Source organism: Callithrix jacchus, chromosome 1, assembly GCF_049354715.1.
Source record: "Callithrix jacchus isolate 240 chromosome 1, calJac240_pri, whole genome shotgun sequence".
NCBI classification, from domain to species: Eukaryota; Metazoa; Chordata; class Mammalia; order Primates; family Cebidae; genus Callithrix; species Callithrix jacchus.
Window position 1 is genome coordinate 54,155,073 of NC_133502.1, and position 72,089 is coordinate 54,227,161.

At 36.9% G+C, this 72,089-nt stretch overlaps 1 protein-coding gene across 1 annotated transcript; it reads left to right on the forward strand.

The window, feature by feature from the left end:
* Positions 1–35,286: 35,286 nt before the first annotated feature.
* PCDH20 (protocadherin 20) lies at positions 35,287–41,449 on the forward strand. The gene is made up of 2 exons (XM_035296661.3): positions 35,287–35,423; positions 36,477–41,449. The coding sequence occupies exons 1-2, from the start codon at positions 35,292–35,294 to the stop codon at positions 39,201–39,203; spliced, it is 2,859 nt and encodes a 952-aa protein (XP_035152552.1). The 5' UTR covers positions 35,287–35,291; the 3' UTR covers positions 39,204–41,449.
* Positions 41,450–72,089: the final 30,640 nt, after the last annotated feature.

A 72,089-nucleotide genomic window follows, 5' to 3' on the forward strand; every position in this document is an offset into this window, starting at 1 on the left:
ATGTAAATTAGTAAATAATGTAATAATGGAAATTTTGGGAATGATTTCTCAAACAGCACATAAATAGATTTTATTTTTGAATCAAATAACTATTATCTTTCTATTGGAGTGTGCTATACATTAACATTATATACAATTACAGCATATTTAATACAACTATTTAACTCTACCATCTTATTTTGTATATTTTGTCCCCTCTGTGCCTTTGCCTATTCTTGCCTTCTGTAGAATTGAGTAGATTTTTTTATCTTATTTTGTTCTTTCTATAAATATCAAATTTATGTATCTTGCTTTTATTTTTCTCTTGATAACCATAATGAAAATGAATGAGTTAAACAACTAACCTTTAATTCATTCTCTTCCAGATTCCTAAAAGGATTACTAAAAAGAAAACAAGACGGGTGACAGGTATAACATCCTGATTAACATGGTAACCAAAGCTCTAAGTAAGAATGATATTTGCGGGGAGTGGGGGAAGATGGCGCTGTAGAAGCAACTCAGGATTGCAGCTCTCAGTGAAGGCACAGAGGGTGAGTGCACGCTGCATTTCCATATGGATCTTTGTTGCCCACAGAATGGGAAAATTCCCAGGTGTAGGAGAGACACGGGATGCCAGCGCAACTGTCTTGGCTGGCGCGGCCATTTCAGCTGGCATCCCAGCACAGTGGTACTCTGCACAAAACACACTGGTCTGGGTGCCTGTTAAACTGGTAAATTGAGATTTGGGAGGGCAGATTAGCATATTCATCTGATTAAAGGGGACTTGGACAGTGAACCAGGCCAGGAGATTCCCAGGATGTGACGTGTGAGCCGGCGCAGTGGGTCGCTGCACGGGAAATCACACAGATCCCAGTGGCCCTTTCAGCAGGTGACTGAAACACCTAGGAGAGAGTCAACTGTTCAACTTAAAAAAAAAAAAACAAAAGGGCTCTGAGGCAGGGAGCCAGGTGATCAGGCTCGGCAGGTCCCACCCCCACAGGGACAAACCAAACAGTGATTCGAAATGCTAGGGGTTGAGAGTTTCACAGTGAGTGCCGCTGAACGCAGGACGGTGAAGCTCGGAGGGGGATGGGCGTCTGCCACTACTGAGACATTCCACCCCTACTGAGGTACTCTCCCATTGCTGACGCAGCCTGCTGTTGCCGAGGCAACCTGCCATAACAGAGAGAGTACCTCCAATACAGAGGCGGGCCACCATCACCACAGTAGTTCTAACCACACCCGTATAAGCAGGACTACAGGGAATTACACTTGGCAGCAGGGCGGAGTCCACAGCAACAGGGTGGAGCCTACGACAGCAGGGTGGAGCCCACGGCAACAGGGCAGAGCCCACAGCAGCAGGGCAGAGCCCACAGCAACAAAGCAGAGCCCACGGCAGCAGGGCGGAGCCTCGGCAGGCAAATAGTGACTAAACTGCCTCCTAGCTGGGCAGGACAGTGCAACGGATACTCATAAACAAGGCCCCCACTCCCCAAGACAGAGCATCTCAGGGAAAAAAGGGGTTTTATGAGTTCTGCTGCAGCAGACTTAAACGTACCTGCCGAGCAGCCCTGAATGAACAATGGAATTCAAAGCTCAGCACTTGAGCTCCTATAAAGTACAGACCATCTCCTCAAGCAGCTCCCTGACACCCGTATACACAAAGAGTCACCTCAAGAAGGACTGATCAGACTGACATTTGGCGGGCATCATTCTGGGCCAAAGATGGCAGAAGAAGAAAGTGGTAGCATCCCTCACTGTTCCACAGCTGCTACAGGTGTACCCCAGGCAAGCAGGGCCTGGAGTGGACCTCAGCAGTCCTACAGCAGAAGGGCCAGAAAGTTAGAAGGAAAACTAAGAAACAGAAATACTTCATCATCAACAATCTGGGCGTCCACTCAAATACCCATTGAAAAGTCAGCAACTACTCAGACGACGGGTGGATAAATCCACAAAGATGGGAAGAAACCAGAAAAAAAGGAGGAAAACACCCAAAACCAGAACACCTCACCTCCTGCAAAGGACCAAAACCCCTCACCAGCAAGGGAACAAAGCTGGACAGAGAATGAGTGTGATGAAATGACAGAATCAGACTTCAGAAGGTGGGTAATGAGAAACGTCCGTGAGCTAAAAGAACATGTTCTAAATCAATGCAAAGAAACTAATAACCTTGAAAAAAGATTTGAGGAAATGATAACAAGAATGGACAACTTACAGAGGAATATGAATGAATTGAAGGAGCTGAAAAACACAATACGAGAACTTTCCGAAGCATGCACAAGTTTCAACAGCCGAATTGACCAAGCAGAAGAAAGAATATCAGAAGTTGAAGATCAACTCAATGAAATAAAATGGGAAGCCAAGATTAGAGAAAAAAAAGCACAAAAAGGAATGAACAAAGTCTCCAAGAAATGTGGGACTATGTGAAGAGACCTAATCTACGTTTGATAGATGTACCAGAATGTGACGAAGAGAATGAATCCAAGCTGGAAAATACTCTTCAGGATATTATATAGGAAAATTTCCCCAACCTAGCAAGGCAGGCCAATATCCAAGTCCAGGAAATACAGAGAACACCACAAAGATATTCCGCAAGGAGAGCAACCCCAAGGCACATAATCATCAGATTTACTAGGGTTGAAATGAAAAAGAAAATGCTAAGGGTAGCCAGAGAGAAAGGTCAGGTCACCCACAAAGGGAAGCCCATCAGACTCACAGCAGATCTCTCGGCAGAAACTCTACAAGCCAGAAGAGAGTAGGGGCCAATATTCAACATTTTTAAAGAAAAGAACGTTCAACCCAGAATTTCATATCCAGCCAAACTGAGCTTCATAAGTGAAAGAAAAATAAAATACTTTTCAAACAAGCAAGGACTCAGAGATTTTATCACCACCAGGCCTGCTTTACAAGAGCTCCAGAAAGAGGCACTACACATAGAAAAAAACAAGCAGTACCAACCATTCCAAAAACATACCAAATGCTAAAGAGCATCAACAAAATGAAGAATCTGCATCAACTAAAGGGCAAAACAGCCAGTTAGCATCAAAATGGCAGTATCAAATTCACACATAAAAATATTAACCCTAAATGTAAATGGGCTAAATGCACCAATCAAAAGATACAGACTGGCAAATTGGAAAAAAGCCAAAACCCATCTGTGTGCTGTATCCAGGAAAACCATCTCACATGCAAGGATACACAAAGGGTCAAAATAAAGGGATGGAGGAAGATTTACCAAGCAAATGAAGAGAAAAAAAAAAAAAAACAGGAGTTGCAATTCTTGTCTCTGATAAAATAGACTTTAAAGCAACAAAGATCAAGAGAGACAAAGAAGGACATTACATAATGGTAAAAGGATCGATAATACAAGAGGAGCTAATGATCCTAAATATATATGGACCCAATACAGGACCACCCAGATATATAAGGCAAGTTCTTAATGACTTACAAAGAGACTTAGACTCCCACACAATAATAGTGGGAGACTTTAACACACCACTGTCAATATTATGCAGATCAATCAGACAGAAAATTAACAAGGATATCCAGGGCTTGAACTCAGACCTGGAACAAGCAAGCCTGATAGACATTAACAGAACTCTACACCCCAAATCCACAGAATATACATTCTTCTCAGCACCACGTCACACCTACTCTAAAATTGACCACATAATTGGAAGTAAAGCACTCTTGAGAAAATGAAAAACAACTGAAATCATAACAAACAGTCTCTTAGACCATAGTGCAATCAAGTTAGAACTCAGAATTCAGAAACTAACTCAGAACTGCACAGCTTCATGGAAACTGAACAACTGGCTTTTGAATGGTGATTGGACAAACAATGAAATGAAGGCAGAAATAAAGATGTTCTTCAAAACCAATGAGAACAAAGACACAACATACCAGAATCTCTGGGACACATTTAAAGCAGTATCTAGAGGAAAGTATATAGCAATAAGTGCCCATATGAGAAGAGTGGAGAGATCCGAAATTGACACCCTATCATCAAAATTGAAAGAGCTAGAGAAGCAAGATCAAAAAAACTCAAAACCTAGCAGAAGATAAGAAATAACTAAGAACAGAGCAGAACTAAAGGAGATAGAGACACGAAACCCCTTCAAAAAAATCAATAAATCCAAGACCTGGTTTTTTGAGAAGATCAACAAAATAGACAGACCACTAGCCAGATTGATAAAAAAGAAAAGAGAGAACAACCAAATAGATGCAATTAAAAATGATAAAGGGGAAATCACCACAGATTACACAGAAATTCAAACCATCATCAGAGAATATTACAAACAACTCCATGCACATAAACTAGTAAACCTGGAAGAAATGGATACATTCCTGGACACCTGTGTCCTCCCAGGCCTAAACCAGGAGGAAGCTGAAACTATGAAAAGACCAATAACAAAGTCTGAAGTTGAGGCAGCAATTAAGAGCCTGCTACACATAAAAAGCCCAGGTCCAGATGGGTTCACAGCCGAATTCTACCAGACACACAAAGAGGAGCTGGTACCATTACTTCTGAAACTATTCCAAATAATCAAAAAAGAGGGAATCCTTCCCAAATCATTTTATGAGACCAACATCATCCTGATACCAAAAGCCGGCAGAGACTCAACAAGAAAAGAAAACTTCAGGCCAATATCCATGATGAACATAGATGCAAAAATCTTCAATAAAATATTGGCAAGCCGATTGCAACAGCACATCAAAAAGCTTATCCACCATGATCAAGTAGGATACATCCTGGGGATGCAAGCCTGGTTCAACATACACAAGTCTATAAACGTAATTCACCACATAAACAGAACCAAAAACAAAAACCACATGATTATCTCAATTGATGCAGAGAAGGCCTTTGACAAAATTGAACAGCCCTTTATGCTAAAAACTCTCAATAAACTCGGTATTGATGGAACATATCTCAAAATAATAAAAGCTATTTATGACAAACCAACAGCCAATATCCTACTGAATGGGCAAAACTGGAAGCATTCCCTTTGAAATCCGGCACTAGACAAGGATGCCCTCTCTCACCACTCCTATTCAATATAGTACTGGAAGTTCTAGCCAGAGCAATCAGGCAAGAAAAAGAAATAAAGGGTATTCAAATAGAAAAGGAGGAAGCCAAATTGTCTCTATTTGCAGACGACATGATAGTATATCTAGAAGACCCCATCACCTCAGCCCAAAAACTCCTGAAACTGATAAGCAACTTCAGCAAAGTCTCAGGATATAAAATCAATGTGCAAAAAATCACAAGCGTTCCTATACACCAATAACAGACTTAAAGAGAGCCAAATCAAGGTTGAACTGCCATTCACAATTGCGACAAAGAGAATAAAATACCTAGGAATACAACTTACAAGGAACATAAGGAACTTCTTCAAGGAAAACTATAAACCACTGCTCAATGAAATAAGAGAGGACACAAACAGATGGAGAAACATTCCATGTTCATGGCTAGGAGAATCAATATTATGAAAATGGCTATACTGCCCAACGTAATTTACAGAATCAACACTATACCCATCAAACTACCATTTACTTTCTTCACAGAACTGGAAATAACCACCTTGAACTTTGTATGGAACCAAAAAAGAGCCTGCATAGCCAAGTCAATTCTAAGTAAAAATAACACAGCAGGAGGCATCACACTACCGGACTTCAAACTATACTACAAGGCTACAGTAATCAAAACAGCATGGTACTGGTACCAAAACAGAGATATAGACCAATGGAACAGAACCGAGGCATCGGAGGCAACACAACATATCTACAACCATACAATCTTGGATAAACCTGACAAAAGCAATGGGGAAAGGACTCCCTGTTTAATAAATGGTGTTGGGAAAACTGGCTAGCCATGTGCAGAAAGCAGAAACTGGACCCCTTTCCTGACACCTTACACTTAAATTAACTCCAGATGGATTAAAGACTTAAACATGAGACCTGGCATCATAAAAACCCTAGAAAAAAAATCTAGGCAAAACCATTCAGGACATAGGAGTAGGCAAGGACTTCATGACCAAAACACCAAAAGCATTGGCAACAAAAGCCAAAATAGACAAATGGGACCTAATCAACCTCCACAGCTTCTGCATGGCAAAAGAAACAGTCACTAGAGTGAATTGGCAACCAACAGAATGGGAAAAAATTTTTGCAATCTACCCATCTGACAAAGGGCTGATATCCAGAATTTACAAAGAACTCAAACAAATTTACAAGAAAAAAACAAACAAGCCCATTCAAAAATGGGCAAAGAATATGAACAGACACCTTACAAAAGAAGACATACATGAGGCCAACAAACATATGAAAAAATGCTCATCATCACTGCTCATTAGAAAGATGCAAATCAAAACCACATTGAGATACCATCTCACACCAGTTGGAATGGTGATCATTAAAAAATCTGGAGACAACAGATGCTGGAGAGGATGTGGAGAAATAGGAACACTTTTACACTGCTGGTGGGAGTGTAAATTAGTTCAACCATTGTGGAAGACAGTGTGGCGATTCCTCAAGGCCTTAGAAATAGAAATTCCATTTGACCCAGCAATCCCATTACTGGGTATATATCCAAAGGACTATAAATCGTTCTACTATAAGGACACATGCACACGAATGTTCATTGCAGCACTGTTTACAATAGCAAAGACCTGGAACCAACCCAAATGCCCATCAATGATAGACTGGACGGGGAAAATGTGGCACATATACACCATGGAATATTATGCAGCAATCAAAAATGATGAGTTCGTGTCCTTTGTAGGGACATGGATGAATCTGGAGAACATCATTCTCAGCAAACTGACACAAGAAAAGAAAATGAAATATCGCATATTCTCACTCATAGGCGGGTGATGAAGAATGAGAACACATGGACACAGGGAAGGGAGTACTACACACTGGGGTCTATTGGGGGAATGGGGAGGGACAGCGGGGTGGAGAGCTGGGAGGGATAGCCTGGGGAGAAATGCCAAATGTGGGTGAAGGGGAGGAAGGCAGCAAAACACAGTGCCATGTGTGTACCTATGCAACTATCTTGCATGTTCTGCACATGTACCCCAAAACCTAAAACGCAATTTAAATAAAAGAAAAATGAAGTGCTTTACACAAAACTAAAAAAAAAAAAAATGATATTTGCAAGGAATAAGTCTTTATCTGTGTAATGTTAAACAGGAATCCCAGGCTCAAGAACTACTTATAATAATAAACTTTTAGAATCTATAGATTTATAAAGAATTGTCCTCTAAGAAAATATAAGCTAGGCATATGAACAGATATTTTTTATAGAATGATCAATCCCAGCTGTGTGAGGTAATAATTCATACGCCACAATTAGAGAGCTCCTCCACTCTGAGCCAGAGGCTGGGCCATAAGAGAAGAAAAACACTTGTATAGCTACCTCTCTGCCCAGATGTCTCCCTGCATTGCCAAAGCATCTTCGATAAGGTGCATGAGCTTGATTTGAAAATCAGATCTTTTGGATTCGCTCCTCTGGATTTCATGTATTCACTACTTCACAAAATCTAACTTTAATAAAAATCTTTGCTCTCCTACTCATCAAAATAATTATTTCAAACTACTGAAAGTTTATTCCTGTCAATTTAGTCATTATTTCTGCACTTATGTCTCTTGTATAATAAAAATTACTGTTTCTTTGTTGAGTAGTTTAATATACTTAATGTTAATTTGTTGTGTTTCTTCCCATATACTTATCTTGTTGTTTTTGCTGTTCATTACTTCTTATTCCTCCATCCTTCTAATAGGGATCATTTTGCTTTAGCTTGACATATATCCTTTATAGCTCCCTTTAGCACAGTTCTCTGGCTGGTGAACTCTATGTTTCTTTCTGTTTAAAAAGGTATTTTTTGCTCTGATTTAAAATATATGCTTCACTGGGCACAGTATTCCAGGTTAGTTTTTTTTAAATTGAAGCCCTCATTCTACTGTCTTCCGTAATAGATATGACTTTTTGTTTTTCCACTTTCTCTTCTATATTTTCCTTAGTTTTCTGCTTGCATTCTTCAATAATGCTTCTGAATGAATTTTATTTAGTGGTATCTGATCTGCAGTTGGCCATTTTAGTTATTGTAATTTCCACTTCTAGAATATCTGTTTGATTGTTTTTCAAATTGGAATTCCACTTTTTATAGTTTCTTTCTCTCTGAAAGCCTTTTTATGATTTTCCCTATCTCTTGAAAATATTGTCTGCTAATTTCATAATCTTCGTATGATAATTTCAATGTCCCATAGTTGTGAAATAACACAAAACCTATTGTGTTATTGGTTTTCATTTAATGTGTTTAATTTTCTTGTATTTCTAGTTATTGGGAGATATAGCTTGGATACTTGGACAATGAGTGAAAATTTACTTATGGGCTAATTTGAGGTCTAGGCTAGCAGAACATTTTCCCAGAGAGAAATTTTGTTAGTTTTATTTAAGATCTTATAGGCACTACAATTCCAGGAAACATTTTAGTTCAATTATAACATATTTAGGTAGCTGGACCACTCAGGTGACAGAAACCAAGACTTACCTTATTGATCATGTCCTGATAATTCTAGTTTACCTATATCATGAAGTTGTAGCTGACCAGGGTCACAGCTTAAAATGGAGAAAGTTATCAAACTCTTTACCTTATGCAAATCCTGGCTTTGGGCTCTTACTTCCTTTTAGCTTGAAGCTGCCAAAAACAGCTCAGTTTCACAACTGTTTGCTTTAGATAGGAAAATTCCCACAGGGCAAAGGCAGTTGTAATGTTGGTGTTGAATATTTGTTTTTTTCTTTCCTAAAATTTGCACAGATATTTTAATCTGTAAGATTTTGTAAGCATTTCTGATGCTTTTAAGTTTTCTTTTTAAAATAATGGTTATGTAGCATACAGAATTTTAATATAGAAAGTGTAAAAAAACATTGATTTATATAATTTTTTTTGAGCTGGAGTCTCACTCTGTCTCTAGGCTGTAGTGCAATGGTGCAATCTTGGCTCACTGCAACCTCCACCTCCCGGTGCAAGCGATTCTCCTGCCTCAGCCTCCTGACTAGCTGTGACTACAGGCATGTGTCACCATGCCTAGCTAATATTTTTATTTTTAGTAGAGACAGGGTTTCACCATTTTGGCCAAAATGATCTCAATCTCTTGTCCTCACAATCCGCCCACCTTGTCCTCCCAAAGTGCTGGGATTACAGTAACATTTTTTTTAACAATAATAATATGCTTGGCAGTTCTTGTTGGATGAAACTATATTGCTGCTGCTTCATTAAAGTAAAACAAGAATATGCCAATGGCAAGAAATATTTATAAAATGCTTTATTACATTATTTTGTACATAGAAAAGACAATCCCTAAAGGACAATTCAATTCAGTTCTACAAATTATGAAAGTAAACTAATTCACAACTTGATTGCTAATAATTCTGTCTGAAACTACATAATAAAATGATTCCTAAACTTTTTTTACATAGCAAATATTATTTTTGTAATTATAAAAAAAAACTATGTTCTGGGATACATGTGCAGAAAGTGCAGGTTTGTTACATAGGTATACATGTGCCATGGTGGCTCGCATCACCTATTGACCCATCATCTAAGTTCCCTCTCCTCTCCCGCACACCCTCCAACAGGCTCAAGTGTCTGTTGTTGCCTTTCCTGTGCCCATGTGTTCTCATTCTTCATCTCCCGCTAATGAGTGAGAACATGCAGTGTTTGCTTGTCTGTTCCTCTGTTAGTTTGCTGAGGATAATGGTTTCTGGTTTCATTCATGTCCCTGCAAAGGACATGATCTCATTTGTTTTTATGATTGCATAGTTTTTCATGATGTATGAGTACTACATTTTCTTTATCCAGTCCATTATTGATGGGCATTTGTATTGGTTCCATGTCTTTGCAATTGTAAATAGTGCTGCATGTTTTTCCATTTGTCTGTGTCCTCTCTTATTTCCTTAAGCAATGGTTTATAGTTCTCCATGAAGCAAACCTTCCCATCCCTTGTTAGCTATATTCCTAGGTATTTTATTCTCTTTGTAGCAATTCTGAATGGGAGTTTATTCATGATTTGTCTCTCTGCTTGTCTATTCATGGCTTGAAAGAATGCTTGTGATTTTTACACATTGATTTTGTGTCCTGAGACTTTGCTGAAGCTGCTTATCAGCTTAAGGAGTTTTGGACTCCTTATGTCCAAAACTTATAGAATCATGTCATCATGATTCTACATTTAGAAACAAAGACCATTTGACTTACTCTCTTCCTACTCGAATACTCTAATTTCTTTCTCTTGCCTGATTTCCCTAGCCAGAACTTCCAATACTACATTGCATATCAGTGGTGAAAGAGAGCATCCTTGTCTTGTACCACTTCTCAAAGGGAATGCTTCCAGCCTTTTCCCTTTCAATATGACATTGGCTGAGGTTCTGTAGCAAATAGCTCTTGTTATTTTGAGATATGTTCCATTAATGCCTAGTTTATTGAAAGTTTTTAACATGAAGGGAGGTTGAATTTTATCAAATGCCTTTTCCGCATCTATTGAGATAATCATGTGGTTTTCGTCATTGGTACTGTTTATGTGATCCTTTACATTTATTGCTTTGCAGATGTTGAATCAACCTTGCATCCCAAGGGTGAAGCTGATTTGATCATGGTGGATAAGTTTTTTGATGTGCTGCTGGATTTGATTTGCCAGTATTTTATTAAGGATATTCACATTGATGTTCATCAGGGATATTGTCCTGAAGTTTTCTTTTTTTGTTGTGTGTCTTCCAGGTTTTGGTATCATGATAACACTGGTGCCCGACCTGATAATGGTCACGTTCCTCTTTTGTAGGGCTGCTGATGTTAGCTGAATGTTCAGGCCCTATTCATCCAGTTTGCTTCCATGCCTGGAGAGACCACTAAAGGAGGCTGGAGAAAAGCCAAGATGGGTGCCTGTTGTTTTTTCTGGGATCTCTGACTTCAAGAAGCACCACCCTGATGCCAGTAGGATCGCTCCTGTATGGAGTGTCTGACAAGCGCTGTTGGAGGATCTCCCCCATTTGGGTGGCATGGGGAACAGGACTCATTTAATAAAGAACTTTGTCCCTTGGTAGAGGGGATGTGCTTCAGTGGGGCAAAACCACTCATCTGGGCTGCCCAGATTCCTCAGAACTACCAGGAGGAAAGGCTAAGTCTGCTGGTCTGCCAAGACTATGGCCACCCCTCTCTCTACGGGCTCAGGCCCAAGGAGATTAGGGCTCTGTCCCTGAGCCCCTGGCTGGAGTTGCTGGAGTTCCTGCAGGGAAGCCCCACCCAGTGAGGAAGGACGGGTTAGTGTCAGTCCTGAAATGGTACTCTGGCCGCAGTCTGCCACAGTTCTGTGTGTTATGCTCTGGGAGGACCCCTCTTGGGACCAGGCCATCCAGCCTCCCTGACTCAAGCAGAGAAAAAGTGTGGCCTGGAGCCATAGAGATGGCTGCTGCTTTCCTCCCACCCTGGGCACTTACCATGTTAGGCAGTTTTTGGTCCCAGTGCTGGCTGCTGCCCCTCCTGCAAGGAGCTCAAAGGGTTGCCTGTTAAGCTGCAGCTGTGTGGCTGGTTGCCCCTCCCCACAGGAACTCAGCAGGCTTAAGCAGATCCAGCTGAGAGGCTGTTGAGACGCTGCACAGCTCAAGGGTTGGGACCCTAAGACCCGATGGCATGGGTTCACAAGTGGAAACTTCTGATCCGCGGGTTGAACACTTCCATGGAAAAAGCAGAGTTTCACCACCTGGGTGGCACACTCACTCACTTCCTTCCTTGGCTTGGGGGTGGAGGCTCCCCTGCCCCGTATGGCTTTCAGGTGGGCCGCCACACCACACTGCTCTTCCTTCCTCCCCGTGGAACACTCCAGCTGCCTAGTCAGTTCTGATGACAGAACCTGGGATACCTTGGTTGGCTGTGAAGGATTCACGTGCTATTATAATTACTTCAATGGGAGCCTCTGATTGCCACTGCTTCTAGTCAGCTGTCTTGGTTCCACGTCCTGCAAAAAATTATAATATCCATAGATGTATAACATCTTCCTTAAAATCAGTTATTGTTTTCCCTGAAAAGAAAAATACAAAGGATTAAGACCTAGATAACTTGACCAATTTACTAAATGAAATTAAAACATTATATCCCAGTGGCATTGAGTTCTCTCCCCGGCTCCCACGTTGTCTATTCCTTCAGTTTCAGATACTCAAAAGTATATAACCATTTGACTGATGTTGCTAGTTAAGTGTGATTCATAATATCTAACTAAACTTTCACTTTTTAAAATTCAAATTTAATATTTAGACAAATATTAAGTATGTGAAATAAATAATCCAGTTATACTGTCAAGCACTAATTTGTTACTGGTAAAATTATGCTTTTCATATTTGAATGAAGTTATATAGAATATGTCTGAATATTCTGAGTAGTCTTGAAATCACTTAAAAGTTTGTATTCTAGAAAAAGAAAATGAAAGCTAAAAATTATGATTATTATCTAATTTTATTAATTCTTAACCAGCTGCCATATGTCCTTCTTAATTCAAGAAGTAAATTAATGTGCTAATGACTCATAAATCAGAACTCATAAATTTTATCTTAATGGTGAAGCATTTCACATTTATTTTAGAAGATATATTATGATTAGAAAAGTTGCATACTTTGTTTTAAATAGCTTTCTCATGGGACATTAAACTCTGTCACTTTGTCTTTGGTATCATATGTACATAAGATATTGTTGTATAATAAAATTGTATCTCTTTTCATGTCATGCCCAATGTTGATCTCTTTCTTGTCACAACCTTGGTTTTTTTATGTTATAATTTTCAGCAGCAAAAGTCAGTTACTATTGTAGTATAAGAAAGATGCATGTTTATGATTGTGGAGTAAAAGGTGTAGAAAGGTGTTTTAGAAGTGTAAAGGGCGTAAATTTTCTGCTTTCTAATTGTGTGTTTAAAGTGTGTCACTGTAGTGCCTTAAATTCCTGCGTCTATTTTCTGCCTTTTGGTATGAAGATAAACTAATTAACTCCAATATTTTTCAAAAATCTACATAGTAAATATTTTCAGAGAAGTGTAAAACATATTCAGCATTGCAGTGTTTAAAATAATTTATATTATTCTGATAGAAAAATTAAAATTAAAATCTCCTTATGGGCAAAATGTAAATATACGAATTAAAAGACAACCTCACAAATAGAATGATGACAAAAATAGAAAGTGTTTAATTCATTCCAAATGACTTCGGTATTTTTGTATAGATTTTAATTTCTTTACTGAGGAAAAATGTATAACAAATGTATCATCTTAACAATGTCTAGTACCTTTCATTGTTGTTAAATAAATTTACATTGGGGTGCACAACGAATTTCACAACTTTTCCATTTGCGAAACTGAAACTTAATAGTCACTAAACAACTACCCATTTCTCCCTCCCACAGCCCCTATTTTCTGTTTCTGTGAATTTGGTTACTCTAAATACCTCCTATAAGTGGAATTGGAATCATGCAGTATGTGGATTTTTGTGACTAGCAATAGATGTTTTTTATAATGCTATCCTGGTGCTTTAAAATAGAATACATGTTCTACTAAAATTGATAGATAAATGAAAAACATCTTTCATATAAGGTACAGTGACAATGATTCTTGCCTACTAAGGATCCATTTCTCCCTTCTGTTTTTTAAAAAGGACCCCAAATATAATTCAAATACTCTTTCCGTTGTCAACTCCAAAGTAATACAAACCAGTAATGAAATTCCTATTTCCAACGATTGACTGAGGAACCCAGGCATAGGCCAGTCATCACATGACATTGTTCTGTTAATCTTTGTTCTCATTAAGAAGTGAGCATGTGGACTGGGTCTGCTAGATAGACTATAAGGAAGAATATATAATCTGTATGAAAGATAGTCTTTTTTTTTCTCCCTGCTATGAGACTTAAAGAAAAAAGCAAGCTGCCTAATTACTACTGTAAACCATGATACAACTGATCCAGATGGTCTTAGTGTTCCCCTCTGCTGGACCAAACTTTAGACATGCTCCTGCCCGACTCTAGGCCCTGACCTCCCTTTTCTTAGAACATTAATTTTAGTAAACATATCATTATAAATCCTTTTGAGATATACACCTTTTTGAAAGACTTTTAGCAGTTTTGTTACCAGGACTTTTGGCAGTCTTTGTAAAGGACTGTGAACCATCTCCTGGAAATATAGTCATCGAGGGAGATAATGTCCCTCTCTCCCAAAATCCATGGGAGAGGAGGAGGCTAACTCCTGTCGTCCCCTTGCTCTGAGTTGCAAAACTACCTTCTATCATTAAAATACAAGAAACTTTGTTTTACTTTGGGCAAGATCAGTTAGCAAAACTAGATGACCCACTCATCCTAGTTCTTAAAAATCCTCCTGCCTTGTGTTTTACCACAGTTAAGTTAGAACTCAGATCTGGTCTCTCTTTCCTTCTGCAATAGCTTTAAATAAAGGCTTTGTTGCCTGCTTAACTTTGTCTAGTGTAGGCCTTTTGCTTTGGCATAATCAGGAGGACGATCAGGATGGAGTTAAAAATGCTGATGTAAGGAGGAGGGTACAGATAAGAAAATCAAGGAGAAATTGAACCGGAGGTCCCAATCATGCTGTGTCTGAAATCCATCTTATCTCTAGGCTTTCTATTACATGAGGTAAGTGTTATAAATGTTTAAGTCAGCTTGACTGAAGGCTTTGTTATGGACAAAACATATTAATTCATGATAGTCTTATATTTTAAGATTATAAGTATTAAATTACCATTGACCCATGATGAATAATGACTATAACTAGAAGTTGAAGTAATTCTTACTTCTTAAATATTAAATTGAAATTGGCCAAAGACTAAATCTCTATAAGTTACAAGGAAAAAAATTTAACATTTTAATTGGTTTTATACTAAACATAGCATAGTTGAGTCTTTACATTTATCCAAGATGAAAGGATGCAAATTAATAAAGTTTAAATACCTTGATTTTATTGTGCTTAGTGTATTTAGGACAATGTGGAAAGCTTGTGATCCTTGAACAAGTGTGAATTGATTGAATAACCATTGCTATTCTGAATCCATCTAATACATAATTTTACCTAAGCCATATTTAAGTTAAACAAACAATTCAAACTAAAATGTATCTTTGTAAGATATTATATCTTCATTTTTAGAGGACTATGAGGCCCATTCTATATATATTGAATCAATATGTTGGCTGTCTGCTTCACAAAAAGAAAAAAAAATTACAAATTGAAAGGTATAATGGAACCCAGCTTCATTTAATACTATTTATTTTTTCTTTCCAGAAAAAGGAATCAGGAAATAATACAAAATCACATAGACAAACACACGAAATGAACTAGTGCCTATGCAAAGTATTTATGCAAAACTGTCAGCTTCAGCAGGATCAATAGTAAACTGTTAAATTGCTACATCCTCAATTGCAAGAAAATCAGCAGGAAGCTTGGCAATGAAGAAACAGAAAACTCTCTGAATATACATACCTCTTCTTCAGCTGCCAACATCGTGAAGTTGCAGCCTGCAGCTCATTGGCCCTCTGTAGTCAACTGGAGGAAACAAATCCATATCATAGAATCCTGCTCCAGTGTTCTGAGAAGCACCTGGCAAGGCCTAACCCTTTTCTCTCAGGTATTGTGCTCCACTGCGAGTGATAGAATCTTCCTTGAGAGAATCTAACTTCTGTAAGGAAAAAAAAAGGCAACCTCAACCTCAGCTCTTGAACCATAGCATAGAGTCAACAAGAGCTTATTTTCACAACTTTTAAATATTCATGAATCCCCAATAGTTTCAAGCATAGGCAATCTAAGCTGGCCAAGAGAGGAACACTGTTTCTGTGTTAAAGTGATAAATGATACGAAAGACTTACGGTATTAAAGACCTACTTTGCTCCAGTAAAATATAAATGGGGATTGGTAATGTCCCTCTCCTGAATACATGTAAAATTTGTACAAAAGTATCTTCTATGAAAATGATTTGTAATCTGTAGACTTATTACCTGGGAGATGTCTTGAGATGTAAAATCCCATCCTTTGGGTTGTGGATTCTTTTGTTTACTCCAAATAAATCTGATCTTTAAAGTTCATTGTAAAAAAAAAAAAAAGATTTCAGCTGTATCATATTAGCACACCACAGACTGAACTTTTCCTCGGCACAATACAGAAATCACTATGTGTTAAGACTTTCCTCCTAAGAAATAATTGAAAAAAGAGCTAATAGGATGGAAGACCTAAAATGCATTGTGATTTCCACTTTTTTTCTTTAAAAATAATACATCTTTAAAACTAGTTCCCAAATCAGCATATGTCTGAAAACATTTGGCTTACAATTTCTTCTGGAAAAGCACTAAAGCAATTTTGTAGAACATTTGTATTCTTCTTATTTTTCCACAAATGATTACCTCATAAACCAAAAAGTATCTGAAACAGATCTCAATCTACTTAGAAGTTTATTTTGCCGAGGATGAGGACCTGTACTCAGGAGATAGGTCTGTGCCTTTCTTCAAAGACGATTTGGAGGGCTTCAATATTTAAAGGGGAAATGGCAGATATTGGGGAAAGAGGAAGACATTTTACAAAGGTGTGGGTAGATAAGAGACAAAGCATTGGTTGCATTATTTTGAGTCTTTGATCAGTTGTCCCACGTGAGAATGGAATAGAGGAATTGTCATTTATGCATTCATAGTTCAGTGAATCTGCATTTTTACAATAGATAAAATAAACATAAGGCAGAATAAGCAACCAGATATGCATTTGTCTTGGGTGAGCAGAGGGATGACTTAAGTTCTGTCCTTTATCCCATAACTGTGAAGAAAAGCTCTCAATTTACATTGTCAGGGTGAAATTCACAGACTGGGTTAGGGTAAATACATTGGGGCCCAAGGGAATTTCCTAGTGGATGAATTGTGAGGGAGACAGGTTTGCATGATGTAATTCCCAGGTTGACTTCTCCCTTTGCCTTAGTGAGTTTGAGGTCCTTATGTTCATTTTCCTTTCACAATGTAAACTAGATGTTTGGGTATATGTGCATGTGGATGCATTTGTTCTATGTGTTTGTATGTGAGTGTGTGTGTAGATTACTGTGTATATGTGTAAAGGTGTGTACAGACTGTGAGTATAGAGGTCTAAGTACATGTGCTTATACAACAGGCAGTAATTATAGAATTAGATCTGGAATGATCTGTAAAATCATCTCAGATGTTGATCTCCAATTATCTGAATGACTTGAGAAGAAATACATATTTCAATATATTTATTGTAGAGTACTTATTCTGTTCTTTAAAAAAGATGGACAAATTTTAAAGTAAAAATTATTAAGTTGATATTTAATATCTATATGAGAAATTGCCTAAAGTGTTTCACCCATAAAATACTTCAGCTACCTCATTTGAATATACAGAATAAAAGTACTTTATTTACTTATTTCAGTTTGGAAGAAAATAATTTATATTTACTCTAAATTTGGAGACATAGGTGAAATTTTATGCCTTCTGTATGAAGACACTGTCGAAGACTCTGACTTCATTTAATTACTCATTGACTTAGTAAAGATTATAGAAGTTAGTGGTCTCCATCAGATTTTGTTTGATTCCTGGCTATTTTGACATCATTTTTGTGGGTTGTGTTTGTTTTGTTTTTGAGACAGAGTTTTGCTCTTGTTGCCCAGGCGTGAGTGCAATGACAGGATCTCAGTTCACAGCAACCTCTGCCCACCAGGTTCAAGAGAGATTCTTCTGCCTCAGCCTCCCAAGCAGCTGGGATTATAGGCATGCACCACCATGCCCAGCTAATTTTGTGTTTTTAGTAGAGATGAGGTTTCTCCATATTGGTCAGGCTGGTCTCTAATTCCCTACCTCAGCCTGCTAAAGTGCTGAGGTTACAAGCGTGAACCACCATGCCTGGCCCATTTTTGTTGTGTTTTTTGTTGTTTTTGTTTAAATCTTGCAACCTTGCTTGTGGCACACATAGCAGACAAAGGAAATGTTTGACTCATTAATCAGTCGCTGATCATCAAAAACTGAACTGAATGATAGTCTCCTGAAACTGAAACCTAAATAAGTTTAAACTTTATCCAAATTTTCTTGAAAATTATTATACACGTAGATTGGTAATATGTTTAGTCGATTTTTAAGAAAAATAATTCTGAGTTTAATGTTGGGTTTTAACGGGTAAATATTTGATTTTTAAAGGTGAAATATTAGGATGATTACATACTCATTTTCCTATCTTAGGTTTGTAAATTATCAAAACATTAAAGCAAATAATGTTACAGTGTTTAATGCTTTGCATTTATTAAACGAACTTCATTTAATATTGCTTACATTGCATATTTTCATTATTTCCTATATGAACATTTTTCTCTTATTTGAGTCTAAATGAACTTCTCACTTAGGCAGTGAGTAATAGGAATAGCAAGAGCATGTAAAGGAAATAGCTTGCCTTGCTGGTTTGGAAGAAAAAACAGGAAGAAGGAAAAAATGAAGGAAGGATGGTAGGAAAGAAGTGAGAGAGAAAGAAGAAAAGAGAATGAGAAAGGAGAGGGGGTCAGGGAATGAAGGAGAAAGAGAAAAAGGGGAGAGAGGGAGGGAGGAAAAAGCTCTGACATTTATACATATATTTATGTTATATTTGTATATATTTCTGTGTATATGTATTATAAGTAATTATGTATATCCATAATTAAGGCATAAACATCTAAGATCACCTAGGCAAAGGACTGGAAGTTTTCTTCTCTAACAACTTTCACCCATGACTTTTTCTTTCATCCCTCTAGCCATTATCCTTAGATGATTACAGTAAGTCCATGGTTTCACCTGCCACTTCTGTACGTTTAGAATTATCACGTCTGTAATTATAACCTCTCTTCAGAGTTTCACAATTATTTCTCAAATAAGACATATGAAATCCAACAAGAAATATATTACTTTTCACCTTCCCCCATTAAAAAATATTCTCCCAATTGTCAAAAAATAGACACAATAGGAACCATAGTCATCCAAAAATTTTCCAACACTTTACCAGTTATCATCCAAACATATCAAGAGGAAACACACTCCTCACAACTTGGTTTTCTTCTCTGCTGTTATCTTGTTCCTGTTAGTTCAGAATCCAATATTATTCTAGAACATGAGAGTAGCTTATTACAGACACAAAGAAAAAAATTAGAAATCTGTGAGCAGGTTGAGGTATATTTCAATATAATTTAATATTTAAATCTATTTTTAGCTATTGTGTTTTATTAATGGTTGACGTATAAGTAGAAAGTCTACTATAGGCCGGGCGCGTTGGCTTACACCTGTAACCCAGTACTTTGGGAGGCCGAGGCAGGTGAATCACGAGGTCAAGAGATCGGAACCATCCTAGTCAACATGGTGAAACCCCGTCTCTACTAAAAATACAAAAAATTAGCTGGGCATGGTGGCACGTGCCTGTAATCCCAGCTACTCAGGAGGCTGAGGCAGAAGAATTGCCTGAACCCAGGAGGCGGAGGTTGCAATCGCGCCATTGCACTCCAGCCTGGGTAACAAGAGCGAAACTTTGTCTCCAAAAAAAAAAAAGAAAAGAAAAGAAAAGAAAAAGAAAGTCTACTATAGTGCGTTGCTATGTAAACAATATTTTACTAGTTATTTCTCTGAAGAAATACAGTAGTAGAAGTACTGAAACAATATCAAGATTGCAGAACTCTAAGGCTCCTAAAAAATGCTGTTAGAAAAAAAGTACATCATTGTAATTACAATATATTTTTGCAACATAAGCTATTATGTGTAATTGTCCAAATGTCATAATCTCATAGATTCCACAAGAAAAAAGTATTTCTTCTCTGAGATGACTAAATGATATTATAACCTGTGGCATAACACAGTGAGAAGCGTATTAAGCTTTTTTTTTTTTTTTTTGAGACAGAGTTTTGCTCTTCTTACCCAGGCAGGAGTGGAATGGCGCGATCTCGGCTCACCGCAATCTCCGCCTCCCGGGTTCAGGCAATTCTCCTGCCTCAGCCTCCTGAGTAGCTGGGATTACAGGCACGCGCCACCGTACCCAGCTAATTATTTGTATTTTTAGTAGAGACGGGGTTTCACCATGTTGACCAGGATGGTCTCGATCTCTTGACCTCGTGATCCACCCGCCTCGGCCTCCCAAAGTGCTGGGATTACAGGCTTGAGCCACTGGTCCCGGCCGCGTATTAAGCTTTTTAAAGTCACAACTAAATTTGTTGTAATGTTAAATTAATAAATACCTTTGTTAGCTTATTTTGGCATAGCTTCAATCCTATTGTTGCTTATTCAGTAAAGTTTAAAGCATGTGTAATAAACATCTTCATATTTAATTATAAAAACTTCATAGGATCTTAAATTGAAATTTTATCAGAATGGTAATTCAGTAAAAAATTAAAGGTAAATATGTAATAGTTTTAACATTTTGCTGATGGTGTAATAAAATAATTGATGAAATGAGTTGAAATTTAATCCAAATCAAAAGAAAGACATCACTATGTAAGCACAAAACACAAGACTTTCATTATCTTGGTTTCTTTACTTCATTGCTGCGTCTACAATTTCTAGCAGGTCCATAGAAGTTTGTAAACCCATGTATACCTAAAATTTCTTTGGCAATAAAATGGTTTTCTTTTCATCAAGAACCCTTTGAAATGATTTAACACACCAGAGAGCACTTCTATCCATTCCCAGAAGAAATTCAGCATCTTCTTCAATATTTTATGATCCTCATATTATTTGCTATTGAGCAGACAATAACAACAAGCTATTCTGAAATCTAATGTAAGCTTTAGTTTTTTTCCTCCTCACTAGAGTAAGGTATGAATAGAAAGCTCAAAATTCTACATTTATAGTTTTTTTCAGAGTATATGTACATTTTATTACAGACAACCTGAAATCCATCTGCTATTTATTTAAGACACTATACAAAGAGTTCTTCTATGTTTAGAGTTACTGAAATATTAAATTTGCTTGCAGACTGAGGACATAGAATTTCTATCATCTCAGAACATGGGTAAAATATCCAAAATGCTTTCTCCTTTTTTGGCTAGTAGCCTTATAAGGTAACAGATGTAGTATGACATTTAAAAATCTGAAGAGAATGAGCAATTAAGACGATTCTTGAAAAAACAGCACTGAGTTTCAGCGTGGTTTATTGTAAATATCATGTCTATATGTTTGTGAAAATACGTATATCATATTATATATGTGTAATATATATCATATATAATACATATGTATGCAATTTATAATATGTGTATATATATTTGTACACAAATATCTGTTTACTGAGAACATGCTCAATAGCTGCACTCACTTATGGATGTGTATTAGATAAGGATAAAGCTGTTTCTTAAGAAGCCATTCATTTATTGGTTTTTAGTTCAATAGATATTTCGAATAAATTATTCTAAAATCAAATATTAAGCTCATAATTTGAAACAAGAAATAAAGGCCATAAAATGACATCAGATGTCTTATAAATAAATATGAATAATAAAAAGGTGTTTGCAATGCTGGCTCTGCAGTCAGTTTATCTGGATAAATCTCAGTTTCACCACTTACCAGCTGTTGGGTTTTGGATGAGCTACTTAAACTTTCTTCTAAAATTATTCTGTGTTCAAATCTGATTCCCTTTTTCTTCCTGTGTATAAAAGAGGTCTACATGTTTTAATCTCTTACAGACTGTAGGAATGAAAGGGATATGATGAGTTCTGACCAGTGAGCTGAGTGGAAGCAAAGTGTGTCCAGTTTAGTTAAGCCATTTCATTGCTGCTATGAGCGCTCCATGTTTACTCCTTCCTCCCACAGTGACACTAAGAGCTAAGAACTGGACATGAGTCACATGCAATGGTCTTTCTTAATTTCTGAATAAATGAGGTTTACATGGCTTATTGTTGTGCAGGCTGTACAAGAAGAATGGCAGCAGCATCCAATTCTGGTAAGGGTTTCAGTTTACTTCCACTCCTGGTGGAAGGTGAAGAGCTGGTATGTACAGAGATTACATGGCGAAAGAGATCAGCCTGATCCTTGAGTGAAAATATATGGAGATAGCAATAGACATGCAATATGAGTAAGAAATAAACCTTGATTGTGTTAAGCTGCCGAAAGTTTGAAACTAATTTATAACTTTGCGTAGTACACGCACTGTGTACTATGTAGTTTGGGTATTTGTCACCCACATTGCCTGTTGAAATTTGATCCCCATGTTGGAGGTGGAACCTGAAGGGAGAAGTTTGGGTCCTAGCAGAAGATCCCTCATGAATGGCTTCTCAGGGAAGTGAGTGAGTTCTTGCTCTTGCTCACAAGAGCTGATTGTTAAAAAGAGCTTGACACCTCTTTGTTCTCTCTCTCTTGCTTCTTCTCTTACCATGTGATCGCTGCACACACTGATCCCCTTCACCTTCCACCATAGGTGGAAGCAGCCTGAAGCCTTCACCAGAAGCAGATGCTTGTGCCATGCTTCTTGTACAACCTGCAGAAACATAGCCAAATAAACCTCTTCTCTTTATAAAGTACCCAGTCTCAGGTATTCCTTTATAGCAATAAAAATAAATTAAGACACTGTGCCTCGATTTTCCCATCTATAACTGGGATGATAATAGTACCTAGTTATGTGGTTGGTTGCCAGCAAAATTTTATTGAACTAAGGGATTAATACAGCTTTGTAATTCTTATTAATAAAAGCAGTTTGTATATCATTTATTTAATTGATTTTAAGTTTGAGAACATTTCACGTGTCATAAAGTTCAAACAATATACACCTAGTTTACACTTTCTGCAATGCCTACCAACTCAAGTTTTAAAAAGTCTCGAATTTTACCTTAATACAAAATGGCTCAAATCAGATATATAATATTTTTTCATATAAAATATTTCATATTGACAGCAATAGCCCAGTTGCTGATTTATTGATAATATCTTTGATCTTTAGAAACTGTTTTTTCTATTATACATAAGAAAATATCAACTAGGTAACAGGAAGAAATGAGAAAAGGTAGAGAGAGACAATAGTGAAGACTGGTAGGTGTTGAAGAATAAAAGGTTACCGTGAAATTCTTCTAGAATGCTGATTACAGCTTGATCTTATCAAGCTCTGCATGGAAGACCACTTGAATTCATCTCCAACCCTGGGAGTGAAATAAGAACTTTCTTTTTTGCTAAAGCTTTTGACAGACACACTTTTTACTTAATCTGCATGACATCAGAGAAAGGTATTATTTTCTGTACTTTGCAGATAATGAAAATATACTGTAAGCCACAGAAAGAATAGAGAGTCACTGGTTACCCAAAAGCACTGACTCCATGGGGAAAGCAACTCTAAGGTCTTCATTTCCATTCAGTTGCCCATTTACTGCTAACTCATTGTAAGCTAGAGACAAATATGAAAAGAACAGTTTTTCAAAGCAGAAAAAAAGAAAACATTATCTCTGAAGGAGCAAATAATTTTTACATTATTTTCATTTTGCAATACTTTAGGGAACAATTTGACCAAAGAAAGAAGAAAAAGTGGACTAGCAGATCTCTGGTGCCAACAGTCTCTGGATGGTAGAAGGTCCATTCAGCAGAAATAAAAATGAGAATACAATATTTCTAATGTATTTAATTTGGACAAAAACATTTTTATGTTTTTTTTAATAAAATTAATCACATATTTTACCTCTGGTAAAAGAATATTAATTAAATTGATTATGCTCACATTAGAGAACAATATAACATATCATAGTCAAATAACATTTATGTTTATATTCATTATTACAAGCATTAAAAAGAGATAAATAGTGTTGTGGCAGATATTATTTTAACAGGCAGAGTCTCCTGTATCTGGAAATTTATCATCTATACTGCTAGAGAGACTCAAGGATATTTTAATAGTACTTAATTAACTAAAATTTAAGAGATTATTGCTTTCAGCCATTTAAAAATTATTAATTGAACATTGACTATCTGCCTGGTCTGTGTTTACCATTATCCATTAAGAGCTTGTTATTTAATTGGGGAAATCCAAGTTAAGATACAGTAAATACTCAAGAAACTTAGCAAACATTTGTATTAAAAAATGACACCCATATCGTATGTGTATTTATAGTATTGTTCATAAAACAATAAGAAAAACTATTAATATCCCCTTCCAAAGACACGTGGGAGACATTTTTCATTGTCAAAATTATTAATATTCCCATCAAATAAATGCTATTTGGACATATCATATTGGAAATAAATAAACTATCTTTTATCCAATAATGATATTTATTGAAGAAATGAGTACCCTCACATACTTCCAATGCTATTATAAATAACTAAAATATCTGGAGATATCTTTCTAAACATACCAGAAAGTCTTAAAATTTTACATTCCAGTTAAAACATATATTCAATATTTAGTGATTCATGCTAAATTATCATAAATATTTTCAAAGATGTGAACAAAATAAGCATCACTGAAAATATATTTATATAAAATATTGAAACAACTAAAATGCTCATGTCCATACTACAAAGTGATATGATGAAATTCCACTCTGTCCAAAAATGATACAGAACAATTTGTAAAGACATGCAAAATGATCATAACTTATATAAAACACAAATGAGATGGTTTAAAAAATCTTAGTTCAGTAAAAACTGAGAGAAATCAAAGTCAATGTGGATGAAGTCACCAAAAAGTGCAGTGAATAAAATAACATACACTGGACTGGGAAGAACATCGCATTTTAGAAAAGAAGCCCACACAATACAAGAATTTTTAATTGAAGAAAAATTCACTGTCATAGGTACAGAAATAGCAATAATTATATAGTGTATAGGAAATAAAAAGAATCATGGTTTAATTTGAATGAAAATGAATACTTGGAAGAAAGAAGGGAAAAGGAGAATATAATTAAGATTATTACAGCTAGCATTTACTGAACTGTACCAAGAATTGTGATAAACACTTTAAATACATTTACTTATTAAAATACGTACCACTACTCATTGAGGTAGGTAAGTACTCCTAATCCTGTTTTACAGGAGAAAGTGCAGAGAAATGGTTGACTGAGAGTTCTGGAGGCAACTGGCCTTGTTTCCTGTCTCAGCTCCTCCACTATTGGCTGTGAAAGCTGGGCAAGTTACATAGCTGCTTTATGAGTCTTATTAAAATAATGATAATAACAGTACCTAGCTCAATGATTACTATGAAAATTAAATAACTTAACACATATAATGTTATGATACTGTCTAGCAAATGGTGTTATAAACATTTAATTACTTTTATTTTTAAAATTTTATTACATATAATTATTATGAGTGCATAATAGTTGCATATATTTATGGAGTACATGTGATGTTTTGATACAGGCATACAATGTGCAATAATCAAATCAGGGTAATTGGGATATAAATTGATTCTTCAAAATTCTAAGTAGTGTTCAAGGTAACACCACTAGTAAGTAACTTTCAGAATGGGGACTTGAAGCAAGGTCCATGTGATCACAAAGCCTGGGCTCATGCTGTCCCCTTGGTCCATAACCATAGACTACAGTGAAATGCCTTCTCATACCTTGAAAATAAGGGAAAATGTCTTTTCCTCTGATTCAACAAACAATAAGAACAGAAGCATGAAAGAGCTCTTCAAAGAAGAGAGTGATTTTCAGACCTCAGGCTTCCCAAGCCCTGAGAAAGGTTTTGTGTTTTTAAAATCATGTGTTCATCAGCAGAGACTTACCAGCTTTCGAAACTGAAAGAAGAACATCCCAGAGGAAATATGCATGGAAGCACCGTGAAGCACAGAGGGAATCAAAGCCAAATGACTGTAAGTATCCCATTTCCATCGGCTGAGTCTTTCGAGGCTTCAGCCCGCTGTGAATAAACATTTCATTCATTCTACAGTCTGATTCACCAGGTTCTTTGGCTTCTCACTGTGATCTGTCTTCAGAAAAAAGTGCAGTGACCATGGTACATTAATATGAAAGTCTTTGTAACATATTTTCATTATATTTTCATGCACATTGATTTTCTGTACCAATCTTGTTAATATGAATAATTTAAGTTGACCACATATTTTATTGTCTAAACTTTAAGAATAAAAGGGAGCCCAATCAATTCCATGGGAAAACAGGCTGTAAACAAACTCTCAGGGGAAATTTGGGGTTTATTGTCAGATTAGGGCAGTATGACTTAATGCCTGAGATTCTAAAATATTCTCTCTATCCTCTCTCCTTCCCCAAATTCAATTTTTCAGCCTATAGACTGTATAGCCTAAGAGACTCAGGGTAATAGTGCTTGAATTAAGGTAATGCTTGATAGGATTTAAATGATGGCTGTGTGGTCTTGGATAAGGTACATAATGCTTTAAGCTATAATTTTCCCAGTTTTAAATTGCAAATAATGATACCTATCTGTAGAAATCTATATACAACACACATAGACACACACACACATATTTACATACATATACTACATATACGTACACATACACATACACATAAATATGTTAGTCCAGTGAATACTCAAAAACTAGCAGCTGTTATTGTATTTCATCACTCTAATGCCACTCTCTGAGGCCTCTTGTGAGTCAGGCAGTTGACTTTTCTCAGGCAACGGTGCTCTGTTTAACTATGTGCTTTTTTCCCAACTTCTACATCTGCTATGTTCCAAGAACAGTCAGTCCTCTATGTATTAATATGGTGAGAACAAAGCCATGTACCTCAGTTCTGCCTTCCACCAACAGTTGGCAGTGGTAGTTGATTTCATAATAGTTTGGATGTAGAAATAAATATACTTTTGCACTTCCTTTAAGTAGCGAATATGTTTGTTAGTATGGATGTTTCTGTTTTATGCTAGAAGCATTATCTTACGTAGATTGTCGATGGGGAACAGGTCATTTTGTGCAAGAGGAAATAAAAATCTTTAGGGATCAGATTTCACCTAGGGAGAAAAAAACTTTTCAACTCTAGAAAATGTTTCCTAATTACAGGAAAATTTGGGGATGCATAAAATTCGAGGGCATTGGAAGTGGAATTGGAAGGCCTAAATATAGAAGCGGATGACTAGAGTTACAATGAAAGGACTCCCCAGTGAGAGATTATAGAAAGAAAAAGAAACAACATTTGCAGACACTTAAACCTATAGTTAAAAGGTGATAAAAGGAGCAAGGAACCCTAGCAAGGACAAAAATAGGACAAAGATATAAGGTACAAAACACAATTAAGTGTAGCATCACCAAAGTCAGGGTAAGTGGACTATGAATGTGCAAAGGGCTTGTAAGAAAAGCAGTAACAAGAAGAGTGTGACACCTTCTCTGTTGATATGACCCTTCTTTAGTGTCTGATAACTTCTGAGAAATATGGCATTCACTTGCCAAAATCTGTTGGAGGGAAAATATAAAGTTGAGTCAAGATTTCTAGTATTTTTTGATAAATGGTTTTAAGTGATAAGTGAAAACCTGTCTGTTTTTGCTGAAAAGCTCACTGCTGCTTTGATTATGAAATTAAGGAGGTCTATTGTAGGCTGTGTAACACCTCAGAGAGCCTTTAGCAATGATGCAGATTTAAAGGATCCAGGCTAGCCTATTTGAGCTTTCCTTAAATAATATATGGCTGTGTGGAGATGGCATCTTGAATCAACCTGGATCCAGAAATCCCACAGACATGCTTCAATAGTCACACTCACAGCTATCAAGGATACCTGAGGTCTCTCAGCTTTATGACTGGTGTACATTGCGTGTAAAATGCCTTTTCTGATCATTACTGAATAGTTAACAAGCTCTGGCAGGACTCTAACAGATTTGGATTTTTTTGGAGAGGTACTGAAATACAAAGTGGCAGTAACTGTGCTTTATTTATTTATTTTTTTAAGAAAGCACACCATGTGTATCCACATTTAGAATAAGAATAGTTGTTCCTATAGAGAACATGTGCCATGCTGGCCAGGCACAGTGGCTCATGCCTGTAATCCCAGAACTTTGGGAGGCACAGTTAGGAGAATTATTTGAGGTCAGGAGTTTGAGAGAATATATGCCATGCTTATGGCACATTTTAAAAAGTTTTAATTATTTTTATTTAAAGAAAAATCCCATAAAAAATATTTTTTTCCCATGGAAAGCTCCCAATCTCTTTTTTCCATCTAGCTTTTTTGTGCTTTGTCTATGTGACTGTTAAATTGGACAAAATCTAAATTCTTATTTACATTTGTTTGGCATTTTGAGTTCTAAAAGAACATATGAATATTTAAAATAAAGCTATTAATAAAATTTTATTAAAAACCAATTACTATTCATATTTTGTTTAAATCTAGTTAATGCAGAATTTATCTATTCATAAAGAGAAGCAATCCACAAAAAATCTGTTATTATTGGATTCCAAACAAAGTTGATATCAACTTGACGAAATTTTAATATTATCTACAATTAATAAATGGTGGGCCTTTAGGATGTTTACAATTTCATTATCAAGAAGCACATTCTTTTCTCCAAGTAAATGTTTTATTGCCATTTAATTCTAAACCGTTAATAAAAATTCTGTTATAAAACCCACATTCTTTTCTTGATAATTTAAATAATTTGGAAAAAAAAGAATACTCATTGTTTCAGAAATATAGCTTATGTACATTTTTATTTAAATTTTTAATTGTTTAATTTTTCCAGATGTTTGGTATTTTTGAAATGGTTCTGTTACTATCAGATTATATGCATTATTTATAATGTGTACATATTCCATATTCATTATTCAACATATGTGCTTGCTTCAGTGAATATTAGAATATCCCCTATATTTGATTTTAAAAGACTCATCAACATGATAATAAACTAACTCAAATTTTCCTTGTTCCTCCTAACTTAGCCACTTTCAAAGCTGTGTGGCCACAACAACCTACTTCACCTCTAAAACCCTTCTATTCCTCATCTGTAAAATGGGGTCATCATTAACTTGCAGAGACTTTGTGAATATTCCATGCAATGCCCCCCATGCACTTGGTGAGAGTTAGGTGCCGAATATTGCTGGCTGTTAGCAGTAAATGAAATTGAGGTCAGCAACCTCTACTCTCCTTCTAAAAAGATATCAAGAAAGAAGCAGCTAGTGATCGTAGCTGTTCATATTTTCGCCATGATAATATTGACTACGTACATCATTGACAAAGTCTTTCACTGACCCTATGATACTCATTCAGTGCTTTTATATATACCACACACACTGAGATTAGAACAGTCATGCAGTTTTTAACAATCGCACTTTAGACTCACAGAGGCAGATAGAAAGAAATTTTTATCAAGCCAGTAAAAAGATCTGTTGATCTGTATAAAAACATTACTTGAGCATAAATTTTCATTAAACTTTCCCATATGTAACATTTAACTTTGTGAGAATGAGAAATAGGTATCTGAAGAAATACACAATCAATCTCCTAAAACAAAATTTAAAATTCTTCCTCTCCTTCAATAGATTTGTTTTGGCCCTGACCTAATTTCTATGCTAATTCATAGGGTTTATGATTGCTTTATTCTCAGCACAGCCTGTATTTTTTCCTTCTTTCAAATCTCCCAGGGACTGACTCCAGGAAGTAAGGCATATGCATCATCAATAAACTGCATTTAGTTCACTGTTCTTTATTCAGCAACTCCTGATCCACTTTGTGGATTTTCTGTGCCCTTCATTTCTTTTCCCCCTCAACCCCACCACCTTTCTTTTGATGATTTCACTGCTCATTATCACCTCTACCAGAAGTGAGAAGGAAGAATGTGAAATTAAAATGAGTTGAAAATGACTTTTATAATTTACTTTCAGGATAAGGAGGAAAAGTTGAAAATGTTAGCTAAAATTAGGCCTGGGGTTTTCTAATGACTTCACACAGTTATTTTTATCCCTGTTAAAGTGATGCTAATTGAGTTCTGAAATGAAAGGACCCTTCCACCCTATCATATTCTTTCCTATTGGAATATATAGGGAAAGAGGAGAAATGTAAAACCCATTTATATAAAGTTTTCCAAAACATAAAGGAAGCAATCATTAAGACAGAATAATGCTCACAAAGGTCCCATTTAGCAGTTGCACAGTAGAGTAGTAAATGCTTAGAATACAAGTTTTATAGTAAATTAGCTCATTTGCACCCTCTTAGTGCAAGTATGTAAACGTATATTTATTTACTAAATTAATTGTTCAAGTTTTTCAGCAAAGGCCTCATCGCTGATTTCCTATTAGTCTCACTATTAATGTTAGAATCTTGTAGGGAAATGAAGTAGGATTTTTTTAAGTTAGTCTGATATACTTAAAAAGTAATTACATCAGTGGTTACTTAAAAATATTTGCAAATTTATTTATTTATTTATTTAATTTTTTTTAGAAAGGAGAGAAGGAAAGAAAGAAAAAAGGAGTGAAGAAGAGGAAGACAGAAAGAAAAAGAGGGAGAGAGAACGGGAATGCTGCTTTATTCTAAAAATGGGTATTGAAAATCTCTTTTATGCCAATAATTGTGCTTAATAACGACCGATCAAGATTTCATTTAAACCTATGAGTAGGTGTGATGTGGCACTGACAAGAATGTACACCTTATGTATTTAAATTGGAGAGCTCTATAAATGCCTATCAAGTTTACTTGTTCCAGATCTGAGACAGATCGACGAGACAGAAGATTGATGAGAATGTCCAGGACTTGAACTCAGATCCGGAACAAATATTTGTAAATTTAAACAACGAATAAAATAAATAAACATCAAAGTAACTCTAAGACAACACTTTTTATCTTAACCATAGATGATTTTAAAAATATACTGTTTTTATAAGTTATCCTCTAATATCAGGGCAATCATGAGGCTAAAATCTAATACTATTATAAGAAATAGAAGTGTTTTCCTAATTTGAATCTGCTATAAGTCATCTCTGTTACCATCAACTAAGATGTAAGATGAGGGCTAACTAGGTGATCCCTAAAATTACCCAAGGCTTTTTGGTACCTTCAAGTATACACACAGCTATACACACATTATATATTTTATGTGTATACATTAGGAGAGGATCTACGTTAGCCAAACAGCTTAGACAAGTGGTATTCTTGTGTATGTATCTATTTAGGAAGTAGTAAAGGACCAAAGAATCCTTTCTTTCAAAAAGGTGTCATAAAACACATCTTTCCCTTTGATTTTTTTTATTTTAAAAAAGTGATAAATATTTGCTGAATAGAAATACATTTAAATGTATGCAGACCCTGTATTTTCCCATTCAGATGAGAAGGGCATATGAGAGTAGAAAGATCACATATTTTGAAGGTCACAGATCAGGCTCTGGACAAGCATGTTATGTATGGCTATAAAGCTGGCGTAATAATAACTATATTATAAAACTGGGATGAGGATTAACTAAATTACATATGTCAAGCTCCTAGTAACATGTTTAAAACATAATTGACACTAAATAATCAATTTATTATTTCTTGAATATTATATTGGTTTTTCAAATGTAATCATCCCTAAACCTTGGTAATTGAATCAAAAAAAGAATACAGATATAATATTTCATTGTATATATATTATATATTCCATTTATAGGTGGTATATTTTATACTTTTAAAGGGGACTTCTAATATTAAATATTCTATTAACAAGACAAAAAAATGAAAGGGTCTTAAGGTAATATTCTACATTTACATTTATTTGCAATTATGAATTATAGAACATGTACATGGTTATGGTTCAGGGTAGGTTTATATATCTGTGTATATATTGATTACATGAAATTCTGTGTATACCACAATATTATTAAACTAATCTAAATAGTAGAAGTAGAATTAATTGAAAAAATACAAATAAAACTACCTGTAAAACACAGTGCTTCAATTTTTTTAAAAGATTTAAAACAGAAAGTTTAAAGATGGTCTCTTGATAGATACTTACAATAATGCTCACATTTTTATAGTGGAGATAATCAAATTACAAAGAGAAGGCTTGTAGTACCTGAAAAATAGTAACTTTTAGTGACAGAATGCAATAAGTAGTAACCAAGTCAACCTGTGTATCAGCATGCAGTATCTGTTAATGCCGGTTATGAAGTAAGCCATTTCATGCATATACGTGCATGAAGTGTGTAGGGGTGTTTTTCTAGGAAATTGAAACAAGGAACGGTGATGACTTGTTTAGTCACACAAGAACTTAGCAACAACCCAGGGAATGCAATCCACTTCTCTGGTTCAGCTCAGTGCATCATCTATTGTATCCTGTTGTTTTCCTTGTCTACAGAAAAAAATAGGCTTGGAAGGCATATAATCTAACCATTCCTCTAGATCGATTTTTACAAAACACCTGGGAAGCAGGCCCAGAGCAATTGAGAAGTCTAAGAAATTCATAAGCATTATTTTCAAGGGATTAATAGCACAGAAGCTCTCTGAGTCATCATTCGAAATGTGTGACACCAGAAGGTAGGTCACAGGCAGGCATCATAAGGAATAGGAGTTTAGGAATGTTTTCACAATTCCCAGAGAAGGGATACATGAGAAGAAAGAAGTCTATTTAGTCCTTTTTATTTGTTTTAAGCCCAATCCGGTGTAAACCTGTGTAAAACCTTCGGATTTTCAGAGAGGAAAGATAACACCAAGTAGTTCAGTGAATGGTTTGAAATGTGATATGTAAGATATTGCTCAATATTATACCAAGATCTCCCAGTCTTGATGACAAACTTCCATGCAGGGACTTTGCAATCACCATAGTCACTTAAAGAGAAAATGTGGTTGTTACTGTCATTCCAAACATGATTTCCAAGATGTGTTCGATTCTCGTGTTTCAACTTACATGAAGAATTTTTGCTGTAATTCATGTTTATGCTTTTTAGAAACATTCTAGAAAACTTATGGGCAAATGGGTAAATTTAATTTCAACTTTACAAAGGGAGGTATGATAGGAACCCTCAGCTGGGTGATAGAGTCAGAAGACCAAGATTCTGCTGGCTTGGGATGGGGAAATACTTTAAAAAGGAAGTGCATCTATACTATAATCATCCATTGCGAAGTAGGGAAAAGGGAAAGTAATGGTCCAGGGAAAATTAAAGACTTGGGGAAATAATTACAAACAGACAATATCACTTCACTTGGACTACCATCATAAACAATAGCTCCCGTACTATGAAGGAAAAATAAAGAAAATAACTTCCTACATTTCCACCAAAAATGTGGATGATCTTAACTTGTTGGAGAGGGCATGAGCTGTGAGTGGATGAACAGCCCACCCTGTCGCTCTGTCTCGATGGAGAATTGTTTCAGATTGCAAGTCCTCTGACCACTGACAGATTGCCTAACTGTGGTCATGTGCCTCCAACTTTGGGAAGCTGTGGGTATTGTGTAAAGAAAAGAAGTTAAACACATTTCAGAAGCAACTTGGTACTGATTTGGGGAGTCAAGTAAATTTCAACTACAGACCTCAAAGTAAATATTTACCAGTTATGGTAAAAGTTCAGCTTTAGGGCAGAAGCAGCAGCTAAAAAGCTAAAGGAGGCAGATCATGCTTCCCTGACTGCAGTTTGTTCACCAGCCTTAAACTCAGATGTGCACATTCCTCTGAGTGTGTGTGTGTGTGTGTGTGGTGGGGTGGGGGGAGGGCGGTGGTTGGAAGCCAAGGTTTGCCACTTCATCAGCACTCCAATTTCACTGTAGAGTTTGAAGGAACTGATTTTACCAGGCAGATTTATATTATATGACAAATTTGTCTTATAGAGAGACTTGTGAAGTCCACATACAACCCCATTTGCACAATAACAAGCTGTTACCTGCCAGGTGTTTTGAGGTAGTGTGTTATCCATATTTAGGATTCTGTCTTTAGGATTAGTCAAAATGAGAAAATAGGAAGGATCAGAAGCAAAACAGCTCAGCTAAGCAATTTATATTCTAGTTAGTATTTCATGGAAGAGGAAAATTGAAGTAGTTCCTACAGAAAACATATGGAATTCAGAATCAAAGGCCTTTTTTCCATTCTAGGCTCAGTCATTGGTCATTCAGTATGTGGTGTTTTAGGTTTAAGGCAGTGCAGAGGATACCTGGGAGCCTAGAGATGAAGAGAAATGTCTTCTTATGGAAAGGCTAAATGGGCTTTTCCATTACTTATAGGGCACCCTGCACATCAAAAAGTGTTTTACAGGCTTAATGCACTGAGTATTCCACTGGCCCTGACTTCATAAATGAGAAAAGAGAAGCCAGGAGTTAGGTGACTCCACCTGGCGTAGCCTATTCAGTGTCAAAGCCATAGAGGATATGCAAGCATTTGACACCACACTCTTCCACAATTCCTTTATCAAGGACCAATCTCCCAGTAGGCAATCCAGGAGAAAGAGAGCGATCAAGAGCCGAAGGAAGGAAGGAAGGAAGGAGGGAGGGAGGGAAGGAAGGAAGGAAGGAAGGAAGGAAGGAAGGAAGGAAGGAAGGAAGGAAGGAAGGAAGGAAGGAAGGATCAATTTGAAAAATATTTTTTTTTAACCTAGGCTTCAGTGAATTCCTCCCCCTTCCCACACCAATTTACCTCTTGGATAAATATGTTAAAGATTACTTGCAGGCAGAACTACTTGTGTTACAGGACAATTATTTCTACTTTCCTCTTGGCTCTTCCCTGTGTCCAGAAGCCACTACTGCCTCTAAAAGAAGACCACAAGACAGGCACCCAGAGACAACTGTGTCTCCAACTAGGAAACAAGCAGAAGGTCTATCACCGCCCACAGCAAAGATTCAAAATTGGGGTTATGTGCAAACCTTCACTGAATTCGTGTATTTACTTTTCCAGTTTACCCTATGTTACACAGAAGTTGAGATTCCTTCCCAAAGCTGAGAAAAGTGCATTTTCTTTCTCTGCCAACACTGCTGGATCCGAGGCTCCAGGAGGAACTGGTAGCAAAGCAGGCGTTTTGGGACAGCGCCTGTGATTGCTCTGTGGCGCTGACTTCCTCTCTTCGTTTCGTCCAGAAATACAAGCTTATTTATTTATTTTAATTCTCCCTCTCTTGCTAGCAACCTGTGGACTTGGCATCTGACTGGTGCCACAAGGAAGGAGGCTGGTAGGCAAGCGCTACTGTGCCCTACCCGGAGGTGCCTCTTCGCAGTCATCAGGACCAAGTCCCCCATTCCAGCTCCTCTGGCAGAGTCAGGAGGTACCTGCGTCTGGGGCAGGAAACCAAGAATGTGCCCTTCTGCCCCCTCGCCTTTCTGCCCCTCTTTGAGTTCCAGTCCTTAATTGAAGAGCCGGTGACTATTGGCTGAAGTTCCCCCAGCGATTTGCATGAACCGAGAGGGAGTGTCTTCTGCCGCCCTCCCTTTCAGAGCGCTCTGACTGCAGCCTCCCAGGGAATGCGCGGCCGAGGGAATGCGCGCAGCTCGCGGGCCCTGGCAGTGAGCTGGTGCCCGGCGACCTGGCACCCGCGCCTGGATATGGGGCGTCTACCTCGTCCCAGGAGCAGCACCAGCCACAGGAACCTGCCGGTAAGGGTTAGGGTCCAGTAGCCCCGCGACCCCGACAAGTTGCAGTATCGTAATGCAATTTCCACTCATATGGTTTTTCAAACCTTCCACCTTCATCTAAACTTCAGAAGAGGGATGGCGCGGGGAGGGAAAGGGAGTTTGAGATATTGTGTCTTCCTTTTAACAAGGAACAGGCAAGTCCTTGGGTCAGGAGAGGAAGTTTCTGAAGCAAGAAATGTATCCAGATGAGGTGGAGGGGGACAGGGGTTCGCTCAATCCGCTTTAGATAAGGGGTTCCGGGATCGTTTCCTGCTGCCGGCGTCTGGTTGTGACTGAAACTGACAAATTGTTTTTTGCGTAACAATTTTCCGCGTTTACAATGCTTCCCCCTAACGGAGGGGGTTTAGCGACGGCTTCGTAAGGAGTGGAAATCCAGATCCCTTCGGTCTGATTTCAAATGTGTCCTAAAATAAAAATCACTCTTTCTGACCTGAGACCTAAAGTGTTGGAGGTGGAGGAGGGAGTGTTAGTATTTTTTCCGTGTTATTATTATTGCGATTGTGGTTGTTTTACGGTTCTCCTAGTAAGGGATGTCAAGCACTGCGTGTTCCGGCACTCTAATGGCAGAATCACTTCAAGGAGAAATAAATCGCCCACCTTTCAGTGTTCTCTACTACCAGCCCCCTCCCTCCCCGTCACCTACCCTGGAGGTTTCCCTGTCGCGTTGCGCAGTCTCTGAGTTGGAATCCTCTCCCCTCCTGCGTGTGTTTCCAGGGATGTTTTATGGTCTGGGGTCCTGAATGTTAGCTGGATGGCGGTGGCGATGGGAAGACTAAAGGGGAAGGCGGGGGAGGGGAGAATAAGAAAGTGAACAGCAAAATTAAGTTTTGGATCCGATATTGCCCCACAGATCTCTCCTTTGCAACGGGGATCTTCTTCGCCCCGTTCTAACTAGAGATTTTGCTTCTAGGAGTGGGGATGGGGGACAGCAAGGATCACAAGGGCACTGGTTTCTCTATCGGACCCCTATTTCCCTGGTTGTGTAATGAGCTTTCTTCCCTCCCCCCACTCCAGCATCTGTTTCTGTTTGTCCTCTTCGTGGGACCCTTCAGCTGCCTCGCGAGTTACAGCCGGGCCACCGAGCTTCTGTACAGCCTAAACGAGGGACTGCCCGCCGGGGTGCTCATCGGCAGCCTGGCCGAGGACCTGCGGCTGCTGCCCGGGGCTGCAGGGAGGCGGGACGCGCAGTCGCAGCTGCCAGAGCACACCGGTGCTGAGTGGAACCCCCCTCTCTCCTTCAGCCTGGCCTCCCGGGGACTGAGTGGCCAGTACGTGACCCTAGACAACCGCTCTGGGGAGCTGCACACTTCAGCTCAGGAGATCGACAGGGAGGCCTTGTGTCTTGAAGGGGGCGGAGGGTCCTCGTGGGGCGGCAGCGTTTCCATCTCCTCCTCTCCTTCTTCTGACTCTTGCCTTTTGCTGCTGGATGTGCTTGTCCTGCCTCAGGAATACTTCAGGTTCGTGAAGGTGAAGATCGCCATCAGAGACATCAATGACAACGCTCCGCAGTTCCCTGTTTCCCAGATCTCGGTGTGGGTCCCGGAAAATGCACCTGTAAACACCCGATTGGCCATAGAGCATCCTGCTGTGGACCCAGATGTAGGCATTAATGGGGTGCAGACCTATCGCTTACTGGACTACCATGGTATGTTCACCCTTGACGTGGAGGAGAATGAGAATGGAGAGCGCACCCCCTACCTAATTGTCATGGGTGCTTTGGACAGGGAAACCCAGGACCAGTATGTGAGCATCATCATAGCTGAGGATGGTGGGTCTCCACCACTGCTGGGCAGTGCCACCCTCACCATTGGCATAAGTGACATTAATGACAATTGCCCTCTGTTCACAGACTCACAAATCAATGTCACTGTGTATGGAAATGCTACAGTGGGTACCCCAATTGCAGCTGTCCAGGCTGTGGATAGAGACTTGGGGACCAATGCTCAAATTACCTATTCTTACAGTCAGAAAGTTCCACAAGCATCTAAGGATTTATTTCACCTGGATGAAAACACCGGCATTATTAAACTTTTCAGTAAGATTGGAGGAAATGTTCTGCAATCCCACAAGCTCACCATCCTTGCTAATGGACCAGGCTGCATCCCTGCTGTAATCACCGCTCTTGTGTCCATTATCAAAGTTGTTTTCAGACCCCCTGAAATTGTCCCTCGTTACATAGCAAACGAGATAGATGGTGTTGTTTATCTGAAAGAACTGGAACCCATTAACACTCCCATTGCGTTTTTTACCATAAGAGATCCAGAAGGTAAATACAAGGTTAACTGCTACCTGGATGGTGAAGGGCCATTTAGGTTATCACCCTATAAACCATACAATAATGAATATTTACTAGAGACCACAAAACCTATGGACTATGAGCTACAGCAATTCTATGAAATAGCTGTGGTGGCTTGGAACTCTGAGGGATTTCATGTCAAAAGAGTTATTAAAGTACAACTTTTAGATGATAATGATAATGCTCCAATTTTCCTTCAACCCTTAATAGAACTAACCATCGAAGAAAACAACACACCCAATGCCTTTTTGACTAAGCTACATGCTACAGATGCCGACAGTGGAGAGAGAGGCCAAGTTTCATATTTTCTGGGACCTGATGCTCCGTCATATTTTTCCTTAGACAGTGTCACAGGAATTCTGACAGTTTCTACTCAGCTGGACCGAGAAGAGAAAGAAAAGTACAGATACACTGTCCGAGCTGTTGACTGTGGGAAGCCACCCAGGGAATCAGTAGCCACTGTGGCCCTCACAGTGTTGGATAAAAATGACAACAGTCCTAGGTTTATCAACAAGGACTTCAGCTTTTTTGTTCCTGAAAACTTTCCAGGCTATGGTGAGATAGGAGTAATTAGTGTAACAGATGCTGATGCTGGGCGAAATGGCTGGGTCGCCCTCTCGGTGGTGAACCAGAGTGATATTTTTGTCATAGATACAGGAAAGGGCATGCTGAGGGCTAAAGTCTCTTTGGACAGAGAGCAGCAAAGCTCCTATACTTTGTGGGTTGAAGCTGTTGATGGGGGTGAGCCCGCCCTCTCCTCTACTGCAAAAATCACAATTCTCCTTCTAGATATCAATGACAACCCTCCTCTTGTTTTATTTCCTCAGTCTAACATGTCTTATCTGTTAGTACTGCCTTCTACTCTCCCTGGCTCCCCAGTTACAGAAGTCTATGCTGTCGACAAAGACACAGGCATGAATGCTGTCATAGCTTATAGCATCATAGGGAGAAGAGGTCCCAGGCCTGAATCCTTTAGGATTGACCCTAAAACTGGCAACATTACTTTGGAAGAGGCATTAATGCAAACAGATTATGGGCTCCATCGCTTACTGGTGAAAGTCAGTGACCATGGTTATCCCGAGCCTCTCCACTCCACGGTCATGGTGAACCTATTTGTCAATGACACTGTCAGTAATGAGAGTTACATTGAGAGTCTTTTAAGAAAGGAACCAGAGATTAGCATAGAGGAGAAAGAACCACAGATCTCAATAGAACCAACTCATAGAAAGGTAGAATCTCTGTCCTGTATGCCCACCTTAGTAGCTCTGTCTGTAATAAGCTTGGGTTCCATCACACTGGTCACAGGAATGGGTATATACATCTGTTTAAGGAAAGGGAAAAAACACCCCAGGGAAGATGAAAATTTGGAAGTACAGATTCCACTGAAAGGAAAAATTGACTTCCATATGCAAGAGAGAAAGCCAATGGATATTTCTAATATTTGATATTTCATGGTGGAATAACACAGAGAGATGTTTTACCTGACTTTGGATCTTCATCACCTAAAAAGAGTGTGTTGATGGCAGTTCCAATGAAGGACGACTAATTTATAACTTGTTCTATATTGTAAATAGCTGTTTACAGGTTTTTAAATTCAGAGGTTATAAAATGTGTACAGCATTTTTAAGTGAAAATTAGTACTAACAGCTATAAGACTGTTATTGAAAAAAAAAAAAGCTTGGACATGGTTTGCAGCTTTCATACACCAAGCAGATGATTGATAAAACCTGGGAGTAAGGTAAGAAAATGGTACAATTTTTTTTAATCTAAAAAGTCCTGTCACCACAAGAGGGCATCAGCTGCTCCTTTGCCGGGAACTGAGGCTGTACTTGACAGTTGTACATGAAATTAATGAAAGAGTATATTTTAAATATATTGTTTTTAACATTGAACAAATATGAAATTAAATTAAATTTCACCCTATTTAAATATATGATAAGAAAAAAAGAAATGCACTTGTAAACAGAATGTTTATTACCTCATAAGTGCATATATAGTTTGAAAGAGAAGGCATTAAAAAGAAGTGCAATTCCTTTTTAGTAAGGATAAAACTATTATCTTGTGTTACAAATTCGACCTGCTTAAGCGTATTCCACTTTCTGTGTGCTCGAACTGCTTTCTGTTTGCTTTACACTGCTCTTGCTATTATTAAAGGGGAAGAGTATATATATACATTCTTTGTTACAGAAAATGCAACTAGATACTGTGCCCAAGAAAAACAGCCAGAAGCAAAGCAATGCTTCAGTCCTTAGTTGCTTCACAGGCATTCATGACATTTTAGTGCTTTCACAACTTGTCGGTTGTACTTTATACTTGGGTTACATGTTAGATTTTTATAGGCTTAAAATTACCCATCACATAAGAAAATAGAAATCATATTAAAACTGAATTATTCCAGAGGCTTGTGTACACTATTGGTTGTTTTCGTTGGGCATTTCATAGGAAAGTTATACTGTACTTATCTTTTCATTGTTGTTCAGGTTTGTTGGCTCCCATTTCTGGTTTCCTTTCTTTGGTTTTGGATTAAGTCCAACAGTTTATTTGTAAGCTCGGCAGCAGATTTCTTTGATAACTTAGCTTTTACTGAATCTCTTGCAATGAAGGAAACTACTTCATCAGTGATGTATCACTTTCACTTCATTGTGTGAGCTGGAAATATTATTTTATATGAGAGCTATAGCAAAATAATCTGTATAAACAAGGAATGTGTTAGCTCAAACTGGATGATTTTACTTTTTGGCATCATGCATCTGTACTGTACCAAAAGTGTTTATATGTCTGCAAATTAAAGGTATATATTTTCATAATTTCTTTCTCATTTTTAAGCATTTTATATTTGAACATGGGCTTGTTCTTTCACTGAAGTGCCTGTCATTTGTTTGTTTTTAGGGTTAAATTGGTAAACTGTAGTATTCTGCTATACTAAAGTTTATATTAAACTAATTCATTACTCAATTAAACATTGGGTAAATTATTAAATTTGTGTGTAGTTATAGACATATATATAGATTTCAGAGTATGCCTAAATGTTTGATGTAAGTTTATATGAAAATTTGCACCCATGTATGTGCACATGCATATTAATTTATTATAGATTTAATATCATTATACATTTTAATTTTAGCACATGTTTATAGCAAATCCTCTGTTACCTGTGTTGCAATAGCTTGCGATAATTTTTAAAACAAAAATACTCTGCTCGAATAGAAATTAAATGCAAACAGCCAAGTTCTTTTAGATTTGTATTAATTAACTCATTTATTTTCTTCAATTTGATAATTTCAATAAATAAAATAATAAGTATAGGAGACAGCAAGATTTGTTACAAAAAATATATTTTTATTGGAAATTCCTTTTGTATGAGAGGCACCTGAGCTAAGAGACTAAGATCATTTAACCCCCAAAACTTTTCATTTATAACTTATTTGTAGCAATGGAGGAAAGATCTCTTGCTAGTCATATTTTATTTCTTATTTCTCCTTTTTAGAGAAAGAAACTACATGAGATAAAAGTAACGCTGTTTATTTTTAAAGAATCTTCCATTAGTACAATAATTTTACCATCAGTATAAATAACACAATTTTCAATTTGTTTTCCAATTTGAAGAAGGTTCATGTGTTTTGGGGAATGGACTTTATCACCAGCATGAGAAATACCTGTAACATTAATAAAAAGATGTATTTCTGAATAACTTCTTGTGGCAGGATTTCCTTTACAAAAACATCTCATTCACATTAAAACATTAATAACAAGGAAAGCTAAAGTAAATTAAGCTCAAAGATAAAAGCCCCTTTTTACAGACACCTTGTGCTAGAATAGTTGCCAAAATGTATGCTAATCATGTCAATGTTGTTAGTTGAGCTGGCACAAAAATAAATGTTCCATTCATTAAAAACCCTAATATCCATTTAACAGTTTGAGAACCAGTGAGTTCTCTTTGCCCAATTTAATGAAGAAGAGATTGCTGTGATCTTTGCACTGCCAAATCCACTCTTATACTGCAGAGAAAATTGTTCATTAATGTCAATAGGGAAATTTTAAACCAACAAGCAATTTCAGTTACAGGGGAAAAAACAATTTGACTACCTAGGGTAGATTTCCTGACCCTTAAAGAAAAAAAACGTTCTCCTGGCAGTTATGCTTTCATCAATGGTGATTGGAAAATAAAAGAAAAATACATTATTTTAAAAACAGTTTTGTAGTACTGATGCATTCAAAAAAATCTTTAGTGTTTTGGATGTTCTACATGTATTTTAGGAAAACGGGCATGATTTTACTGTGAAATAACATCACTAGAGCAATTTTTAAGAGTGGTGTATGAGGTTGATTTGATTGCAGTAAGATCTCTCCCAAGGATTCTAATTTGTGCTCTTACAAAATGTCTAAATTCACTACTACAAAGGGGGAGATTAAGCAAGCCTCTCTACTCTAGAGACTCAGCTTCCAATCTCATGACGTGAGGGCTCTCTGAGGTCCTGATCCCTGGCATACAATGGAGAATATAATGAAAGTGCAGCACCAACCACCTGGTGTTCTTGAACTCCTTGGGCAGCCTCAGTTCATGGAAGCCAGAGACATAAATACTTGAGCTTTTTCATCCCTCGATGTTAGATTTGCTCACTGATTAAAAACAGTCAAAATTGCCGCAAAATGCCATATTGCTGACTTAGGCAGTCTCTGCCTAGGACTGTGCCTTTCCATGCAAGTATTCAATAAATATTTATTGAAGAGAATTGATGGGCACGCAAGACTAACCGAAGCAGGAAAAAAAAATCAATTAATATAATTTGGATTCCTGAGCTAAAAAGTTCCAGCACAGTATCTTTTTTGAGTTATTTTTATTTCTAATAACAAATTATGCATATGTTTCAGATAATATATATATGAATACATAGTCTATAATCATTTTTAAATGTCACTTCCTGTATATTATTGTCCTTAGATAGTAGAATTTGTAAAATAGACTCCTAAAGTAGGAATATCTTCCTTTAAGGATATAAAACAAAATTGGGTAAACTTAAAATTTAACCCGCTAATGTCAAGAAGTAAGAATACCATGCTGACTTTTTAAAAATCAGTCATACAGACATTTATCCCATACATATTTTAGTGCCAATATTAGAAGTCTTTTAATGAATTTACATCATGCTGTGGAAAGCCAATAAGAAAACCAGTTTCAAAACATTATATGTGATAAATGCCTATTTTTTGGATGCTATGTGAGCTGGACCTAACCCAATTTTGGAAAGTCAGAGAAGGCTCCCTAAAGAAGGTGATTTCTATTTTGAACTCTTCTCCGAGGAAGTTATGAGCTTGAAAAAAGGAAAAGTTAGCCAAGAGAAAATGGCAGTGAGGAGGGAAGGGCATTTGAGGAGGAGGGAACCATGTGGCACAGCACACATGTGGGAGTGAGCATGTCATGGTTGAAGAGCCACAAATATTGCAGTTTTCCTTGGCTAAAGGGATGAAGAGAAAAAAGAAGATTGCTAACAATGAGCTTGGAGACATAGGGTATAGCAAATAATCAAGAAATTTGTGTGTCATGCTTGGAGGTTATAATTTTATCTGAAAGGCAATGGAACTTCTAAGAATTTAGCCAGTGAGTTTGTTTTTAAAAGATAACTTTGGCCCCGTGTAGAGATTGTGTTGAAGAAAATTCTGGATGCTAGTTAAAAGGATGAGTGACAATTTAAGTGAAAAATGGGGTCTTAAATCAGGGAATATAAAAAAACATCTATTATAGCAGGTAATATAGAATGTAAATAATGTATAGCTGATTCAACTTGTAATGCCATAGGAATTCATCTGCACAGGATGACCAGAAAGTAAATTGTTTTCATAATTTGCTTTTGAGCTGAATGTAAAAATTTGAAAAAGATACAGAGCTCATTTACTAAACATTTAGTCAGCAATGAAAGTATTGGAGCCATAACCCCTTCTCCAATGTTGGGTTTTATGACACAGATGGAATTTTAAAGGCACTAATTTACTCAGTTTATTTCATCTTTATGACAGTCAATTCTCTTCAATTTAACAAACATTACTCTGTGCCCACGTGACAGATATTTCAATATGAGGTTGACCTCATCAAGAACATTTCATCTGAGGCATTCGTGGTATTTTACTTGTAGTTGTACTAAAAATAGACATATGCAGAAGAGTCCTTCCTGTTGAAAACTTAAGACAATAAAATGTGAAGTGGATAATTTAAGGTATAAATATAACTTCAAGTGTTACGTGAATGCCAAGGAACAATGAAATGATGGTTGTAGGCAACTCTTAACAAGATCCAGGACATATGACCAGGTGAAATGGCTAGAGCCAAGAAGTATGCAGGCATTGAGGTGTAACGTCACTATTTTGAATATTTCACATAATTTTAAAAATAAGTTAAGTCACTTAGCATGTCTTATGCTTCAAGTATCATGTTGCTTAAAATGAAGAATTCAGTAAGAACCAATACCAAATTGCAGAATTTTCAAACTCAGGCTAAATAAACATTTAGCAGATGTAAAGCCAATATTATATACAGTCCCAACTTCTAGAAAACTCTCATTAATTTCCCCTCCTAAGACTCATTTATGTGTAAATTATGAACTTATTCCTTTTCTCATGTTGTGATGAAAATTAAATGAGATAATTCATGCAAAATATTTTGAACAGATCAAGTGTTCCACAAATATTATTGCTATTGTGATTAAATGGTGTGCCATGGGAAGTTGTCTTATCAATTTATTTGCACATTCTTTCACCAACTTCATTCAACCAATATTTTCATTACATAACAAAATTCCATAAAGTTGATAGTGTTTTAGATTAAAGGCCTGTATATACTCAATATGCTCTATTTATTTAAATTATGCATCTTACAGACACTTAAACTTTTTTTATTCCTATGACAAATTCATATATCCTTTCTCATCTGGAAAGGCCCCTTGGACCTTTTCTGTGGATGTACCATTGTATTCATGAGAGTTTAGCCCTTATGAGCAATCATCTCCCATTTCATATCCTTCAAGGTGATAATCCTAATATTGTCACCTTGAAGGATAGGATTTCAACATATAATTTTGCAAAGAACACTAACATTCAGACCCTACTGTGGGGTGTTTTCAAACATGTCAGAAACCTGTGTTGGAGAGCCTCTTTTCTAAATATTTCTAAGGTTTCCCTAGTCCTAGCATTTGACATGCTTTCATCATACTGAATGGGGTTTGAGGTACGCACCACTCAGAAAAGGTCTGGTGGCTAACTACAGAGTTCTTACAGTCCTGACGTGGGGAAAACTGTTGTTTAGAGCCCTGCTACTCAATGTCTGGTCTACAAAGCAGCAGCAACAGAGAATCTGGGGACCACTCTGGATCTATTAAACCAGAAACTGCATTTTATAAGATCCCCAGGTGATTTGCACGTACATTAAAGTTTTAAAACAATATGTTTGGTGCATTGGCTTTCAAGTTTGTTTGCATGTTGAAATAAACAAGTGAGTTATAAACAAAACAAAACAAAGCAAAAAGCATTTGACACCTGTGTTTCACCTCAGGCTATCTTATTTATTTGGTAGGGGGTATAAGATGAGAGTCAGGATGCTTAAAAACTCCCCAGGTGATTTGAAAGTGAAGCAAAGATTAAGAATCATCAGTATGGGTCCCATTATTTCTGTAATTTGCTGTCCTTACTTGGTACTCTAGCATCCAGTCTATTTTGGTTATTTTTCTTCTTCTGCATCTACTCCCAATCTTCTATAAATTAGGACACCATTAAAAAATCTAAATATGAAACTCATAAGTGAGCATGAAATCAGATCTTCTTTTATTCCCATCATCATCACCTAAATGTTGTCATCATCATTATCAATAGTAGATTAATAAAGTAACTAGAATCGTAGCTAACATGCCTATTTCTGCATTTTGGAAATTTTAATCTTGAACAGTACTCAATTGTAAGCCTGATAAGCCCAGCAATGTTGTTGTCTTCTTTGTCTTCTCTTCCTTCTTCTTTCTCTTCTTCCCCATCCTTCTTCTCCTTCCTCTTTCTCTCTTCTTATTTCTTTTTTTCTTCTCTTGTTTTATAGTTGTAATCCAAGAACCTAGAATCATGTTTAGTACATCTGAGAGATGCCATAAAACATCTATAGAATGTAGGCAACCTATAGAATGGGAGAAAATCTGTGCAATCTACACATCTGACAAAGGTCTAATATCCAGTATCCACAAGAAACTTAAACAACCATACATGAAAAAAAAAAACAACCTCATCAAAAAGTGGGCAAAGGATATGAACAGGCATTTCTCAAAAGACATTTACGAGGCCAACAAACATATGAAAAGAAGTTCAACATCACTGATCATGAGAGAAATGCAAATCAAAACCACAATGAGATAACATCTCAATTGAGATAACATCTCAGAATGATTATTATTTTAAAGTCAAGGAACAACAGATGCTGGCAAGGCTGTGGAGAAATAGGAATGCTTTTACACCATTGGTGGGAATGTAAATTTGTTCAAACATTGTGGAGAACAGTGTGGCAATTCCTCAAGGATCTGGAACTAGAAATATCATTTGACCCAGCAATCCCATTACTGGGTATATACTCAAAGGAATATAAATAATTTTACTATAAAGACACATGCACATGCACATGCACATGTATGTTTATTGCAGCACTATTTAAAATAGCAAACATATGAAATCAATTCAAATGCCCATCAATAATAGAGTGAATAAAGAAAATTTGGTACATATATACCATGGAATATTATGCAACTATAAAAACGAATGAGATCATGTCCTTTGCAGGGGCATAAATGAAGTTGGAAACCATCATCCTTAGCAAATTAACACAGGAACAGAAAAGCAAGCACTGCATGTTCTCACTTGTAAGTGAGAGTTGAATGACAAGAACACATGAACACAGGGAAGGGAACATCACACCAGGGTCAGCTGGGGGGGGTAGGGGATGAGTAAAGCATTAGGACAAATAGTCAATGCATGCAGGGCTTAAAATCTAGATGACAGGTTCATAAGTGCAGCAATCCACCAAGGTACAGGTATGCCTATGTAACAAACTTACACATTCTGCACTTATATCCCAGAACTTAACGTAGAATAAAAAATAAAAATAAAAACAACGATAAATAAATACAAATCAAAACTATTGAATTCACGGAGTTAAAGAGTAAAGGATGGTTACCAGTGGCTGGGAAAGGCAGTGGGCAGCTGGGTGGTGTGGGGAAGGTAGGGATGGTTAATGGGCATAAAAAATAGAAAGAATAAATAAAAACTATTAATAATATTTGATAACAGGATGATTACATCAGTAGCAACTTAATTGTACATTTTAAAATAACTAAAGGAGTGTAATTGGATTGTCTGCAACACAAGAATAAAGGTGTGAGGAGATAGATACCCTATTTTCCATAATATGATTATTGCACATTGCCTGTCTGTATCAAAACATCACATGTACCCCATATACATATACATCGACTAAAACAGAAAGTTAAAAACAAACAACAACAACAAATCCATAGAATGTATTAATGAATGTATAAATGGCAGGAAATTCTAAATATAAATTACAGTAGTTATGTACTTGTATTCTTCTGTTATCATACTCCTGATAAAGACATACCTGAGACTGGGTAATTTTTAAAGAAAAAGATGTTTAATAGACTCACAGTTCCATATGGCTGCGGAGGCCTCACAATCATGGCAGAAGGTGAAACGCATTTCTTACGTGTGGTGGTGGAAAGACAGAATGAGAGCCAAGTGAAAGGGATTACCTCCTATAAAACCATCAGATTTCATGAGACTGATTCACTACCAGGAGAAAAATATGAGGTAAACCTCCCCATTATCTTCCCCAGGGTCCCTGCCACAACACCTGGGAATATGGAAGCTACAATTCAAAAACCAGATTTGGGTGGGGACACAGTCAAACCATATCAGTACTTCAGAAGAAAAACATTATCTATTTTGACCTTAGAAGGCCATGTAACAGAAGCTTGGAGATGGGTCTAAAAGTCTTGCTTTGCGAAGAGACTGCAGCAACAAGAGGTATGCTCTGCCCCATTTCCTTTGCTTACCCTTAGCAGTCTGATAGAGAGTAGGACATGCCCAGTGGGGAAAAAGTGAAGGAAATAAGGTGGCAGAATTTTCATCTATGGCTACTGGGGCAAGAGATGTAACTATTCAGGAGGCATTCATTTCTAAGAGCTGTAAATGTTGTTTCAACTGTCCATCTGAGATTTGTCTGGTAAAGATGAAAAATGTAAAATATAGGAGGAAAACATAGAACAAAACTATAAAAAATCATATTCTAGGCAGAAAAGCCCGAAGTAAACAGAAATGGAATTACAGTCCTAGCAAGTTTTTAGGAATAAAATATACGCTGATTGAGGGTCTCAGTACTTATCCTTCTGTTTTTAATGGCTAAGGAAAAATATTACCTAGCTCAGTGAAATTAAAAAGGACTAGACATATCCAACAAGGTAAAGAAAATAAGGGGTCACATCCTGGATCTTCCAGCTACTAGTATTAAAACCTTGGGGGTTTTAATATGTGTTTTTGCCGAAAATGTGCATGAATAATAATCCCGGGGCAATTCTTAGACTGGAGAGAATGCATGTGAAGTGGTCAACACAATTCCTTGTACACAGTAGGCAGTCGTTCAAATGTTAGCTCCCTTCCTCCCTGTGGCCAGCCCCACACTATTTTATGTCATGTTTAAGGGTATCAGAGGCATAGAAATTTCCAGGGCCAATTTTTGTTTCCTTAGGGGCTAGTACTTAGTGCTTTTTGAATAAACAAATAGTAAAGGTGGTAGGCATTATTTTGGGCTTCAGTTGTTTTGAATGGAGATGAGAGGGAAACTCACAAAAGACTTGTGAAAATTGATTCATGATCTAATTTATTTAAAATTCAAATTAAGCACCTAGTATGTGGCATACACAGAGCTCCTTTAAAACTTTAACTGGAAATATTCTTTGGAACAGAGTGTAGATAAGGGCACTGCAAATAAAACTGTAATTTAATGATATAAATGTGTTAATAGAGGATAAATAAAGCCAAGAATCAACTTAAACATTTAGTTTACAGTATTTTGGTATGCAGCTGGTTTCAATTTTAAAATTGTTAATAATCTCAGAGCTGAGTATATTTCAGTGAGTGTCCACATATTTTGTTACAGCAGAACAAGGAGGAAAAGCAGGCTGGAAATTTTGGGGCCTTTGGACTACAGAGGCCTCATCTGTTCCTTATTTTACAGACTTTTTCTTTCTTTTCCCTGCCTCCTGCTCTCTAATTACATCCAAATGGTTCTCTCATTTGTTTTTCTGGCCATTCCATCTGAGACATGTTGCCAGTAATACATGCCATCTTTGTTTGGCTCCTTTCTTCCTTATCTGCACTGCTAACCTATTGTGTTTGTGAAAAATGGAGAATTTGTCAACTCTCTTTCATACCAGTCATACTGCTTTGCATAGACGCACTGATGCATTTTATGACTAGAAATTAAGTCACAACATGGTAAACATGCTGAGGCAACCATCTCTGCCACCCAAACCGTGAATGGACAAAGGAAACACCTACACATAGACCCTGGTTTGTGAAAACTTACACAATGAAATTTTCTTCCAATAGAATTTTATCATCACATTGACAATTATAAAGACACATGATTTCAGGGAGACCATAATGCTGGAAAATTGAAACACGTAGATCGCTGTTGCAAGTGAAAACCAGGATAATTTTTCCTGGAGGGGTATTGGCCAATGGGCATACATTTTAAAAATGTGCATTTTTCTTTTATTTTATACTTCCAATTCTAATCTAAAACCAAAGAGAATAATTTCAAGCCCCTCTGTATAAGCATACTTACTGCAGAGTTTGAAAGTAATAAAAACATTTTCATTAATATATAATTGTTGAATTAAATTGTCACACATAGTATAGACTATACAGAATCTTCTCTGCCTTTGTCAAAACCTGTCTGAATGCTCACAAACCCCATAGCAATTTACCACCTCATTGTATCATTCATATAATTATCTTAAAGGAACAATCATTCCTAGAGTTGTCTCATTTTTCTTACATATCAATTTATTACACTCCTGATAAAAAGTCCCCATCCATCTAAAGCAGAGTTCCTTAACCTATCATGAGTGTAACTGAAAGATGGACAGAAAACAGAAAATGAGCTAATACAGGACAATAGGTTACATGTTATCAAGAACTTTGCATCCCATTAAAAAAAAGATAAGTCATAAAATGCATACACACTGCATAATCAATTAATACGGGGATGATTTTAGTGTAGTGTGCTGCTGGTGGATATTGTGGTTTTTCTTTTTTTTTTTTTTGAGACGGAGTTTTGCTCTTGTTACCCAGGCTGGAGTGCAATGGCGCAATCTCGGCTCACCGCAACCTCCGCCTCCTGGGTTCAGGCAATTCTCCCGCCTCAGCCTCCCGAGTAGCTGGGATTACAGGCACGCGCCACCATGCCCAGCTAATTTTTTGTATCTTTGGTAGAGATGGGGTCTCACCATGTTGACCAAGATGGTCTCGATCTCTTGACCTCGTGATCCGCCCGCCTCGGCCTCCCAAAGTGCTGGGATTACAGGCATGAGCCACCGCGCCCGGCCTGTGGTTTTTCTGTTGTAGGAGTCTAGCTAAGAATCAGGCTACACGGAAGAAAAAGAGAAAAGAAGGAAATGAGGAAGAAGAAGGAAAGAGGAGAAGGAAATGAGGAAGAAGAAGGAAAGAGGAGAAAGAAAAGGAGAAAGAGAGAGGGAGAAGAACCAAAACAGAAAAATTATCAGTTCTAACTGTGCCTGAAACCAGCCACTCTAGTGATTTATCCGTTGTGTGAACAATAAATCCACCCTGCTATTTTATTCCTTCAAATTATTTTGAATTGTATCCCTGTTGTATCCCTGTTTAAAGAGTCTCAACTAGCACTTCATTGGAACAACTGGGCTTTGTAGTTCTCCAAACATCTCATGATATCCATGTCTCTGGATTTTGCATGCACTGGCCCCTCTGCTCAGATGCCTTTCCTCCATCATCTACCTGAAAACTGTCTACAATCCATCAAGCCTTAGCTCAAGTGCTATCTCTTCTGAAAAGCCTGCCCTTGCGAATCTATTTTCTTTTACTTTCAGTGTATTGTATACATTCCCTGGCTATAGCAATAAACTCAAAATTTTTGTCAATTACAACTATTCTTCTGCATAATTTTCTCATCACAAAGCATAAATTTTTCAATTGAAAAAGAGTAACTAAAAATGAATAAACCTTGGAAAATGTTTCCAAATCAAATCTAAGATACGTCAAAGATCTTTCACTTAATGCTTGAATTTTTAAAGCAATGAAGTTAGGTCCTAACAACAGGTAAGATTTTACTCTCTCTATTTATATTTTGGCTGGAGTCACTTCATGAGACTTAGGAGGAACAGTCTGTCTTTAACATGTTTAATGTACTTTCCTCTACTTGAATATTCACAAGGCAAACTTTTCTCATTAGCTTCTCCTGTTTCCAAGATTGCCTTTAATTATTAATAACTTTAGATACAATGGCCTCTGCTATTAATGTAAGCCATGAAAGTGTATGATCCTGAGTAAAAAATAAAGTGTAAATATTCATGAAATAATTAACATGAGAATGTAATTGATTATTTTATTTTACTTTAACAAGGTATAGGATCCTGACCCAGAGCTCTCCATTCAAGACCAACTTTTTTTTTCAGAATATCAGTTTCATGTTCAGAAAATATGAATATTACTACAAGGCAGAAATAATACTGAATACTAAGCACTAAAATAAAATAAGGTAAGTGACTTGTAATCCCAGCACTTTGGGAGGCTGAGCCAGGTGATTCACAAGGTGAGAAGTTCAAAACCAGTCTGGCCAACATGGTGAAACCCCATCTCTACTAAAGATACAAAAATTATCCAGGCATGGTAGTGCACACCTGTGATCCCAGCTACCTGGAAGGCTGGGGCAGGAGAATCGTTTGAACCCAGGTTGCAGTGAGCTGAGATTGTGCCATGCACTCCAGCCTGGGCGACAGGGTGAGACTCCATCTCAAAAAAAAAAAGAAAGAAAGAAAGAAAAATAAATAATAGGGTAAATGAATATTATTTCTATATTCTAAGATGTCAGATTGACCTAGCAGGAAATAAGTCACTCTGGCTTAGACAAGAGAAGTTTCAGTAGAATGCAGTCGAATTTTGAAGTAATAGAAAGTGATTGAGGACAGATAAATCACTTCCAAAAATTTGACTTTGAGAAAGCGAAAATATACAAGGCAAAGTAGAAGAAAAATGTACAGTTGAAGGAAACTTTTTTCCTCCTGCCTTCCATTTAAAAAATGCAAATACAATAACATCAATAGGGAGGGAAAGTTAAAGAAAGAAAATAGGGAAGAATCAGTAGCTCAAGTCCAAGATATTTCAGGAGAGAGTGTTTTCCAGAGAAGAGGTAGAGATACTGACTATTGACAGAATGAAAGGTGTCTTACAAAGAAGAGGAAGCCTAAGATGAGTGGAAGTGAAATTGTAGAGCTGGACAAAGGAAGTTAAGGGGATAATTACCTACTTTCTCTGTGATGTAGGGAGATGAAATCATCTGTAGAGAATTAATAGGAGATGGGAGAGTTTAGAAATTTGTGGACAGTGGAAGATAATTGCAATAAATGCTTTAGTGTAAAGGGAAAGAAGCCAGCAGGGCACATGAATGCTTTGACCACAAATATGCATTAGTTTGTGATCTTCTAAATCACTGCTCATATGCACAGGTGCAGGCACAGAGAAATAGATAACTGAGCCCCAGCCAAGACTGGAATTCTGCTAGACAAAATTAAAGAAAAGAAAACAGGGCAAAGGAGGCAAAGATACTCAAAGGAGGGTGTTTGAAATGAATCAAACATTAAAACTTAGGGAGAAAGTAAGAAAAAACAATATGTCCAGAGAGATCAACTATAAAAAAATTAGAGGATTCTGTAGGTTAAAATATATATGTGTATTATAAAGAGCATTAATTTGTTTTTTAACATCGAAAGAGAAGGACAGAAGTTTGTAATAAGACAGTCTATTCGTAATTTTAGAAATGGAGAAGTTCTAGGTGAGCACTAGGGTTTAAGGTGTGACCATGAGGGAGGGGATTTAAAGGATGGAGAAGAGGGGGTCACTTTAGTTAAGGTACTGAAGTACTGCAGTACTGGCTGGATTACCTACATGGAGGGTAGGTAACCTGTAAAGATGGTAGGATTTGAGGACGTAAGGAAGTCTCTGAGTATTATGCCAGATCGTCAGTGAATGAGTCGAAGAATGAGGAAATTTGAGTTTGACTGAGACAAAGAAGATGTAGCAGAGTATAAATATTTATTTCAAAACATCGCTTGTGGTTTGAAAATGTAAAGCTTTGTGTTTCTTTCCCTCACCATTCCTTGACGTTTGCTCACAAAGCTAATTCCACTGTCTCGCAAATGAAAAACCACATAGGCCTCATGACTTTTCTGATGAATCTTAAATTAGTTTTTTTTAAAAAAACACCTATTGTCAACTCAAAATTTTATATTAAAACACTGTTTCAAGCCAAAATCTTTATTAATCAGCTTCATTCTCAACTTTTCTATCCTTAAACTGAGTGGGTATTTAAAGTCATACAACTGGTTTTAGGTAGTTTTAAAATGTCTGCCTTTGTTACTTAATTGAAAAAGTGACATTAATTGTGTCTCATTACCTCAGAGTCCACTTGAAAATTGTATTACATGAATGTCCTGAATATTAAGTAGCAGGAACTTCCACATCAAGGTAGAGAAGTAATAACTATTCCCAGCATGACAGAAAGAACAGGATACCTTTCGCTTTGGGATCCTGAGCCACATGAGATATGGAAAAATACAGGCAGTTATTAAAAGTTATTCACAAGTTTGGCTTAGGGCAGCAGTGCTCTCTGGAAATGACCATGTTTCTGGTTAGTTTACAAAATTAGAGACTCACAGAAGCATATGAAGATGTCAACTGGGTGTGGCAGATTGATATCGAAACACTAATTATAGAATCTTTTTTCTGCTACTCTATGACCACTGAAATTCTGAGTACAGATCCCAGGGGCACCATTTACTATAGAGAGAAATGGTCAGATTAGAGTTGAAGAGAAAAAATTCACATTCTCTGCTGTTTCTACGTTCAAAAGACTAGATTTCAGATGTGAGATTGAAAGTCCACATGTGCTACTTGGCCAAAGAAGTTCTCTGCAATCTCTGAACTCAGAAAACTCTTAGAATCAGTAAAGGGAGAGAGAGAGAGTTTTGGAAAGAAAAGCTGCTGTGTCAGAGCTAATTTGTCTGCATCAAGGGAGTGGGGCAAAGCTGTAAATGTACGGCCTCCACCTTCCCATCTGGAATCCCTCTTTCAGTTTAAAGTTTAGCAGTAGGGATAATCTGCACTTCTATACCTGAGCTCAGCTGAGGCCAAAATAAAAAGCCTGGTGTTGAAGAATAGAAATATCACTGTGAAGATGTGTGCCATTTGAAGTTGTGATGCCTCGAACTCAACCACATTGTGTGGGTCTGCAGAGTGGAGTGATCTCTGGAACTTCTTGTCATCTCCAAATGATGACTTACAGAAGCTAACTGAGGAAAGCTATTGTGCCTTCCAGGAGAGTATTGACCTAATACAGCCTTGACCTCCCTCACTGGAGATCTTGTGGAGACATAAGTCATGTATTAGTGGGTCATTGGCACAAGAAGGCAAAGTGGAAAGGGAATGATACACTTTAATACCACTCAGCTCTCATTCTTTTGCCTGTGCATAAGACTTTAGATGGTTCTATATTTGAAGGATGTAGAGATTTCTGGCTCCACAATGACACTCTAGCAACAGGTGTGCTTAGAAGAACTTATAATTTAATTAACTTCATTATTTAGGGGCAAAGAGAAAATCCCAGAAGTATACTTAAATCTTAACCTAATTGAATTATAAAACCACATTAAACAGAAATAACAAAATTCACTGAATTTACTTTAAATTGGCAAGATTAGGTTTTCTATTACAGAGTTGAAGGAGGGTTACATTAAAAGTTAAATTGAGTTGTAGGAAAATAAAGTTACACTTTTGCACACGTGAGTATGTGAACAGTAAAATATATACCTACTAAAAACAGAATAGAGTTTTGGTCATACAAGTTAAAGGACCAGGAAAAGGATGAATAATGGGAACCTGGCCCAAGAGAAAGGACAATTTGGGGAAAAGAGATAACTGAAGAGCGTACATCTTAAATATAAGCCAGGAAAATATGAATTGGTGGGATTAAAGTTTAACAGAACAATTCCTGATGGTTCCTAGAGGATAGGAGGTGGGAATTGGGGAGGAGATACTGAGGACACTTAGTTTATCTGCGGGTTGTTACTCTAGGGATTAAAATCTATAAACAACATTACTCAAGTCTCTCTGAAAGGTATTAACTATGGTTTGGCTGAATTCAAGAATTTAAGAATGAGGATAAAGGCTCAACACCATACATTTAATTTTTTAAAGCTTCATGGAAGATACAGGGATCGATTATATGTCATCAATTCTAAGATGCAAAACTCTGCAAATGTACCATCTCTGAAAAAAAGATGGATTTTACCCTTGGAATTGGCATTGGTTTTGCTGTCTTAGTGATAAGCATTATTATCAATGACATCTATGTTTCAATAAAAATACAATATGCAGCACACAGATTTTCATTTGAAAAACACAGTTTCACATCTGATTTATTTTCTATTCAAATGCAAATTGAATAAGTATCGGCTTTTCTGTTCAAATCATCTATAACCTAGTATGTTAGATGCCGTTGTACAGAATCTATTTGCAAAAGCTATCTGTGGCTTGGAACGCAACTATACGTTGGAATTAACTGACTTATGTACAAACCTAGACTTAGTTAAAATCTTGTTTATAATAAATAGAATAATATATTCCTTAAACTTGATTTTTATATAAGCACAATATTTCAATCAAAATATTCTAGAATTTGATTTTAAAAATTAGCATAAAATAATAAAAAATGTCATTTACACATTTGACAACAACAACTCTAATACAAACTGTAAAATAGTGGGTCAATTGAACAACTTGTCCCTCCAATTGTTTAATTGATTTTTTTAACCTGAAAATTAACCAGAGTGTTGTTTTGAAATTAGAAACTGAAATGTTTAATACAAGTACATCAGAAACTAAAAAAATTTTTCTTTCAGTTTTTATGTTAATTTTACAAATTTTATATTTATAAGACTGGCAATTGTAACAGTCATTTCTAAAGGATCTTTGAAATATGGTTGGATTTTCTTTAGTTACGTTAGGAAATTAACCTCGCATTTTCAATTTAATGTCTGTTTCAAAAAATAGATTTTGAATATTAACAAATATGTTTGACACCATAGTTTTATGTCTATTGATATGCATTTCTGATTTTTCTTTAGTGTAGCGTTGAATTATTTTTCAGTCATATTAATTAGAATTTTCCATTTATATTCATAAGTGAAAATAAACACAATAGAGATTAATTTCTTTTTTGTTCTTATATTTATTTATTGTATTCTTAAAATTCATAATATTAAGGACATGCTAAAATCATGAAATAAAATATTATATATGTATATTATGCCTTGAATAAGATAAGATTGAATTTAGGGAAGGTTGAGTGAAAGATGAGTGGATGCATCTTATACTGCCATTCAAAATGCAGTCTAAGAAAAGTTTGCAAAGCTGTTGGGAAATCCTGGGCAAAAGGGAGTCATCCGAGGAGTTACATGTCTCCCAGATCTGTGTTCGTATCTTGTCAACTAAGTCATGGTCCTAGAGCGGCCTCTGTGAGGTACAGCCTCAGTACAAATGTAGTGATGGATTTCACAGCATAACACCAGGAACCCTTGTTCAATTACATTCTTGGCAGCAGTAGAACATCCAGTGCATTCTCATGACCACCATAATAATCAGGACTGCAAAAAAGGGCTTGACACAAAATAAGAGCTATAAAAGTTATATTAAAATAAAATAAAATAAATCTGGGCAAACTATTCCTGGGACTACTCCTTAGATATTCCATTTATAAATACAATGTCTTCATTCACTTGGAGAACAGAATTTACAGTGTTTTCTGTTTGTTACCTGAAATCTTTTTTGAAAGGAAAGCAGTGTCTTGAATCTCCAGAGAGCTGGCTGCCACCTGTGTTTTAACAGTAGCATCTTTTTGTAGGAAGATGCTTTCTGTTGCTCATTTACTGAAGGATATCTGTGCTTGTTCTGTATTAAAGCAATGTTGCAGGTAGGCTGTATCCTGTGAAAGACTGATGTGATTTGCTAGCAAATTTTTCTCAGTAGGCTTCCAGTCTGGAATTAAAAAGATTGTTATATAGAAGATTCACATCTACACACTTTTCCTCACACACAAATGGATGTACCAGCAGTGACAGGTGAGCAATGAGGAGATCCGGCATTCCATTTGAACTGGGAACAGAGACAGGACTGACTCATATTTATGGAGAGTCCCAATACCTCTTTGACACTGGTGGGTCTCAGAGACAGATCTCTAAGCAGACCCAGACTGGCTCCTACCTCCATGACAGTCTACAAGACTTGTCACTCTCTGCAATTCCATTTAGAACAGAATAAGGTAATTAGGCATTTCCTTACCTTTCTTTTAAATAGTGTATCATGCACACACTCTATGATCATTCATTCAAGTTTCTGTCTTTTCATGGGCATTAATATTTCTTTTACAAAAAGATCACTAGACGTGATCCTATAATATCATAATTGGCATAAATTAAATGACATGAGGTCTAGATTAAAATATCACTCCTTCTTGCCTTTTTATTCATCAAAAATAAATTATTGTTCTAATTTTACATCAAAGAGAACTGGTGTCTTTTTATTAAAGTATTATTATAATTAAGCTTAATATTTAATAACACTTTAGAAATCTGGCTTTTAGTTATTGTATGTCAGTCATCATCACTCCTCAAGATAACCGGTCATTTACTTTAACCTTTACTAGAAGGACTTGCTATTGTACTTAGGAAGAGGGATAGGAGGTTGAAGATTTAAACAGTAAATATAGGCCGGGCGCGGTGGCTCAAGCCTGTAATCCCAGCACTTTGGGAGGCTGAGGCGAGTGGATCACGAGGTCAGGAGATCGAGACCATCCTGGTCAACATGGTGAAACCCCGTCTCTACTAAAAAATATACAAAAAATTAGCTGGGCATGGTGGCGTGTGCCTGTAATCCCAGCTACTCAGGAGGCTGAGGCAGGAGAATTGCCTGAACCCAGGAGGGGGAGGTTGCCGTGACCCGAGATCGCGCCATTGCACTCCAGCCTGGGTAACAAGTGCGAAACTCCGTCTCAAAAAATTAAAAAAAAAAATAAATAAACAGTAAATATAAATCTCAGGTAACTGTTTATCTGACATCTTTTAATGTAAAAGTGTGAACTTACACTTAAAAAAATTTACGTAAAAAAATTTTTTACCCTAAAAAATTTTTTTCAAAGAACCGGTAGTTTCTTTCCAAGTTAAGGAATTATTCATCTCCTTTGAGAAGCCTCTTCTGTATGTGATGCTCCCACAATAAAATATTGGGCTACTTTTCAATATCTTGACTGTTTAAAATATATTTATTTTCTGAAACTTTTTTTATTCATGTATTTGTGCTCATCCTGAATAAGAAATATTGAAAGTAAATATACTTGAAATACAGTTGTCCCTTGGCATCCATGGGGGATTGGTTCCAGGTCCTTTTCAGGTATTAAAATATATGGATACCCAACTTCTTTATAAAAAATGGCATAGCATTATATGTAACCTATGAACATCCTCCTGTATACTTTAAGTCATCTCTAGATTACTTATAATGCCTAATACAATGAAAATGCTATATAAATAGTTGTTACACTGTATTTTAAAATTTGTACTATTTTATTGTTGTAGTCTATTGTTTTCTGTTTGGGGAATAGTTTCTGTCTGTGGTTGGTTGAATTCATTGATGTGAAATTTGCAGGTAAGGAGTGTTGCTTGTATTATCTCTGAGGATTTACGTTTTATGGTCTTTTAGCAGGTATTTGTATCATGGAGCGAGGATCCCTTTAATGACCTAGAATATTTAGAATAATCTCTCATCTAGACCTTTAAATCAGTTTTCTACATTTTACTCTTTGAGCTGTATCATTTTTGTATTAATTTTCATAATTGGTGATTGGTTTGTTTCTTCCCTTAATACTGTGATTGATAGACTTGCAGCTTATTTCCTCATCCTTATGACTGCTTTAAAAAAAATCCTAGTAAATTTCAGAAAGAACACACAGTATTTAATAAGACATCTTTGAAGTATTATTTTCCCATTTACTTAGAATACCTACTAATGTATATGTGTGTGTGTATATATATATATATATGTGTGTGTGTATATATATATATATATACTTAGAATACATACTAATGTATATGTGTGTGTGTGTGTGTGTGTGTATATATATATATATATCTTATCAGTAGCTCAAATTTTATTGGCCAACACTGAGGTACATTTCCATTCCTAAACCATTTGTTAGCCAGGGAAGAGATTGCATAGTTAGTTTATCTTAACTAGCCCTGACATTGTGAGCTGAGGAGCCTGTTAGTTTTCCCTAATCCCAAAGGTTGGATAAGGATGGATACCAGAACAAAATTGGGGATCTATGAGAAGGAAGGGGTGGGAAATTGATTACAGGTAGGCACCAAAATATCCACTATCTATATTTTCTAACTTCCTTAATTCTCACGTTATTATTCTTTTGCTTTTTGTGGTCCAACTGTACTGACTTTCTTTTGGATCATCAGACATGCTTTGCTTCTTGTCACCCTAAGATCTTTGTTCAGACTATTTTCCTAGCCTGGAATTCTCTTCTCCCACTCTCTTTCCTGGGAAAATGCTACTCATTTGTTGTTTTGCCACTTAAAAGCCATTTCTTTCGTAAAACCTCCCCTCAGCCCCTTACTACCTTATGTCCTTCTTCTTCCAACTCAAACTAACTTAAGCCAAAGTAGAATAGAGTCAATTCTCATTATTCACAGTAGTTATGTTCTATCAAGTTGCCATAAACACTGCATTAATGAACACTGAATCATTGCTCCTAGAGGATATAAAAAGTTAAGTTCCACGAAGCCTCTGGTCACAATTTTTTTCATTAATGTATCAATAAATAACCTTGTTTTATGTGTGTTTTGGTTTAAATACATTTCATTTAATACCTATTGTTGATTCATTAACATTGAACTACTAACATGCTAACTCATGCCTGAACAAAACTTATCTAATACATATATTTTCTCTATAAGGAACATCCCAGTCTTGTACTCAGGAACTCTAAACAAAACATCACTATAGCACTAAGCTTGAGGGCCATTTTAAACAGTGAAATTACCAAAAAGCACAAAATGTGACAAACTTGGCACTAAATAGATTGCAAAAAGGACACTTGTTTACAGTGTGAGAGGTGAAGCAAGACAGCAGTGGTCTTGTTGAATCTCAGCTGGAAACATGCACATCAGGTGACTCAAATTTTTCACTACTCTGCACATGTCAATGAATGATTGTAAAAGTGCTATTGGAGCTCAGAAAGCAATATCCCATAGTATGGCACTGTGGCATGCTGAGTGCTTTGAACTGAAGGAGAATCAAGGTCTCACTGACTTTCTTCTGCGCTCTGTAAATTTCCCTAATCTGTCTAAAAATGGATCATCCAAAAGGGACTCATTTGTCCTGTCTCTGCAATCTTATTAGCTAGGGAAGATTAACTATATCACAGGAGAAGAGACTAAAGGTTGGTACTTGCCCAGATAGACTTTGTCAAAAGTTGCCAGACATTCTTCTTCTTTACTTTTTTTTTAATTGTATTTTATGCTCTGCAGTACCTGTGCATATCATGTGGGGTTGTTGCATAGGTACATACATGGCAAGATGGTTTGCTGCCTCCATTCCCCCATCATCTATATTTGGCATTTTTCCCCACATTATCCCTTCCAACCCTCCCCATCCCCTACTGCCCCTTCCCCACCCCTACCAACTGAACCCAGTGTGTGATGCTCTCCTCACTGTGTCTGTGTGTTCTCATTGTTCAACACCCACCTATAAGTGAGAACATGCGGTGTTTGATTTTCTGTTCTGTTTCAGTTTGCTGAGAATGATGGTTTTCAGATTCATCCAAGTCCGTACAAAGGACATTAATTCATTGTTTATTATTGCTATATAGTATTCCATGGTGTATATGTGCCACAGTTTCTTTGTCCAGTCTATAACTGATGGGCTTTAGGGTTGGTTCCAGGTCTTTGCTGTTGTAAACAGTGCCACAATGAACATGTATGTGCATGTGTCTTTATAGTAGAACAATTTATAATTCTTTGGATATATACCCAGTAATAGGATTATTGGGTCAAATAGAATTTCTATTTCTAGATCCTTGAGGAATCACCACACTGTCTTCCACAATTATTGAACTAAGTTACACTCCCACCATCAGTATTAAAGTGTTCCTATTTCTCAACATCCTCTACAGCATCTGTTTTCTCCAGATTTTATAATGATCACCATTCTAACTGGCGTGAGATGACATCTCAATGTGGTTTTGATTTGCATTTCTCTGATGACCAGGGATGATGAGCATTTTATCATATATTTGTTGGCCTCATATATGTCTTCATTTGAGAAGTGTCTGTTCATATCCTTGCCCACTTTTGAATAGGGTTGTTTGTTTTTTTGCTTGTAAATCCGTTTTAGTTCTAGGTAGATTCTGGATATTAGCCCTTTGTCAGATGGGTAGATTGCAAAAATTTTTTCCCATTCTGTTGGTTACCGATTCACTCTAATGATTGTTTCTTTTGCTGTACAGAAGCTCCGAAGCTTAACTAGATCCCATTTGTCTATTTTGGCTTTTGTTACCATTGCTTTTGGTGTTTTAGACATGAAGTCCTTGCCTATGCCTATGTCCTAAATGGTTTTGCCTAAGTTTTCTTCTAGGGTTTTTATGGTGTTAGGTCATATGTTTAAATCTTTAATCCACCTGGAGTTAATTTTAGTGTTAGGTGACAGAAAGGGGTGCAGTTTTTCTTTCTGCACATTGCTAGCCAGTTTTTTCAACACCATTTTTTAACAGGGAATCCTTTTCCCATTGCTTGTTTTTGTCAGGGTTGTCAAAGATCAGATGGTTGTAGATGAGTGGTGTTGCCTCCAAGGCCTTTATTCTGTTCCGTTGGTCTATGTCTGTTTTGGTACTAGTACCATGCTGTTTTGATTACTGTAGCCTTGTTAATCTGCCCTCCCAAATCTCAGATTGCTGGTTTAACAGGGCATCCAGACCAGTGCGCTCTGTGAGGAGTGCCGCTGCACTGCGGCACCAGCTGAAACAGGCTGCGCAAGCCTTAACAGCTGCACTGGCGTCCTGTGTCTCTCCTACATCTGGGAATTTCCCCATTCTGTGGGCAACAAAGATCCATCTGGAAATGCGGATTGAACTCACCCTCTGCATCTTCACTGAGAGCTGCAATCCTGATTTGCTCCTACCGTGCCATCTTGGCAGTCCCCCACTCTGTTGTTTTACCTGTAGCCTTATTGTATAGTTTGAAGTCGGGCAGGGTGATGCCTCCTGTTTATTCTTTTTGCTTAGGATTGTTTTAGCTATATGGGCTCTCTTTTGGTTCCACATGAAGTTTAAAGTGGGTTTCTCCAGTTCTGTGAAGAGGGTCAATGGTAGCTTGATGAGTATAGCATTGAATCTATAAATTACTTTGGGCAGTATGGCCATTTTCACAATATTGATTCTTCCTAACCATAAGCATAGAATGTTTTTCCCTCTGTTTGTCTCCTCTTTTATTTTGTTGAGCAGTGGTTTGTAGCTCTCCTTGAAGAGATCCTTTATATTCTTTGTTAGTTGTATTCCTAGATATTTTATTCTCTTTGTAGCTATTGTGAATGGGAGTTCACTCTTGATTTGTCTCTCTGTTAGTCTGTTATTGGTGTATAGGAATGCTTGTGATTTCTGCACATTGATTTTGTATCCTGAGACTTCGCTGAAGTTGCTTATCAGTTTAAAATTTGGGCTGAGACAATGGGGTCTCCTAAATATACGATCATGTAGTCTGCAAATAGAGACAATTTGACTTCCTCCTTTGCTAATTGAATATCCTTTATTTCTTTTTCTTGCCTGATTGCTCTGGCTGGAACTACCAATACTATATTGAATAGCAGTGGCGAGAGAGGGCATCCTTGTCTAGTGCCAGATTTCAAAGGGAATGCTTCCAGTTTTTGACCATTCAGTGTGATATTGGCTGTGGGTTTGTCATAAACAGCTTTTGTTATTTTGTGATACGTTCAATTGATACCTAGTTTATTGAGAGTTTGTAGCATGAATGGCTATTGAATTTTGTCAAAGGCCTCCTCTGCATCTATTGAGATAATCATGTGGTTTTGGTCTTTGGTTCTGTTTATGTGATGGATACGTTTATGGACTTGTGTATGTTGAACTAGCCTTGCATCTCTGGGATGAAGCCTACTTGATCATGATGAATAAGCTTTTCGATGTGCTGTTGTGTTCCGTTTGCCAGTATTTTATTAAAGATTTTTGCATCTAGGTTCATTATGGATATTGACCTGAAGTTATTTTTTTTAGTTGAGTCTCTGCCAGGTTTTGGTATCAGCATGATGTTGGTCTCATAAAATGAGTTGGGGAGGATTCTCTCTTTTTATATTGTTTGGATAGTTTCAGAATAATTGGTACCAGCTTCTCTTTGTACATCTGATAGAATTTAGCTGTAAACCTGTCTGGACCTGAAATTTTTTTTGGTTGGTTGGCTATTAATTGCTGCCTCAACTTCAGCCCTTGTAATTGGTCTATTTAACCTCTTCCTGGTTTAGTCTTAGAAAAGTGCAAGTGTCCAGGAATTTATCCATTTCTTCCAGGTTTACCGGTTTGTGTGCATAGAGTTATTTGCAGTAATCTCTGATGGTAGTTTGTATTTCTGTGGAATTGGTGACATCCCCTTTATCATTTTTTATTGCATCTATTTGATTCTTCTCTGTTTTCCTTTATTAGTCTGGCTAGCAGTCTGTCTATTTTGTTGATCTTTTCAAAAAACCAGCTCCTGAATTTATTGATTTTTTTTGAAGGAGTTTTTGTGTCTCTATCTCCTTCAGTTCTGCTCTTATCTTAGTTATTTCTTTTCTTCTGCTAGCTTTTGAGGTTTTTTTTATCCTGCTCCTCTAGCTCTTTCAATTTTGGTGATAGGGTGTTGATTTTAGATCTTTCCTCATTTCTCATGTGGGCATTTATTTCTATAAATTTCCTTCTTAGACACTGCTTTAAATGTGTCCCAGAGATTCTGGTACATTTTGTCTTCATTCTCGTTGGTTTCAAATAACATCTTTATTTCTGCCTTCATTTCATTGTTTATCTAGTCAACACTCAGAAGCAAGTTGTTCAGTTTCCATGGAATTGTGTGGTTTTGAGTGAGTTTCTGAATCCTGAGTTCTAATTTGGTTATGCTGTGGCCTGATAGACTGTTCATTATAATTTCTGTTTTTTGCATTTGTTGAGGAGTGATTTACTTCCAATTATGTGGTCAATTTTAGAGTAAGTGTGATATGGTGCTGAGAAGAATGTATATTCTGTGAATTTGGGATGGAGCATTCTGTAAATGTCTATTAGGTCCACTTGGCCCAGATCTACATTCAAGTCCTATATGTCCTTGTTAATTTTCTGTCTTGTTGATATGTCTAATATTGACAGTGGAGTGTTGAAGTGTCCCGCTATTATTGTGTCAGATAGTGGGATGAGAGCTAACTGTCCTAAATCTCCTTTCAGGACCTTAAGAATTTGCTTTATGTATCGCAGTGTTCCTGTGTTTGGTGCATATATATTTAGGACAGTTAGCTCATCTTGTTCGATTGTTCCTTTTACCATTATGTAATGCCCTTCTTTGTCGCTTTTGATCTTTGCTGGTTTGAAGTCTATTTTATCAGAGCCTAGGATTGCAACCCCTGCTTTCTTTTATTCTCCATTTGCTTGGTAAATCTTCTTCCATCCCTTTATTTCAAGTCTATGTGTGTCTTTGCACATGAGTAGCTTTTCCTAAATACAGCACACCAATTGGTCTTGACTTTTTATCCAGTTTGCTAGTCTGTGTCTTTTGATTGGGGCATTTAGGCCATTTACATTCAAAGTTAATATTGTTATGTGTGAATTTGATCCTGCCATTTTGTTACTGGCTGGTTTTTTTTTTTTTTTTTTTTTTTTTTTTGCCCGTTAGTTGACTCGGTTTCTTCATTGCATTATTGTACTTTGCCATTTGGTATGTTTTTGCAGTGGCTGGTAGTTATTGTTCCTTTCTGTGTTTAGTGTCTCTTTCAGTAGTTCTTGTAATGCCAGTCTGGTGGTGACAAAATCTCTAAATAATTGCTTGTCCATAAAGGATTTTATTTCTTCTTCACTTATTAAGCTTAGTTTGGCTGGATGTGAGATTCTGGGTTGAAAGTTCTTTTCTTTAAGGATGTTGAATATTGGCTGCTATTCTCTTCTAGCTTGTAGGATTTCTGCTGAGATCTCCTATGGGTCTGATGGGCTTCCCTTTCTGGGTGACCTGACCTTTCTCTCTGGCTGCCCTTAGCATTTTTTCCTTCACTTCAACCCTCATAAATCTGACGATTATGTGCCTTGGGGTTACTATTTTGAGGAATATCTTTGCAGAGTTCTCTGTATATCTTGAATTTGAATGTTGGCCTGCCTTGCTAGGCTGGGGAAGTTCTCCTGGATAATATCCTGAACAGTGTTTTCCAGCTTGGATTCATTCTCCCTATCACATTCTGGTACACTGATCAAGTGTAGATTAGGTCTTTCAAATAATCCCATATTTCTTGGAGGCTTTGTTCATTTCTTTTCGCTCTTTTTTCTCTAGTCTTGCCTTCTTATTTCAATTCATTGATTTGATCTTCAATGTCTGATATACCTTCTTCTGGTTTATCAATTTTGTTATTGAAACTTGTGTTTGCTTTGCATACTTCCTGTGCTGTGTTTTTCAGCTCCATCAAGTCATTCATATTCTTCTCTAGGCTTGTTATTCTAGTTAGCATTTCATCTAACCTTTCTTCAAGATTTTTAGTTTTCTTGTATTGGGTTAGAATGTGTTCCTTTAGCTCAGAGGAGTTTGTTATTACCCACCTTCTGAAGTCTGTTGCTGTCAATTCATCAAACTCATTCTCTGACGTGTTTTGACCCCTTGTTGGTGAGGAGTTGTGATCTCTTTAAGGAGAAGAGGCATTCTATTTCTTTGCTGGTTTCATCCTTTTTGCCCTGGTTTCTTCCCATCTTCATGGATTTATCTAGCTTTGATCTTAGGGAGATGCTTGAGGAGATCTCTTGTCTGCCTGTCCAGGTGCTGCTGGGTTTTCAGAAACTTCATCAGGTTGCTACATATGCTTCCTGTGTCTTTTTTTTTATTTACACTGGGAGGTTAGGCCTGCCTTTTTGATGGCAGGTGCCCCTCTCCACTAACCTGGAGGCCTGCTGGGTGGTCAAGGACTCCTTGATGTTGCTATGTAGACTTCATGTGTCTTTTGTTTATATATGAAGACTAGGCCCTCCTCTTTAATGACGGGTGCCATTTTCACCATGGAGCTGGATCATTCGGGGTTCAGCTCAGACTGAGGCACTGGCTGTGAAAGCTTCATGCATTAGTGCTTCAGCCACTGGGGTTTTTGGAGGAGGGACCTGCCCAGTCACACCATCTGTCTCCCCGCTTTCAGCTCCCTCTCTCTCCCAGCAGCAGGAAGGGGCAGTAGCTTGGTCTGCAGGCTCTCCTATTCGGTTTATGGGCTTATGCATTTGCTTAGATCTATGCCAGGACAATCCACAGCATCAGCCCAGATTATTATTCAACTCTGTGAACTCTGTGCTTGTAACTCCCGGTGCTTGACTGGCGAAGATCCCCTGTTCTGTGTATTGTTTAGGCTTCGGGGGAAGTGCTGTATCTGGACCAGGGTACTGGGGTGCCCCCAATTCTCCAGTCAGATGTAGTTTCTGGGTGAAGCAGCACCCCTCCTCACCTCAGTCTGCCCTGCCTGGGCTTTGCTCACTGTCTGACCAGACCCATTGAAATGAACCTGGTACCTCAGTTGGAGCTAGGAGATCTTTTGCCTTCTGTGTCTCTCTCACTGGGTGTTGTGCACCAGAGCTGTCTCTATTCAGCCATCTTGAATTGTCCTCCCCAAAATATTTTTTAAATTGTTAATTCTGTTTGTCTCTGCTTAGGGGTAAAGTTTATTATTTTTCTATGAAAAATGTGTTTCTATATATTTAAAATGTATGGCTAGACAATTTTTTAGAGTACCAAGTGACCTACAAATTAAGTAAATATGAATCAGAAAATTGAAATTGCAAGTAATAAAAAAACAATTAAATAACAGAGAAATTGTTGTTACTAGGCATCTGGCATTTTGTAAACACAATTAAGCTCTGGGCTTATCCAAGTTTCCTGGTAATGAAACACAAAGAGCACATGTCAAAATTTTAAAAACGTCATATGAAAGGAAGCACAGCTTTCCTGACAATAGAAATAAATTATGTGCATTAATTTTTAAGAAGAAATTTATGTAAATTGGCCATCAAACAAATATTGGGTAAAGCTTTCATAATAAAAAAGCATTGAAAGACTTCATTCTGTGAGGTTCACATGTTTTGTCTCTGCTAGGTACCAGATTATATTAACAATTTTCCTTACCTATTAACAGATATATAAAACAGATATCTAAAAGTAGCTGGCAAAGATATTAAAATAGTGATCAAAATGTATTAATAAGAAATTATTAAAGCCAGAATGCTGAATGGGAATTATAGGCATTATCTAAGAAACACATATGTTGCTAAATATATAAGATTCTGATGTGTGCTTCTATCCCCCAAAGGAAGTGAGATAGGTCACTCAACATGACTAAGATAAATAGCTCCATGAAATCTTTCTTCAATTTATACCATGTCTACATAGCTCAGAATTCTTCATAGCAATACACAGTAGCTGGATAAATAACTTCTTTAAATCAATGTTGAAAAGGATCACTCCTGAGGGCCTATTTAATATCCTTTCTCCTGGTGCAATAGCTTCCTTACATGTCTTAAACTTTAGTATACAATAGATTACCTCATATTTGCCGATGAATTTATTAAATACTTTGCAGAAACCACAAATAATTTTATTTAACAAATATCATTAATACTCTACAAGTAGGGAAAATAAAATGTCATTTCTGAAAGAAGAAAAGCCAATAAAGTGCATACATAAAAATTTTGTTATAATCAGACTTAAATAGGAATAACTTTAGGAATGGATAACACAAGACACCTGAAGAAAAAGATTCCTTATAGACTTCTGCATTAATATGATTATAACTGTATATAATCACCTATACAGCCTTCCTACCAGATGCCTATACATTTATAGAAAAATTATCAAAAGACATATCAAAAACTAGATATAAAATATACAATCTAATACCAACATAGAAAGAAGATATAAATGGATTTAAAAACAAAAAGTTTCCATTATGGAAAAGTCAGTCTTGGACCTGAAGCTTACATGGAAGTTGAGTGAGAAGACATTGCATGGTTCCTTAATGTTTTCCTCTGAACCCAAAGACCAAAGTTTAATCCACTGAAGAAACTGGACAGCTATTTCTCTATCCCAAATATCCCAAATGATGCCAGTTTCAAATACATTGGCCAGAGTACCACTCCCTTTCTGCCAACATATAACCATTTTTCTACTTTTTGTTTTCAAAAATAAAAACTCCCACAAAATAAAGTTAATTCTTCTCTTAACATTTTCGAGAAGACCCTTCTACTTCTGTATCTGACTTGACATTTTAGTATAACCCAACACTTTTAAAATACATTAAAAAAAAACTCTACTTCTGACTTCTATCACACCACACTTTCAGATTTACTACTAACTCCTTGATCATTCTTTATTAACTAATATTTACCAATGTTTCCTTTTCAATAGGCTCTGTTTTAAATTATAAAAAGCAGTACATAGGTTAAATAACTCGTTGAGTATGAATGCCAGGTTGTTCTGATAACTCAATGTCAAAACCCATCCCCTTAATCACTGTGTTTCTCCTCCTTTATGCTATGATATATTCATTAATTTCTTTCTTTTATTTGATCATATCTCATAGAAAAAAAGAGAATTTTTAAGGAAAACAAACAAGACAATGAAGAAAATTATCTTGGGATGGATAATAGGTATGAGATCAGATGGAAATGAGACATAACAGGATGAAAATAAATACCAGTTTAAAGAGGGAGTGACTGGGAATAAAGACAGTTGCCAAGTACATGATTGTTCTGCTCAAAATGAGTCAAAATAACAAGTTGGCAATGAGCAGATTATTTGAGCTCTATGCCTAAGGAAAGAACTGGAAAGTCACTAAGGCCTTGGATTCTTTGAATGCTGAAGTCAGTGTCTCTGAGGAAATCATGAAGGTGAGGTGACAGATGATAGAATGGCATGAAATGAAAAAGGCATGCAGTAGCTGGATGACCAAGGACCACACAGGCCGAGGTAATAGTTCAGATTTTATTAGGAGCATGGTGACAAGCAATAAAAGAGTTTAAGCAGAGGATTAAAGAATATGATGCCATTAACTGTTCTAGGACGAGAACCTGTGGGATGTTTGGGGAATTGAAGCAAGGCTTACGTTTCAAATATATTAAAATGAGAATGCCTTTCAGACAACCAAGCTGAGCTGTCAGATCTAAGTATATAATCAGATCTGAATTTCAAAGGAAAGCTCAGGGATGTATATAAGTCTGGATGTTAACCATTTAACTGATGTCTATTTATTATTTATTTATTAAGTTTTAAAAAATGGTTTTTAAGAGACAGGGTCTCACTCGGTTAACCAGGCTGGAGTGTAGTGGTGCAATCATAACTCATTGCAGTCTCAAACTCCTGGACTCAAGTGATCCTCCTGACTCAGCCTCCACAGTAGCTGGGACTATAAGCATGTGTCACCATGCCCAGCTAATTTCATTTAGCACATTTAAAAAAATCTATGGAGTAAATAAACTTATCAAAATAAAATAGAGATTAAAAAAATTAGTAGTCTAAGATTGGAACCCTTGGTTTCACTAGTCTTTCAAGGCCTAGAAGAAAAGTAAGAGCCAGCAAAGAAGACTGACGTGAATGGAGTGTCTAGGAAAGTGGAACTAGAATAAAAACCAGAATTAAGTGGAGTAAGTGGTATCCTAAAAACTAAGTGTTAAAACTGTTTTAATATTAGATGGATAGCAATTTTGTTAATATACTGGCCACTGAATTGGTAATACTGAATTATTTTTAGCCATGAGAAGAGCAATTTAAGTAGTGTCATAAAAATAAAAGCTAAATTGGGTCAGGTTAAAAGATAATTGGGAATATAAATAAATTTAAGATTGAAAAACTGTTTATTGCTGGTTCTTGAGAGACCCCACTCCAGTGACAAGTAAGGTCTATCTTTTTTAAAGGGAAAAAAACAAAGGACAAAGAGAGAAAATAATAGATGCAAATGTTAGATACAGAATGAAGTTGAATAAGCAGATCTGTGAAAGCTGAAAAGTCAGCTGTCCATTGGGAAAACTTTGCATATGTGAAATAGTACTAGGTATTTCTGAAAAGAACTGGAGCAGGTTGGATTAACTACAGAAATATTGGTTGGAATGATATGTAAAAAGCAAGTAGATCCACAAATTTCCTCCCCCATTCTACCCAGCTAGAAGAGTGCTACTCCACAACGGAAAATAAGAGTGAATGAGAGGGATTATGAAATGGAGCATATATGTTACACTACGAACGAAAGTGGTATACTGAAACAGGGCAAATAAAGTGAAACATACATCCTGAATGCTAAATTCCCAAGCTTCCTTCCCCCACTTGACACCTAGAGCACCAGAATGAGGCTGTGACCTGCAGCTATTGCAATAATGCAAGTCAGAGTGATGGTTTCAATGAGGAAATAACAGTAGAGGAAAAAATAAGTGATCAGTAAAATCTAGTAAAAGAAAGAAGTCAGAAAGGATTTCATGGGTTTCAAACTAAACAAACAGAAGAATAAAGTTGCCATTTGCTGAGATAGGGAAGATCATGTTGGAAGAAAGAGACTTTGGAAGCATGTGAATGAGGAGTCAAGCACTGAACATGAAGTTTTAGGTACTGAGTAGGCAGTTATACATATAGGTCTGGAGATTAAGATGAGTACTAAGCTAGAAATGTATGTGAAATTGATTAGTATGCAGATATATTAAAGTCCATGAGACAGGTTGTGATTACCCAGGAATTTGGCATAGATCTAGTTCTATGGGTTGAACCTGGGATACTTCATTGTATAGAAGTCAGGTAGAAGTTAGAAAGCAACAAAGGACACTGAGGAGGCAATAGTAGATGGGATTGAGGATAGGATAAAGGGCTACATTTCCCCCTCTGTGTTGAGGGCTTTTTTTCCTGAATGAAAGAAAAGGCCAGGCTGAAAATGATGACTGCAAAGGTGGTGTTGTGAGGAAAGATGATAAGCAATAGCACTGTAAGGGAATTTTTAATAGCATTATTAAAATATAATTCACACACCATTCAGTTCCACCCTTTTACATGTCCAATAGTTTTTGGTATATTAACAGATTTGTGCAACCATCAACACAATTATTATGGAACATTTTCATCACCTCAGAAAGAAAATTATGCCCTTCTTTCACCTCCAGCTTTGGGCAAACACTAATCTACTTTCTGTCTTTGTTAATTTATCTATTTGGGATGATTCATATAAATGGAATTCTATAGTATGTGTCCTAAAATTGGCTTTTTTGACTTAGCATAGGTTTTCAAGTTTCGTCCATGCTGTAGTATGTATAGGTATTTCACTTTTTAAATTGCTGAATTATATTTCATTGCCTGAGTATACATTTTACGTGTTCATTCTCAATTGATGGGCATTTGGTTTGTTTTTGCTTGTGGCTGTAAGATTTATTTATTGCCGAGGTTAAATGAGGAAACTGAGGCAAGTCTAAGAAAGTGAGAAATTAATTTATTCAGCTCCCGGGTGAGCTTCAGTGATCCAAGAGGGGACCAGAGAAGTCACACCTGGCTGTTCAGGGCGTGGGGTTTTATGGGGAAGGCAGGCAATTGATTGGCTACCAGGGAAACAAAGAGAAGGCATTTCTATTGGCTATTGAGGAGCAGGAAGTACATGGAGTTAAAGTAGGAAGTACAAGAAACTAGTTGCCATGG

Bases quoted from the DNA above. Each gene is read 5' to 3' on its own strand.
- PCDH20 (XM_035296661.3), top strand. From the start codon at position 35,292: ATGCGCGGCCGAGGGAATGCGCGCAGCTCGCGGGCCCTGGCAGTGAGC. The intron at 35,424-36,476 runs GTAAGGGTTAGG...CCCCCACTCCAG, and splicing joins CCAGCCACAGGAACCTGCCG to CATCTGTTTCTGTTTGTCCT.